This window comes from Rissa tridactyla, chromosome 6 (assembly GCF_028500815.1).
Source record: "Rissa tridactyla isolate bRisTri1 chromosome 6, bRisTri1.patW.cur.20221130, whole genome shotgun sequence".
Classification (NCBI taxonomy): domain Eukaryota; kingdom Metazoa; phylum Chordata; class Aves; order Charadriiformes; family Laridae; genus Rissa; species Rissa tridactyla.
The window spans coordinates 7,536,921-7,609,009 of record NC_071471.1 but is presented as its reverse complement, the minus strand read 5'-3'; the positions used below and the strand labels follow the sequence as shown (position 1 = coordinate 7,609,009).

Below are 72,089 nucleotides of genomic sequence, written 5' to 3'. Positions count from 1 at the left end.
GAAAGTTAAACCAAATCACCAGTCGGTCACCTTGTGCTAAAAGCTCGTTTTATTTCATGGGTCCTCTTAAAATTAAATATTTATAAGTTACCCATAAAGTAAATAAGAACAAAAGCGCGGTAGTCGCAGTAAAGGGACTGAGGGATTGAAGTTTCTCGGGAGCTGCTGTGGGTTTGCCGCGCGTACGGCAGGTACCCAGCGCTCTCCGTGTGGGCACCTCAGCGCCGTGGTGACGTTCTCACACACGTCCTGCAATAAGCGCGTGGCTGCCGCTTTCGGCTTTCGCGCCGTAGTGGAACAAACTGAAGAGCGTTCTTTTGTAGCTCATTTCACGCAAAAAAATGCAATAAAGGTTTTAAGAAAAAATGATCAAATGGCAGGCTGCGGGAAATTGTTTATTTTGTCATCGTTCTTGAAGATAATTGCCAAAATATTAAGAATGTAGTATTTGAAGCCTTGCTACCACGGATGTACTGATTTATTAGATTTTATGATGATTTAAAATTATCTCAAAAAAACCCCAAAGGAAGCGCACTGCTTATATCCATACATCTACGCAGCTGAACAGATAGCTGGAAAGATGCTCTAGTGACAGAGATTGTAGGGGTTGGGGTTTTTTGGGGGGTTTTTTTGTTTGTTGTTGTGTGTGTATGGTTGGACTCAATGATCTCAAAGGTCTTTTCCAACCATGAAGATTCTGTGATTCTGTGATTCCACGTGTGCGTGAATACAGGGCGTGTAGACAGCTGTGGGTTTTCTAAGCATAAGTATCCATAAAAACAAATAAGCACAATCTCTAAAGGTGTTAACTTTTTACAGAGTCACCGTAGGATGAAAATAGTGTTCTTCACAGGTGCTGGAAAGAACGCTGCAAGATGTTATATTTTTTTATTATGTGCATTCTATATTAGAAAAGCGGTATCTTTTGTCAAGTAACTGAGTATTTTCCCGTTGACATAATCAGTTCCGCAGGATATGCAGATGCGTGTCTGTGGTTGTAAATATTTATCATAATAGACACGTTCTATATAGTTACATGCCATACATGAATGTGAAAGCCGCGTTTCTAGCAGCTGAAAATATTTTCTCTCTGGGGTGTTGTTTCCACACAACAACAACAAAAAGAATATTATGATTCATTACCCAATATGTAAAGGAACTTCAAATCAATCTACGTTGGAAACGTCTAGCCTCAAAGTTTGACATTTTCAATGCGTAGTCGTTAAAAAAAAATGCTTCTTTTGGTTTTTCTCCCCCTTTATTTAAGGAAAAAATAATTTCCTTTTTGACACATGTAAGTATCTGTATTCTCATAAATATGCTTTATGGTATGGTGGAAAGTATATTCCCTATCTAGCTGCTATTAGTAATAAATAAAAAAATCTCATAGGAATTATCTAGCAGTAGGTAGAGAATTCCAGCTTTTGTTCTTCTCTTGGAAGGAAATATTGAGTAGAAGGAAAGTATGAATTACCTCTCCAGAACTGGAATGGAAGACTCAATAAGAAATGCATTAAAATGCATTATGAGAGGCAAAAAGCCTGACCCAAAATTCTTCTCATAAGATATTAATGAACGGTGCTATTTTCTAGGTACTGAGAGAGTATTTAAATCATCGGTCTGGTCATGCATGTGGCGCTGCCAGCGAAAGCCTGCGCTGGCTGATGGCAACATTCACTTTTTGGAAGACATAAAAGCATAAAAATGTCTGAAGAAATATCAAAAACTTGAGCTTTTTGGCAGCCAGTAGAGCAGGGCATAAGGTGCATCCAGTAAGGGGAATGCTGATCTGAAAGTTGTTTTCACTACGCAGATGAGAAGCGACAAACTTTGAGAAAACATTCAGAATAGTCCGCTACTAGAAAAGATGTGGGCACCGTCTTCTGGGAGTTTTTTCAGGGTAATGCCAGAGATTTCAGTGAAGTCCTACCTGGCTTACACCCTGTGAGAAAAATCCCAAGTCCGAAAAAGGCTGAGAAAATGCAGAGACGTTTTTACTGATCCCGTGAAAAACATGCATTTACCTGGTCTTGTATTAACACCAGGGAAATTTAACTTGCGAGGCTTTGGGGAATCACCTGTGGTGAAGGTTTGCTGCCTTTTCCCACCAGCCTTCCTCAGCTCCTCTTTGCAGCACCGGCCCCCAGCGGCGCCGTGCCTGGGGCTCTGCCTCCACCTCTGCCCACGCAGGGAAGGGAAGGAAAACTATTTCCACAATATTCACTCATTTACCGGGGCAATAGGATACAAGAAAGACATGGAGGTGCTGGAGCGGGTCCATGGAAGGGCAACGGAGCTGGTGAGGGGTCTGGAGCACAAGTCCTGTGAGGAGCGTCTGAGGGAGCTGGGGGTGTTCAGCCTGGAGAAAAGGAGGCTGAGGGGAGACCTTCTTGCTATCTACAGCTCCCTGAAAGGAGGGGGTAGCCAGGGGGGGTCGGTCTCTTCTCCCAACTAACAAGCAATAGGACAAGAGGAAATGGCCTCAAGTTGCACCAAGGGAGCTTTAGGATGGGTATTAGGAAGAATTTCTTCACCAAAAGGGTTGTCAGACGTTGGAACAAGTGGTGGAGTCACCATCCCTGGAGGTATCGTGTAGATGTGGCGCTGAGGGACATGGTTAGTAGTGGTTTGGGCAGTGTTCGGTTGATGGTTGGACATGGTGATCTTAAAGGTCTTTTCCAACCAAAAAATACTCCATGATTCTGTGTCATGTCAGCAAAGTTGTGTAATACTTGTGTGGATCAGTAATAACACCCACATATTTGTATATCAGTGTGGGATATATATGTGTGTGTGTGTGTATAGGCATAATAGTTTTAAATTATTTGCAAATTAGTTTTTTAATGGAACCATCAAAGCAAAGTAGAATGCACCGAGACTTAGATTGTCTCATTAGTTCGAACTATGCAAATGTTTGTTTTCTGTCGTGGACATAATATCCAGTGCTATAAATTACTCTAGTGTGTTGAATCTCTCTGTGCTGGAGTTTATTTTGGGGTTAGGTAGTTATCTGTGCTCAGCGGATCCGCACCAGGATCATCTACGTCTTTAGACCTATGTCTTTGTATCTACGGCTGTACGTGATGCTCTGCGGCCACCTCTGGGAGCCCATCATGCCAAGGGGACGCGCAGGTACCTCCAGCTCCCAGGGACGCCTGCCCAGTGCATCTGCAATAGGTGACCCACCGCCCAGGCCGGGCTGTCGCCCTCCACGTACCAACTGGTGGCTGGCGCCAGCCCCCAGCCCTGCCCGCACGTGGTTGGGATGTAAATATACAGGAGATCCCCCTTATCGACATGTTCTCCTGTCCTGTGCCTGGGGCATTCACGTCGTTGGGAGAAAAAGCATTAAGCAGCCTATTTTTTTTGTCTTCGAGAATAAAAAAAAAAAAAAATCCGGTGTATTCTTCAAGCTCCCTGTTATAAAACAATACAGAGGGACGCGCAGCCCCGTTCACCTTGGCACATAACTTTCGTTTAAAGCGAGCCTGGCTAAATCATGTCTACAAGCGTATCATCTCCAGGTGTAAAAATCACCGGGTCGTGCGAAATATTTTAACTGTGGGTATTTTTATAACCGCAGATCGACATTCCTCACGCTCTCGTGCGCTTCTTACAGCCTACAGTTGCACGGGCAGGTTCTTCTGACGGAAACGTCGCCCGGCACTGCCGAACTTGAGCAGGGTTCGTGTACTTGACTCATACCTAAAGCACGCTATAAACCGTTACCTGAGCACAGAGGTGTCGCCTCGGTGAAATAAGGCACGTGAACTGGCAGCCTCTTTGAGTTATTTGTGCACAGTAGCACTAACATAAAGATGCTTGAAAAAAGGCTTTAATTGAACTTTGCAGTCCCAGACTCTCCCAAGTCTCACCTCGCTTGCCCTCTCCGCAGTATTATTTATCACGTATTTTTAGTTTCAATAAGATGATCCTTCTTTATGGTCATCTCGGTGATGTCCTTCAGTTTCAGAAATGATTCAATTTCAGATTGTTTTATGAAAACCATTCCCTTTTGCGTTGTTCGCTAGGTGCTGCCATGCAGAGCGTGCTGAGGAGAAAAGAGCCTGCCAGAAGCTGAGCATCCTCAGGAGCCCTGACCGTGAGGGACCAGCACGCCTTTCCTCGGTGCCAACATCACCTAATGCCGGCTCTCTCACCATCATTCTTTATTGTTATGGTTTCCTTGTGAACTTGCCACTCAACAGAGGGAAAATTAGGTTTATCTATGGAGAAGGAGTTTCAAAATGAACCGAACAGTTGGGTCGTTTCAGTAGCAGAACTTTTTCTCCATGTTCCTGTTTCAAAGTCTGGAAGCTTGTTACTGCCGCAGTCACAGATAAATGCACAGGGAAGAAATGGTCCTTGGGAGCGTTTCAGAGGCTGATACGGATTCACGTACGTGGGGGAGAAGGAAGGTACGTACAGAGGGAGCGGTGGTATCTCCAGCTACGTTCAGCGTGTGCTTTGAAATGAAGTATGGAGCTTCGCCTGCGACAAATTCACTGTCAAAATGCACCGTGAGCCAAGACTCCAGTCAGTAGTTTCATTCCACGTCATTCCATCCTTCCGGGTATCCCGCCCTTCCATTCAACTGATTTTCTGAGCGACCGCTCCCGGTGTGGAAGGGTTCGGGAGTAATTTTGTCATCGGCTTTTTATTTATTTCTACACGCGCACAAGGTGAGCAAATATTTACTCTTCGTTTGGGATGTGATAGTGAAAGAAGTGGGGTGGGATGTGTGATGAAAAAGGATATTTTGAAAGAAAAAGACAGAAAAAAAACCCCACCCTCTGTACGTGCGCCAGGTCTGCGAGTGCCATGTGAATGAGAAATCACTCAGACCTCTGCGGTTTGAAACGATGTGGGGAGAAGGGGGTTGATAACCGTTTACCGGTCCATGCGTTATGAATACAGAAATTCAGTTCTCCGTTCTGAATTCATTTGGAGACATGTATTCGTCAGGAAGATTGTTGCCTGCATCTATCCTGAAGCAAGAAGCCCTCTAACGCGAGCACTTAAATCAAGGTAATCAGTAGTTTAGAACATTCATGCAATGCTGGTTTCAGAGAAATTCAGACCATGCCACAATTTTTAACGTGTTAATTTTTGATTTATGTGAATTTTTTTAAAAATAACTGTTATTTGCGTAGCCATTTGTTCTTTCGAGTGATATGGGAGGGTTGGGCGGTCTGTTTGCAAGTATCTGTGTTCTGAAATGGACTGTTTAAAACTCGTTAACGCAAGCTCTCGGCAGGGCTAGTTTGGGGTTGGTGCCTACCTCAGAAGTTAGGTGACCGAGTGCCGACGCGAGCTGCCCGTTGCCGTATTCCAGCAGTTCCGTTTGAGCAATTTAAGAGCTGTCTTTCCCCGCTCTCTGCACCAGGAGTCATCCCGTCGCTTGTGTAGGGGCAGCTTTGTACATAAAGGCTGCTGAGAGCCAGAACAACCCGCTTGTCACTTGTTCCCCTCCTGCATCACCAGGGATCGTTCGCGTGATCAGAGGGAGCCGGAAAAGAGAGACGTCAGCAGGTGTAATGCTGGAAAAAGTGCCGATCCAATTAAACCGTGTGGCATCGTTTTCTTTTTAGTTGTTATTGCCGATTTATTTTATCTTGAGGTTTCGGAATCCTGGCAGGGAAGAGGAGCATCCCTAAGGGTGCCTGTCACCCAGAGGGAGTAACCCCCAAGCACAGCGGGACACTTGTCCCTCCCGCCCCTGCCCAGCCTCCTGCCCGCGGGGGCGCACGGTCCCCTTGGGCTCCAGCTCCGGGGGCAACGGGGGGATGGAGAAGGGAGGTAGATCCAGGCAGCGACCACAGAGTGGTCTGGGCCAAGTCCATCATGGGCAAGTTGGCTTTTCAGATGTAATCCGGAATATAAATTCAAGAGTTTATATACATATTTTATAACATTCAAAGGTGTGTGTGTATATATATATATGTAAATTCAAGAGTTTTTATATATATATATTTTGTAATATTCAAAGGTATATATATATAAAAATTTTGGTTTTCCAATACTGACTTTAATTTAAAACTGTACAGGTGTCCTGCAGCATTATATCCCAGATCTCCATAGTGGTTATATTCAAAAACGAAAGGACAAACAAATTGACTGAAACCATCCCTGTGGGGAAAAAAAAACCCAAAACGTTACTTGACCCAAAATAATTCTGTTTTGATTTATAGGGTGCAGTTACGCGAGAGTTACGGGAGAAGTGGGACAAGGATAACAAGAAGGGGGTAGTCATCCAAGAGTTCAAAGGTAGGCAGCTGATCAAAGGTTAAATACAAGAAAAGGAGTTATTCTATTCAAGTTAAAGATAGAACACCGTAACCTAAATAGATGCTTAGCTTCAATTAAAACTCTTGGAAAAGGCTTTTGTGCTGTGGGTAAGTTCTCAAAGTCAGGCAAACTTTTTTTTTATTGCTTGAAATGTTATATAGGAAGAGAGTGAGAGATTAAGCTATCACCGAAAGATGGGATATCTCAATTTTCATTTGAAAATGTTTCTGGTTACAAAAGGTAGAGGGCAGAACCGATTAGATCCGTTTAAAATTGCAGTGTGTAGAGGTGGCATGAAAATATTTCGTTTTCTAAAGTTAGAGATGGAATAGGTAGAACCCGTAAAAGCATTTTCTCAAGCCCCATAGCGGCGCAGGGTGCTGAACAGAAGGCGAAGGCTGGCAGTGAAAACGAGAAAAGGAGGAGCCGCAGGAGAGATTAGCTCGATTGCGAGAGGTATTTCATGAGAGGAATCAGATGGAAACTTGTAGAGGAAGCAAGAGCTGCCTGGTATGAAAAATAACAAAACATGCTTCCCCGGCCTCACTGCCGGCTGCAACGGAAAACGAATCTGGGAATACTGGGCAGCAGCACATTAATCTGAGAGCTTGTACGTGCAGTGCAGAAAATTCTATTTTCTTTTCATTCATTATTTAACAGGAGGGAAATGTATAATTTTGAAACGTCAGGAGAACCTTCGGCTGGCGCCCTGCTGTAAGGAAGGGTTTGGCTGCGGCGCGGCCGTTGGGCGTCGGGGCTCCTGCGTCCCCAGCACGGGGCTGCCAAACCCCGGGCGTCCGCCGGGCCCGCGTTGGGCTCCCGGTGGCTGCTGCGGCAGGGGGAGCCGGGGGCAAGGCAGCCCCGGGAGCTGTGCGGGACGCCGGGAATGGGAAAGAGGAGTTGGCAGGGGTGGGACGGCACAGGAGGAGGCGAGGGGGCAGCTCTCCCGCCGCTCGCCCCTTGGAGCCACCCACGGATTGCGCTCCCTTCTAAAAGAATGTCAGTAGGTGACGGGGAAAACCTCAACTCTGCAGCCCGAAGTTGTGGCTTTGAGGAATTCGGAGCCTGCTGCCGTCGGATGCCAACAGCCAGAGGCTGCCTTAAGCCAAGGGGCAGAAACGAAACCCAGGAGTGGCGCAGGCGCGCGCCCCGCGCTGCATCGCAGGGACACGGCCCGACGAACGGCAAAAAATGTGCGGGTCAAAAGCAGTTTCTGAACTCACCATGAGCTGCTGGAGAACCGTTTTAATGAGGGTTACTGTCTCTCCCAGGATTTGCAAACGCTGTTACAAGGTTGTTACCCGAGGAGACACCATTATTAACCATTACCATTGTTTAGTGGCGTTCATACAGGAGGAAAACCTTTCCCTGTCCCTGGCCGTGATGAGCTTTACCCTTCGGCAGCGTCTGGGTCGGCTCCTGCCAGCCAGGTCCTCCCTCGGCATCGCTCATCCCAGCAGGAGACAGCGGGAAGGAGCGGGGCCCATGAGTCCCCGCGCGGGGGGTGACAGTGTCACCACTGAACGGCAAACCCAACCGTGTTTCCCAACAGGACGGATCCTCCCGGCGATGTTTCTTCTGTCTGCTCTGATCCAAACGTCCCGGCACAAATGGTAAGAGAGCGGTGTCGGGGTGTGGCGAGGAATCGCGTGGATCAAATAGGAGCCAACGGAGAGGAGGAAGGAGCTGCTGCAGCTGTTACGTGAAAGGAATGCACTGAGTTGTGCAGTTTGCTCAGAGGAGGCTGAAAGTGTCACTACAGGTAACGTTTATTAAATGTATACCCGACAGCGCAGCGTTAAGGAACGCTATTTATTTTCACATTAATCTGTTAAAAATAATAACCAATACAATTAGATGTTTTAGTGAAAGCGATAACAAAATGGACAAAGCAAAACGACTGGGCTTGAGATAGAGCCCAACTCTCTCAGCTTTCGGTGTCAAACGTTACAGTCGCGAGTCACAGTGCGTTACTCTCCATTACATTCACAGTCATGAGAAAATAACACAAGCCATCCGAGTTGTGTAATTTTTAGGCAGCGGCTCCTCTGGGTTCAGAACATCACATCGCACTCCTCAGACCGGGACTTTTATCCAAATACCAAAACCGGGTACAAGGTTACTTGTTTTTCAACTGGCTGTTTCAGCTCCCGCGGCTGCGTCCCGCCGGGCCCTCGGCCTGGACAGTCAGATCTACAGAGAAGTTGCCCATTTTCCGTGTCACACGGCAGATCCTCTGGCTCAGCAATTCCCCGGCCAGCAGAGAAACCCACGGACCTGGGGGAACTCATCTAGACCGGCGTCTCCGCTCTCCTCCATCCCCATGGTACTTTTAGGAGACAACTGATGGCAAACAATGTTTTTAACAAACACTTTTTGGTCACCCCGGATGAATGTCACTTTTATTTGCCTTTCCTGCACCCAGTGCTCGATGCAAATCGCTGCGATTTTTAAAAATAGCTGGAATATATCCGTATCAGCTGCTTTGTGGCCTGACCCGGAATGTAGGGTTTGTATCAGTGGGAGTAAACGGTGCCCGGTATCCGCCTGAAAGGTCTCCGGAGATTATCAAAAAGGAAGCACTGGTCAGAGAGCATTCCTAAATTGCTTATTACGTAATTATTATAATGCGCATAATGCCTCCTGTGCATTAAAAATTCAACTTAAATAACTCTGAATTTGAGAATAACCATATAATAAGTTTTAAAACCCTTATTTTACATATTAGAGTTTAAAATATTAATAATTTAAAGAATATATATATAGTGTGTGTGTAAGTGTATAATCTTAGACATACACTTGTTAATTATACATGTGTAGCATATACCAAATGTGTATTTAAACACTTAACCTTTCCACGTAGGATGATTTGAAGCGTTGCATCCCATTGGTTTCATTTTTAAAGTTTCAATTTCAATTCGTCATCATTCAGAAATTCGTAGCAATTCATATTGCCATATATTCGTATTACTAATAGCAGTGGAAACGCCAGCGGGCTTGACTTAATCCTCGGAACAAAATGAGATCAGCATTTTTCAGCGAATGTAGAGAGGAGCGTACAAACTCTTCGTTGCTGGTGTAGCTCCTTACCAAAATTTCCTGGTTTAGCTAAAGAAAAACAAAATTTCATTAACCGATAGTACGAAAACCCCTGCATTTTTATAAAATAAAAAAATGAAAGCGTTTCTTTTAGTGCCTGTCACTGGAGTTGGGAGAAGCTTTAAAACACACGACGGCGCTAGTTTGCCCACCGCCCGGAGATAACTCAAATGTGAGGAAGGACGAGAGAGCTCCTCGTCCCGGAGCGGGTTGGGGTGAGCTCCTTCTGCCCGAGCAGTGGGGACATTTGCAGAGCTCACCCCCTCCCCGTGCTACCCCGAAGGGTGAATTCCCATCGCTTTGCACAAGCCAGCCCACCTCCCACCGTGTTGCCAGATGTTGCCATCCAGCTGTTACTCCCGGGCTCCGAGGAAAAATCCAATTAACCGCGCGCGTGTGGCAGCTTCATTAGAACGAGCACAGCCAAGTGTGACACGGTTTTGTCTTTTACATTAGCGGAATAGTAATTTCAGGGCCATCAGTGTCTCTTTAGCGCCGCGATATCGGCTCCTGTTCGACAGCGACGCTCCACCCGCGGGCAGCCCAACCACTCGCTCGTGCGCACGCCTGGAGAAGTCCTTCGGAGTCAGTCAGTCATCGTTTGGAAACCCTTTGGCGTCACACCAAAGGTAAATCTGAGCCAATTCTTTATAATTTCCTTCCCACACCAATTAGTGGCTGTTCCCCTGTAAGTTGGCGTAAGTGGGCGCATCTTTTTAGCAGTAAGAGAGCTGCTTTTACAAGGCGATGGTTGCGTGGAGGAAGATCTGAGCTGAGGGAGGAGGTCTTGTATCGAGCAGCTCGGTGCCAATATCCCTCAGCCGCAACACGAGACGGGAGGAAGGACAATCTCACGGCAGCGTCTTCCAAAAGGCAAAAAAACGCAAGCATCCCGACTACATTTCAGTCCATGAGAACCAGAAATATTTATAAACTCCACTACTTGCGTAGCATGTGCTATAACAAATCTATTGCTGGTATCTGTCACCTTCCTAGAGAGCGGTAATATCAGGTGTGGTACTGCAGGAGTTAACCCCGCAGCCTGGGGACCGGGGTTCTGACCCGAAAGCATCCTGGAAACACCCGGTATTTCGTCATCGTTTCCGTAGGTTTCCGAGTCAGACTGTGTTTAAGGTGAGTCACCCTCTGGTTATTACAGGGCGCTCCTCTGAAAATGTCCTCCAGCTGCTCGTCCGGCGAGGATGTAATTTAGAGAGCTGTCACCTCCGGGGCGCGCGGCGCCTTACGGTCGCTAGAAAGCAAAGCAAGCTCCCAGCTATTTCCAGGCTTGCGCTTCGCGTGTTGCATTATTGAAGGATTCTTGGATTCTTCCACTTCCCAAGCACGAGGAAGGTAATTAGGTCTGAATACTACACATTGCTACAGCCGTGTAACCGTATTTAAAATACAAAGGTAAACTGCTAATCGTGGAGGAGACTGCAGGGAGGTCTGGTGTACTTGCTGTTTGAGAAATAGGAAGGAAATGAAATAGGAACGAAAATGAAACCCCAGTTTTGCAGTTTCTCTGCTTTCTCCAAGATCAAAAGCAGAACTTGCTTAGCGGGGGACACAGAGGCCAGGTGGGAATTCACCAAAAAAACCCCACCATGGCCTTAAAACCCAAACGTGCCAACATGCCCCCCTCTCCTTCGGGTCGGCCGCGTGGGCTCAGTGCACAAGGGCAAACGCGGCGGTGGCTTGGCGGGCTGATGAATTAATAACAGTTGGGTATGAAACGCTTCTGTACTGCGTGGTATTGAAGGTCGTGCTACCTGTCATTGGAAATGTGATTTCCTCTCGATGTGTGGTGGGTGGGGTTACGACCTGGCCTCCAGCAGTCCCCTGCCTGCCGGTGGCCTTGGGCTCAGGCTGGAGCACGGCTCGGGCTTCTACGGCACCTTCTCGGGTGCAGCAATAAATAACTGCAATGTTAACCGTTCGTTATGAGGATAAAGAAATATTCAGTTTTCAAACAGCCGGGATTATCCGCTAGTACCTGAAAAGCTGTCATCTGGAGGGACATTCGTTGGGCGTTTCTCTGTACCTGCTGCGCTCTGAGAGCGGTGGCACATTTGTCCATCTTGCAGAAGCACGTTGGCCAAAGCTGGAGGGATCTGCACAATCACCGTTAGCTTTTAAGTGCAATTGCTGTACGTTATTCAGTTTCCCAAGTCATAGACTCATAGAATCATTTAGGTTGGAAAAAAACCCTTGGGATCATCGAGTCCAACCACCAACCCCGCTCTACAAAGTTCTCCCCTACGCCATATCCCCCAACACCACATCTAAACGAGTCTTACAACACATCCAGGGATGGTGACTCCACCACCTCCCTGGGCAGCCTATCCCAGTGTCTGACCACTCTTTCCGTGAAGAATTTTTTCCTAATGTCCAGCCTAAGTCCTTTGCACATGGAGGTTAGAGCAGCTGGAATGCCAAAGTTTTCGTTTGGTTACCGCTCCTAATTACACAGCTAGGAGGGACAGTTTCATAAAGTTCATTAACCTGTTACTTGACCTTAATTTAATGTCTAAGCTGTGGTCTTGGTCTGCAGTAATGGATTCAAAGGCTGGTTTTGCTCTGGTCAATGAAGCCGGACCCGTGCCAGGGGCAGGCGACACAGGGTTTAAAATACCAGACCTAATCTTTCAGGAGTCGATGAAAGGCCATGGAAAGAAACTCACCGATTCCCATGAGGTTTGGATCAGCTCTGGGATGAGCTACTTAAAACTTGAACATTTTTTCAAGAAAAAAAAGTACACTGGTAAGGTCCTGTTTGCATCTGGCTGTTCTCCGGTGCAGTTCCCCTGAAACCTGAACATTATTAAAATTTTTTTTAAAGTCTCAGTAAAGAGGAACCCCGCTTAGTAATGATGAAATGATATACATGTGCATATATATGCACGTATATGGATGTATATATGTACGTAACACGGATAAATAGATCTGTATGTTTACAAATTTCTGTATACATGTGTGTATGCATATATGTGTGTATGTATATAAAGTGTGTATATGTAGGTATATGTATATAAAATGTTCAAATATATATATACCTACTTAAGTATAATATATTAAGTGTTTTCTTTGATTTGTTTTTTAGGAATGCCCAGGACAGCAGCCAATAAAGTCCAGAAAAAGTACAGCGAAAGCAGAACTTTATGGCTTTCAGGGAAGGTTTTGTGCCTTTAGGTATCGTGCCTTTACGCGTGATTATTTTCAGTGCTAAAAAGTCAAACCACGCAGAGAGCGATACTCAAAAAATCCCGTTCTCAACACAAGGAGTATCTTTGTGGCTGCTCACGTAATTCCGTTGAAAACTGGCCCGCTGCTCAGCGCGGCTCCTGGACTTTCATGGGACTTCCCGCCGCAGGAGATGCGTCACAGCTCGTGCGCGTATCTGACCCGAAGAGAAGCACTGCATGAAGCACTACTTTCAACCTGAGGAAAATGCCACCCGGTTCAGCACGTACCTTCTTTGGTCTCCAGCTAAGGACCGTGACGCTGCGCAGATGCTTCAGGAGTGAGCTGTGGGGCAGGCTGGGCTGTGGGTGCTCGTACAGGCGGCAGGAGGGGATGCGCATTTCCCGGGCCCTTTGGAAGAGACGCAGCAGGGAGCACCTCCCTGAGGTGGACAACGCGTGTTTGAAGCTGTGATTTCTCAGTCTGTGTGAGTTCCGCATGGATTATTATCTTGGGGACTCGGTAAGAGCCTTCCCCTGTGGCTGAAACGCGGGCAGTGCAGCTGGCATGCCGAGCCTCTCAAAGCCAAGAAAACAGAACAGCGAGGTTCCCTGGATAAAATTAATAATAAGGAAAATGATGAAAATAAGCTCTTGGAAGCCTTTGGCTGTACCTGCCCTTTCACATGTCAGCTGGGGGGAGGCCGAGTGGTAGGGCATGACGTGAGAGGGAAGGGGTCGGAGGCTCGGTGACCTGCATGGCCCCTCCCCGCAGCCGGGGGACGTGTCCCTGCGTCTGCTCCTTACGCAGCTGGTCACGGCTGGCTCTGGAGAAACAGGGTCGTTTGTTCCTTCAGACAAAAATATTTCTCAGAATGGAACTTTAGACCTGAATGATCATCTTCTCTGGATTGCCAATTTGATCATTATTGATCATATTTGATCATTGAGGGGGAAGTTTCAGTAAATTCAGCCCTGTAATTACGCTGATCCGCCTAGGCGATGTTGGCTACTTAGCTCTTTTACTACAAAGTTTTAAAGCAGAGAGGAATCTTTAAAATGAATCTTAAGCACAGTCACTGGAGATTACCGCTACCTCTGACAGCAGTTTATCCCATCAAATTTAACTGTAAATACCCTTTACCAATCTGTTTAGCTCATACGCTGCACTCCTGGGATAGAAAAAGCCTTTAACGTGAATTGCTGTTATAGTAAACGTACCACAACGTTTCCTTCAGTGAAATAAACACTCGGAGACCAACATTCATTAGTCAACCTCAAGACTTCAGGTTTAATTTTACAACTTTAGATCAAAACACCGGGGAACACAAATGCCTGGCTAAAAAACCCTTAAAATTACTTCGGAAAGTACCTTAGTATCTTACAGATCAACAGCTTGAAACATCGTTTCACGCTAAAGCACTAATCTGAAAACATTTACTTTTACTTCATCTAGCCTCAAATACTTCTCTGTAGTAGTGACTTACATAGGCATAATCAAAATTAAGATGAAATGTATATATAGGCAGATTTATGGCCACAGGTCCACGCAAGGAACACCAGCCATATCCTTTTTTTACAAAATTTGTCGCGCATCAAGTCAGCCAGAAATTCTCCTCTGAGAAAACGCGGAGTTGTACTGTCGGTTGTGAAAGGTGAAGTTAGACTGAAGTGCCATACTGTTCAAAATACAGATTTTGCATCCCACCGAGAGCCTGTAGTTCGCCTTCAACAATACTGAAACGTGACTGCTTTATACACATAGTACCGCAATATGAACCGACTAACTAGTATATTTTTATAGTAAAAAGTATTCTAAGATGCCAAAGAGGCACTTGGAAAGCTGAAAAATTGAAAGGTAGTTTTAAAACAATGAGAAAATTCGTGGGCGTGGCCAATGTTGTTTTGCAGGCGTTTTAGCTCCACTGCAGAGTGTACTCTTCGCCTAAATCAAGTTGAAGCTTGGTGATTGTCAGGAGCTGTGAAAAAAAACAAACAAAATGAACAATTAGTAACTCTGCTCTGAAGATCCACTGCTTTTTCTGTCTTCAGTAGAGATGGTGGCTTCTCATTTGAGGTTACAAGAACTTACTGCTCTCCCTCTGCCTTTGTGTTTGTGTCGCTATAAACATAGTTTAACCACCATAGGTTTGGGATGTCTGATGATGAGGCTCTGATCCTTTCCCTTCATTCAGAAGCCCTTTTAAAACTCGGATTCCTTTTATTTTTAAAAAAAATAAAGGAATTTCTAAAAAGCAGCAAAACTTGGGAAATACTGTAATTCGACGGTGCGTATGAATTCCCTTTTTTTTTTTTTTCCCCCATCCAAAAGTCAACAGCAGAATGAAATACATTTTTAACAATTACATTTTTAACTCATGTTTTTGGCTGTGCACAAAACTTATATAGTTCTGGCTTTCCACTGAAAGAGAGGAAGGACTAAGACTTAGTAGAATACTGAGTTTCAAAGGAAGGGCGATAAGAACCCAATAGCAGAAGAGGTCAGGCGGTCTCCCTCGAGCAGAAAGCTGACAAGACACGCCTCGGCAGTTCTGTTCGTGTTTGAAGGATGCTCCGTAGGAGCGACGCCTTGAACAGCGTTACAATTATATACATTTATTTCAGCTGCCTCGAGGAGTGCTCGACTTGATTATCCGGGGAGGCGGGAGGGGAGGAACGTCCTGGAGAGGCACAAGCCATGCAGATGGAAACCCCGGTGCTCGGAAGTTGGTGGAAGGTATGCCGACAACTTTAGAGGAAGTGGGATTTGACTTGCGGATGGAGGAGCCCTGTGCCACAGTGCCTCCAGCCGAAATGGGACTGTCGAATAAGAAACGGTGGTAGGCAAACAGGGCTGGGAAATGACAATGTCATTGGACAAGACTGACAACGGGGTCGTGTAGAGACTATGAAAATAGTTGTAGTTGCTTTTCCTTCCTTCAGATCTCACAGGTTGCAAGTCAGCTATTGGGAAGAGCGGGAACCAAGCACAAACCAAAGTCCATCACTTTTCCAATGTCAGAAGCGGTTTGGGTTCCTCGACAGTAATTTCTATGCTTAAAAGCTCTACCACACTTACTGCACACTATTTACTATATATTGAACAGTGTGTTATATAAACATGACCTGATGGTAGTTTATGTATCTTATTGAAATGTATTTTAATATGTGGTATTACAGCTGAGAGCTGAATCTCCAAAGGCTGAAGAGCGCATGCGCAGTTGTGAAGGTGGCATTACCCTGCAAACGGCATCTCACCTTCTTGGTGCTATTGTAGTTCACGGCGTGAGGCGATGGGATTGTCCCGCCGTTCTGCGATATGGTCACCTGCGTAACACTGGTGGGCACCCCCAGGACTTTAATTTCAGTAAACTTTAAGTTGTTTGGATCGGTGTAACCGTGACGCAAAACCCTGATATCTAAAACATTCTGAAAGGAAAAGGAAAAAAAAAATGATATTGGAGATTGTCATTAGACTGGTACAAGTCCACTTCAGCTTTTCACTTGCTTTCCTCTCTTCCTATTTTTTTAATTATTATTTTTTTTTTAAATACTTGTATGCTGTTACTTATTTTGCAAATGTTGAAGCCTTCAGTTTTCTTCACATTGTTTATCTGGCTAGGTCATGGGCTCCGCTGTGTATTCAATTGCCACTCAGGCGATGGATGCGAGGAGTGAAGCAAGGAGTTGCTCTTAACCCCTGAGGTGAGCAGCAAGTGCTGCACGGACAAACCCCTCTGTCACTGTCGCAGCCTCAGCTCCTGGCTTCTATGAGGCCTGATCCAGACTCTGCTCTCCTGCTTTATGTCCTCACAGAGCAGCTCCTCCACCCCCATCATCTCCCTCGGCACTCACAGGTCCCCTCTCGTTTCCAGTTGCTGTGATTTTAAATACAGTATGGGCGCACGGTTTCTTTCAGGTGTACCCAGGTCCAGTAGGTCTCCAGGGAGAGAATGCCACGTTCAGCAGCCCAGAGATGGTTCCTGCTGGATCAGAGCCCAGGGGGGATCCCATGCAATTGTGCTATGGTGTAATTCTGCGTATTTAGTGCTTAGAGGGTATTACTTTTAGTGTGAGTATTTTTCATTGTTCGTCGATTCAAGACCTCTTTAATTACGCTTTTCCTTACCACCTTTCTGTAAGAGCAGGAGAAGGTGCACTTATTTTATAATCTCCTTGCAACTGCAAATGCTGAATATTAGCAAAACAAACTTCTCTTCCTTAGCAATTAACATTCAATTATTTGACAAAGACAGAATTAAATGAGAAGAAAGAACAGTGTGGATAAAACTAGAAGACATTCTGGCACCCTGGAAAACTAATGAAATAACAAAAGTGTATTTTCTATTACAATAGAAAAAGCATTTCTTTTAAACCAAAAGTCCACATAATTACAGTCTAATTTAATTCCAGGTATTCAACTGGTTATGATAAAAATTGAAACCTGACATCCTAGAAACGCTGGTACTTAAAATAAACGCTCGAGTTCATTGACTTCGTTACTCAGGAATGCATGCCAGGTTTTTGGTGTTGAAGAATAAAGAGAAAAAGCAATCCTGAACTGAGGCGGTGACTCCGCACCGGCCGCTCTGCAGAGCTGTGGCTGGGCCAAAGCTGCTTTCCCTGCTCTCCCGTCAGGCTGCCCCTCATGGGCATGGCCACAGCAGCAAAACCCACCATCTCCTAAGGGATGCGAGAGGTGTCTGGGGTCAACGCGCGCATCCTAGGACCAGGACTCAAGTTTATGGCTCAACCACAAAGACATCTCTGATTTGTGGTGGCAGCGCATGAGTAGGACTCGTGAATGGGCCAGGTCCTGTTCCCCCTCTCTTTGCTGTTTTAGAGAGTGATTTCTTTAGTGGTTTCCAATGACTGTGTATTCTACTGCTTCCTCCCAGAACTAAGATTGCATACAATAAATACATTCTACAGTGAACATGGGCAAATGCATTACTAACAGAAATGTCCCCCTCCTGACCCTGACAACTTTTCTTTCTTTTTGGAGCAGCGACATAGCTTGACCAACAAGGTAGCAAACAGCAAGGAGGACCCTGAAATTGCAAAATGGGTTGGGAAAAATTTAAGGTGCCCGTTGTTGAGAAGAAACCCAAATTCTTTGCTGGGCAGAGTTATTTCTCTGTAGCTGTAAGCCAGGGTCAAAGCCTCATCTCTGCAACCTCCAGCTTCCTTTTCACCAGCCAGGGCTGGTTTTCCTGGCACAGCTGTTTTGACCCATCTGCATGCTCCAGATGTTCTGCACTGATAGGTGCTTTCACATTATAGAAATCATTTATGAAATAAACTTGTACTTTCAGAATTACCTCAGAAATTGCAATGCCATAAGTATACACCTTATTTAACAACGTGCTGAAATGGTATCTTCGGACTCATTCTTAAATTTGTTCTTAACACAGTTTAATCATATTACTTGTAATCTATTAGATCGTGAGCACAAATTAATGTTAGGGTGGGATTTGTAGACATTAGGAAGTCCCAAATTAAAATACCTATAGTTAAAAATATAATAATCACCTAAAGTGATTATTCAGAAACTGTGATAGCATTATATACCTGATTAGCAGTAAATGATGTTAGCAGATACGCGCCATCTTCATATGCATCTGTTAGAGAGAAAGAATAAAATAAAATGCGTTCGCTATTTACTTTAGTTAACGCATTGTCAAAATTTCAGTTCAAGAATTGTGTCCGTATACTATACACAAATATATGGTATGTCTATCTGTACATAAATAAAGAATAGTTCTTTATTTCCAGAAGGCATGTGTTTTTAGCTGTAAAATTCTTTCTTATAGGACTGCCTGCGTAAGAATATTTTAGAGGTAATATAAAAAACCACAGCATGAGGAAGAACAAGGGCATTAAGACCAGTGAGAGAAAAAAGTTTCTCGCTGAAGAAGGCATGGGAGATGTTTCCCACATCCACCTCTCTTCACTGTCCAGTTACACATGACCATGATAGACATTGATGCTTCTTTGAAATCACTGTTGTATATTTTACTATTCAGCACTAAATGAACTCAAAGTAGTGCTAATAATCAGGGGCGTTGTAGGTTCTCACCTTCCTGCACTAACGAAAAGAGATCGTGGGCATCCTGGTGAGATGCACTTTATAATCTACGCTGCCTTCACTTATCATCAGACTTCCATAAACATAGCCATCATTTCTGAGTTCCAGTGCTAACAGGCAGTGGGGTGTGGGAAGCACCTCAAAATAGACTAACACCATCCTGCAAACTTCCCTACACATCAGTACGCAAAAGAACACCACTTTCTGCATTACTTGCAGTACTCTCAGGTGTTATTGCTGTTACAAGGGTAATACGCTCTGGATGAGAAGGATAAATGGCATCTAAATATCTCTTATCTGAAGACAATTTAAATGTAGTCGTGTTGAGGAAATGAGTTAAAACTTCCCACATAATCTATGCTTATGGCTCCCATAGCTTTGAGAACAAATCTTTGTTATCTGTGTTGCCTTAGGTCCAGGGCACAATTTCATTCATACAACATATTAATTCTATAAATCATAACATTATGCCATTTAAATCGGGAAAATTATGCTAATCTGAAGGTTTAATTTCAGTTTTGTCTCGGAAGGCATGTTCGGATATGTCCTCCAGAAACGTGATTGCTTTGGCCAAAGTCCATCATTTCCATCTGCGTCTCCTGCTCCTCCTCGAGCACCCCACGCTCCACTGAGGACGTCTAAGGCAGCAGCAACCACCAACACTTCTTTTCCAAGGTGATGGCCAAGCGATGCAGTTTTGTACAGCTTGCAGTTTCCTCTTTGACAACGGTGTTATTGTTTAAAACTGCAGGCAGAAAGCTCCAAAGTCAGCTACTGAGCATTATTTGGTTTTCAGGGACTGCTGTAATTTGTTTCATCTCTCCCCAGTTCATATCCTTGGGTTTTGTCTGGTCTGTTTTCATTTCGGCTTTGAATACCTCCTAGAGTGGAGGCTCCACAGCCTCTCTGGGCAACCTGCTGCAGAGTTTGACCATCCTCACAGCAAAAAAAGCATTTTATAAAGCAAGAAGCACCATACATACCAATGCGAACCCCATCGTCCCAGTAAAGCTGTCCTTCTGCAGCCAGTGAGTCACTCAAAGCAACAGTGAGTCCCATCGGGTTTTTACGGCTATGGAAAACGGAATAATGTTTTCTCAGTTTCCTCAGCTAATCCTCTTTCATATTTATCCAATGTTAGAATTTTTTAAGAAATATTGTATGCCACTCAATCGATCTCTCTTACTCATCTTCCTAAGCTCATACTATTAAATTTTTAGGAGACCATTAGGAGGAAACCAAAAGAAAAACCAGCCATAAAGTTGCTGTGCTCTCATACATGCAGCTTCTCTGGGGACTGGTAGCATTTATATGCAATTGTGCAAAACCAAATTGTAAATTTTAATTTAATCTTACCTATAAAAGGTTGTATTAGCAGGTGTTTGCCAAGCAAGGATGTATCCACCTCGGATATGCAGGTTGATATGGTCCAAAGGAGCTGGTAAAAGTGTGAATTGTCCCCTAACGCCAATATCTTCATCCTATTTATGAAAAAATAAAAATGTCTACTACTGAATTACCTTCACTTTACAGGTTTTTTTTAGAATGAAATGATCCTTTTTTGCTAGACAGATTAATCAGTTGTTACTGCAATAGTAACTACATAATGTTTTTAAGAGAAACTCTGAAATTCTGTATCTGTAAAAGACTGGCTTGACCACAGCTGAACCAAAGGGGCCAGTCAGGTGAAATACAACTTGTGATTAATTAAATGATTTTCGATGTCTGCTCTTCCTGTTACCAAAGCTTTTCTTATTTTCTGTGAAATATGTTGAGGCTAAACCTGCTCTGTCTTTCTCCATTCCAGGATTCCTTACAAAGACATTGTGTATATCATTTGAGGGTTAAAAAAGTTAATAGAAGGACTTCAAATTAAAGGTTTTATCATCTTTTAATTTACCCTGAAACTGTGGTCATTATTACATCATTATACAGGAATCAACAATTTTATTTTTTTTTTATCAGCTAAAAAGATGTTAAGAACTCATCCTGGTTAGTATTAGTATTGGATGCTAAGAACTGATACTGAATGCAAGTTTGTAAAAGGGAGAGGGAGGGTTCACACCTCACCACCCCTCTCAGCCCACCCTGCTTCTGGCTGAACAGCACTGTGAAGAAGACATATAACATATCATTTTTAAAATGACTTACTGTGTAGTAATCATACCAGCGGGCATTGGGTAAGTAAGCATTCACTGTTACAGCATTCTGGAATTAAACATACATGTTTTAGGTACCTTAAATCAAAAAGTGATGTTTGGCTAAGGGGGCTTAAATATTTTCGTAAGTGCTTATGAACGTACCTGGTGCATCACAGGGCTGATGAGCAGCGCAGGGCCCCAGAGGAACTGCTCATATATTTCCCAGGTTGTTCTGTCTTGCACAAACCTGCAAGTTAACAGAAAATTGAGTAGACATTGGGTGGTGAATTTTTCCAAAGTGTTCCCTTGTTAAGTTATTTTTGTCAGTAATTGAATCTACTATTTCTGGTATCTACTATTTCCTCGTCTTTATTCTAGTATTAATAATTCATAGATCAATTAATGCTTGCCAGGAACGCATAAAGATCCTAATGTGAAAATCATTAGAGGAATGCAAGCTATTACTTAGCTTTCTTTTTTTGCCATTTCCTTGCATTTGCTTTTCAGTATATTTAGATCACAAAACCCAGAAGATCCATTGTGCTTGGCCGGCATTAGCAATAATAAGATTAGGCTGTGGACAGCCTTGGCAGCCACTTCCTAATTTGTGCCACTGTTTTCTTAGGCAGTTGCTTTGAAAAAAGCAAGTCAATACATGCAAACAACCCATTGTTCCTCGGCCAAGGTATGCATGTAGATAATAGACCACATGTTTTAATAGAAGGACTTAAAGCTTTTGCAGGTACTGCCCTTCTTGACCAGGAACAAAGAAGGCTTTATGTGTCTAACAACATTTTTTTTTAAAAAAAAATCTGCTATATCAGCTTGGACACACACATTCTGTATATGATCATCAGATCAAACTTTTTCATTGCTTGCTCTTCAGGAGGTTAGGGGTGAGCTTTAAAATTTAAATCTTACTCCTGGAGAAGCAAATGTTCAATTGTGTAGAATGAAAAGTGGAAAACTATCGCTGTTCAAGTGACACTTGATAGTGAAAGCTCCTATTCTCAGTCTTGTGCTTTTTTGTTGAAAGGAAAATTGCAGTAACTAAGAGAAAATTTTATGGTCAGGAGGGTCGTAACTACAGAAGTTTTAGTGGAAATTCCTGATAAGGAGAGCAAAGGAGTCACACGTACTCATGGAGCATGGGGCGGATCACAGTGCTGCCATGGGCATGGGCATCATACATTAACGTGTAGAGATAGGGCAGCAGGGTGTATCTTATATTCAGCACATTCCTGGAAATGGCCTCGAATGTTGAGTTCCAGGAAGCAGGATCTTGCCTCTGAAAGAGAAGAGACCCTTGTTAGTCATGCTGGATTGTTTTATTCAGAAAACACAAAAAAAAACCCAAACCAAAACCAAAAAGCCAAAGAACAGGTCAAAGAATTGACTAATGTTCACAAGACACTTCAATTTCCCCTCCAAACTAGAGCACCTTCATCTGTTCCCTCTTCAATTAAGGAGTAAGCGACACTAACAACAGGTATCACTGTCAGCCCTAGGAAGGGAACTCGAAAGAGGGAAGGTCAGAAAAACCTGGGGGGGAAGTACCGTAAAAAACATCTAATGCAAAGTGGCCCGAAGGCGTGACACATGCCAGTGTACATAATTTATTATCCCTCTTTTCTGCAGGGCAGCACTCAGGACCTGCAAGAAGAGACCGAAGCACTAATGACTGATGTCAGGGAGCACTTCCAAGCTTTATTAAATGTATTGAACAATACCTAGGCAAATTGGGTAGGACTGGAAGCAACATGATAACCCTGCGTCTGCATTTTTAAAGGCTTTAAAAGTCCTATCGAAAGGTGTGCCGCTGCAAGATAAAGCACACAGTTTTGAAAAAGAGACTTTAATCCATTAGATATACGCCATAGAAATAGCTCTACTCCACTGGAACTGAAGCTTTAACTGGAATAGAAGTGCTGTTTCTTTTTTTTTATTATTTTTCCAGTTATCTTGTTTTACAGCTTTCTACAATATAGTCCTTAGCCAGCAGAGACCTACATTTAGGCCATTATTTTCCTTTACTCTTTAAAGAAATACAATATCTGATGGTGGCAAATGTGCAAAGCACAGAAATTGCCGAGTCTTACTCCAGAATCTTATTACACTCTTCCATTTCCGCACTTGTTGTATAATTATGGACAATTAGGGCTGAGAGCACCAAGGTCAGTTTTGCTCCTTTCTGTGCGATTGCCATGAAAGCGCTCTATTTTAGTCTTTCTGGTGTAGTGTGCTTAAATAAAAATAGCATACAGGGAAAAATATGTAGGAGTTTGATTGAGCCAAAGCAAACAGAACATGCTTCCTTCAAGTGGTCTGAATCCCAGAGCCGCCCCTCTGTGGGCATAAAACCTCCCAGGTGAGGGGGAGGCTTACCGCAGAGCTATAAATAAATATAAATAAAGGCAATTTTTATTTGATAAAGAGCCAAATGTGTTCTTTTCTTGTCCATTTTGCTAGAAAAGTACCTTTTTTTTTTTGAGCCAGGCCAGCTTGTGTGATGTTCTGGCTGATCTCTACATGTGTGTCGCAAAGGCCCAGCCGTTAACAGTCATTAAAAAATTGTGACTCACCCTTGTTCCTTTCTCATTGTGATTCCTCGAATATGGGTAAAAAGCACCCAGCTGCATCCAGCGAAGACACAGCTCATACTCCGAGTCTTTGAAGAAGCCACAGATATCGGCTCCTGTCTGAAAGTTTAAAAATGATCCAATTGTAATATTATAAATTCTTGTACAGCATCAAGATAATGAAATGTAAGGTAATAACTCATTAACTTACATAGGATATTCCAAAGAGACTGAACTCCATCATACCTGAAAGGAAGAATAATTCAACATTACCAGCTGGGTTTTTTCTTCCCCTTTGGTGTGCTAATGGTTACATAGATAATACATATTGTAATGCTGAATAAGCAGGAAAAAAACAAACAAATGCAAACATGTTTTTTCTAATGTGTCATGTTTTTCTCCTACAGAAAGAGATGGAAGCTGGTTGGTCAGGAGCAAACGAAGAAATGAGTAGCAGGACACAGGGCGTGAAGGTGGCAAGTCCCAAAGGAATAAAAGAGCTCCCAGCACCCGGTGCAGAATTGAAGAAGGAAAAAAAGCATTCTGGTTGCAGAACTAAAGGACTTATTTCAGCTAGAACCACATGAATGCTAAAAGCAATTAGGTAAAGGAAAAGAAATAACTGCACACAGTAAATTGAATACAGATCCTTTTCCTTCTACGTACCAATAACAGACTTGGCTAGCTGATCCCAAGCTGCAGTGTTATCGCCAAGCCAGTGTCCTGCCCATCTTCCACTACTGGGATAGGTGGAACGGGTGATAACTATCCCACGCTCCCTGGTGACATTCTGCAAAGCCCTGGCATTGAAAATAGACAACAAAACCAAATTACGTGTGAAATATTACACGAGAACTTATTACATAAGATGGTCTTTGAAAATGCACATAAGGGCTTATATTTTCATAGGGAAGGGCGGCCTTGTTGTATGCATAAATATGCATACATCCAATCCAGATGTGCTTTTTGCAGCAATTCACTGTGATTCACACATGTACGGGAAGTCAGCAGTGTCAGCCAACCTGTCGCTGGAAAGAGAAGTGGCAAAACAAGGAGGTGCTAAAATACAGATTTCCAGCTCAAACTAATTACTGTGTGGGAAAATATGAACGTAGCCCAACTTGCACGTTTTCCTAAGGGTTTCACAATGTGGTCCAGGGCACATCATTCCTTTCTTAAAGTAACTTAAACTTGCGGCAACAGTTAATAATCATTTAACAAAATACATACAAAAAAGATCATAAGTGGGAAAATAGATGTGACAGGAATATTGGACTCCAGTTGCCAAAAAGGTATTGAAACAAAAAAAATGTCATGGATCTATAGAGACTTCAGAAACACTGAGATGACATGATATCAATGTGAAATGACCAACATGGATTGGCCTAAAAGCAAACATATTAAATCAGTATTTTTTCAGCTCAGGGCAGGTAACAGACCTCGCAGCTAAGGAGTCACTACCAATGTGTGTGACTACCTTGGCATTAGCTGACGTCCTCATCTGATCGCATTTGGCCTCCTCATACGCAGAAGAGATTTCAACCAGAGGTTAGTAACTTTTGAGGATGATGGTACTTCTCTTTCCCAAATTACGGACAAAAAAAACCTCCAGGACGGGAAACATACAGGCGCTTAGGTTTGGGGATAGAAGCTAGCACCAGGCAAGGACTGTCATGGACTTTTCAAGATGCTCTGGCACTGAAACCCAAGAGCCTTGCTCAGGATCCTTGCTGTTGAGAGGGAAGAGGGCGGCTTGCCAATGACTCGGGAGAAGAGCTCCTGAGGCCCCCAAGGTGTGGACGTGAACAGACAAATGGAGAACTGATTAACCAATTAACTGCATTACCTCAAATAATTAAAAAAAAAAAAAACAAACAACTAAAGCCTTGGCCATTACGACAAAGTACCTGCAAAGGCAACCAATTAAGCTTTAGGGGGAAAAAAAATAAAGAGCTGAGTTCAGGGGAATTTATGCTTTCTAGTTGCTCCACCAAGAGTAGGAGCACCTTGCTCTGCACTCTGTGCTGTTGGTCTGTGCGATGTGACTGGCACGGCTGCATTCCTGCTCCGCTTCCTCAGAACAATTCCTTTGCAGCCATGAGCACATACTGTGAATCATTACGACAAAATACTAAATCACGATACTAGTAAGAAAGCTACACTGATTAACTCACACTGCTCTCCACTGCTAGCTTCACAATAATTGCCTAAACAGCTGCTTCAATAAGGCACTATTTATTTATTTTTCTACAGGATTTGCAGCTTTAGTGACACTATAATTACAGTAAAAATACACAAGTCACTTAAATTACCGTCGCAATTAAACTAGACTAATGTGCTGTAATTATTTCTTCTAAGACAAACAGTAAGTTTTCCAGTATCTTTTATTTCTTTGTAACATACTAGCAAATGTTTTCAGCCTCTGCCTGTTTACCCCACTTCAGCAATGCTTTGGAAATTGCAGGTAAAATTTCAAAAGTAAAGAAGTGTGTGTCGCGCGTAGAACTGCTCGAGGCTGAGCACAGCCCGAGTATTTTGCCGACTGGAGGTGCCAGCTCTCTGCTTCAGGACTGAGGCACAGCTGTAGCCATGAAAAGCAATTACTCATGTCACAGAGCCTGAATTTACCTCCAAACGGTCACTACACTCACTAGTGAGGGTTCTGGCTTTCACGCCTATGCAAAAGCCTCATTACGAAAGAACAGCATTAAGCCCCTATCCAGAAGCTTCCTCTGTCGAATGGATGGAGAACTGAAATTACATCATTACATGAAAAATTGCTGCTTGGTTTTAAGTTATAGGCTTTTGTGAGTTTTGTGTTCAACCGATCTTGCTCGTTGGATGGTTTAGTATTAGAATAAATTATTATTACAGCACGTCTTCAGTTGCACAATTACTCCTTCAGTGAGTACCAAACAATAAATTGGGAGCTGATATATATAGATATATGTATACACACACACACATATACACGCACATATTATTTTTTTTGAAATCACATTTTTCTAAACATTTCAATATTTCCCTACATTTCAGTTCATACCTAATACACAGAAAGAATGCTAATATTCCTTTTACAGTTAAATTGTTGTCGCCTTACAATGCCCAAATCCCATGTGATTTGGCTGACACAAGAGGTATCCGACGTTCCTTCCTGTCCTGTCAGCAATTTCGCTCCCGCCTTGACCGGCAGAGCTGCAATGGCACGCTGCCAAATATAACATCCGCTCCGTCAAAAATTCAAGCAGCCTTGACATCTTCTTTCTTTATGGTAATATCGAACTTACCAAGGGCTTTAAGGTCATTAAGACTTAAAAAGAAACACTGTTTCCTTGCTTACTCGTTGAATTGGAAATGAAATGGCACAGATACATTATCATTAGATCAGACGTTATCTACAGCAGGCTGGGGTACTCTTCAGAAAGGAGCAGATAACGACGTCTGCCTTGGAACGGAGGAAATAAATTCTTAAAAGTAAAGCCCTGTGCACGCAGTTTGCATTTCAAAAGCCACTGTTTCCCCTTTTCACTACTACTAAATTTATTTTAATTAGAGGACATAAGCGAGCCTATCTTAAATTAACATTGTTAAAACTCTGTATCCGTTTTCCCTCACTAGATGTAGAGCGTAAGGCGAAAACAATATCAATCCTAGGAGTAAACCGGGCTACCCCAGCGAAACCTGGAAACAAAAGGCATTTTATATTTTAATTACAGCAATTATGGGAGACTATCATTGAGTAATTATTGTTCCCAACAGCTGATTAAAATGTTCAGACCTGTTCTCCATTCTGCCTTGGGAATGAGTATCCGAGCAGTGTCTTTTGACTGACTTGTGCCGTTTACAATGCAGAGCATCGCCCCGGGACAGCCTTGGCGCCTGTCTCGTAATAGAAATCTCTGCCGAAAAGGCAGCATGTTGTGTTTGAATGTGTTGGGACAAGGAAAAGCTCGATGGTGAGTAACTACATCCAAATTCAACATGCACCGTGGCCATCTTATTTCATAAAACAGGTCGGCAATTTCGCTTGCACAACATAACATTTATATGGATGAAGCCCTCAGAACTGGTAGACCAAGAATTACTCCCCAGCTCGGTGAGCAGTAAGTTTCTTAATATCAGACTTGGGTGAACTGTCTTTAAATCGCACCTGGACAATTGTGTCTGCTCAGGGTCAGGGATTTTAAAGCTGCTAAACTCAAAATAAAGACTTTGCCTGCTTGCCCTGAGACAGTCAGTGATGCAGCTGCGGGTATAGACATGCTCGAGCGGGTGTTTGTTTTCTCTTCTAGCTAGCTCCAGTCACAGAAGGTATTTATCTCAGTGAAACCACGGAAGCACAGCTCCAGCTCAGGCCTGCACAGACCCACCTCACCTCCTCCTGCACATCCTTTCCAGCAGCTCAGGTCCATATCGCCCTGCGTGCGCCAGGGCCGAGAGCACTGCGCTAAGTGAGCAGTGACGGGACTGAATAATACCAACTGCGAGAGCTCTGGCACTGCTGCTCAAACTTCTGACCTCCAAACTCCACTTCTGGATGAAGTGAAGAACCACAGATATTAGGATAAAACCAAAGATTTCTCAGGCATGTTAAATAAACTGTTGGAAGTTTTAGCTGTAAGACTGTAGACACAGAATACTCATTTGCTACATATTTTGGAAACATACACAACTTACGCGAATTTCACTTACTCTAGGGTAGGTTTTGTTTGTGACCATCCATAAAGGCTGTGGACATCATAGTGTCTAACTGGGGTACCGTCTGGAAGATATTGTTGCCCTTCCATGCATGGTGTTTTGAAAGCTAATCCTTCTGACCGGTATCCCAAGTCTAACAGGAAGGGAACAAAAAATATTAATTTTAAATAATGAATATTCAATAATGATTTGAGTTACTTTTTCTGAATTTTCATAATTTCTTTGGCCTTCGCGCACTTTTAGACATATATACTGTCATTTATTTATTTGTAATTATAAAAATAGCATTTCCAAAATGGAATATTTCAAATATTCCTATGTGGGCATCTGGGTCTGTGTGTGTGTTACTAGCTCAGTTACAGATGCTCTTGCTGAAGAGGCTTAAAAAGTAAACAGCATATATCCAAATTCAGAAGATACTCCACATCTTTGTAAACATTGTCATATCATCCATATAAACAGAAAAATGTGTGTGGCACAGGGTACGGTCTGTGTCTGAATATTATCTTCCTGACGATTTATGAGAAATCATTCTTAAGAACCGAAGAAACAGTAAGCAACAGGAGTATGCTAATAAACCATTAATAATTATTGATTAGTACTACTTTACATGAGTACTTAAGTAAAGCGATGCTAAGAAAGCTAAGTATTTCAAGTATTTGACTGTACAGATAAATGGTAATGAGAAGAGACACAACGATCTTTTCTAAATTTTTAATTAGTTTTATTATTCATCCGAGAAAATCAAAACAGAGAACTACATTCTCTACCGTACCTAAAGCAAAGCACCTAGATATAAAATAGGTATCAAAATCCATATGCAGACAAGTGGCTGGAAATAATTTTAGTTTTAAAAGGTGCCATGCTGTTACTGCTCCCACTGAAAGAGATGGGGTTGAAGTGTGCCCATAATCTCAGAAATAAAGGCCCACTTTCAGTTAAGAGTTGTGGTTTTATATACCTAACTTCAGGCATTTAAGCCACATATACCATATACGAAATTACATAGTAACCAGATCGACTTAAAACTTTTTTAAGGAGTGATCAGACTTACTAGGTATATATGGTGGCATATTTAGGAGGTCATTTCTACACCCACCAATGGCGCCATTCATAAAAGCTGCGGGTTCATTCATGTCCTAAAAACACAGAGAAAACCTGATGGTATTTGCTACACATTTATAAAACACACTAAATTCTAAATTACAAACAAGTAGCATTGTAGAAGTCCTCAGGAACCCTTGCAGGTGCAGTCTCAGGCTACCATTCTATGTTTTCTTGAGACGTTCACCTGTGGCATGGTGCAGGAACAGGGAGACGCAAAGTGTTTCAAGGGAAGAACAGTGAGTCTGGACTCCGTTTTCCCCGTGCAGACAGTGTCACAGTGGAGTCATGATGCACTGAGGCACCGCAAGTGTGCAACCTAGAGCCAAAGTGGGGCCTTTGGCTGGGGGCTCAGGTTCTGCCTGGTGCTCTGCTTGCTTTCCCTTCTGCCTAGTTTTTTTATTTCACTTAATGGCAATTTAACGCGAGATATCCCCTGAGCTTCAACAGCAGTACGTATATGTGAAATGTGGTGCACTCTGCTAGTGTCTGGCAGAGGAAAAAAATATTCCAGAAATGGAATGCGTTTCTACACTTACAATCCACAGGCCATCAAACTTGATGCTTCTTGAGGCATTGGTGGGATTGTTGTAGAACTCCAGGATTTCTCTCTTCCACCAGGCCACTGTGGAATTGCGGAAGAAGTCTGGGAAAGCAACGTGTGCTCCATAGAGCTGTAAAAATAGTAGGAAACCAAAACAGATACAGGACTGAAAGCAACCTGCTGTTAAAATGTTGGAATTTGTTTTAAAAATTTAAAAATTAAAAAAAAAAAAAAAAATTACTTGTTCCCTAACATTTTTAGCTCTGTTAGGAAGGCTAGCCAGTTTCTGCACCTTATTCCTCCCACTAGAATTACCAACTAGTTTGCTGCTATTTTCTTTAATTAGTGTGCTACTCTGTCTAGATTTGAGTCCATAACCAAATCGTATCAACGTTTACCTTTATTTGGGTTTGCTCAGGCAGTGACTCATTGACTTGTACATTGGGAAGGAATGGCCAGACCTGAGGACAAAGAACATTTTAAAATAATCAAACCACACTGAGTGTAAACCGAGCATCAGCAACGGACAGATATAACCATTTTCTTCCCTGATACCTATGTGGAAGACCACACAAACTGAAGACAATTCAGTTTGTAGTATTTATTCAACGTGTCATTTACAGCCAGGCATGAATATAGCATTAGCACTTTCCCCCTGTGGCTAGCACTGAAGTCTAGGCTGACATGTTGCTCTCTTGGATACAGCATGCCTCTGCTGTCATCATCTTTTTAAGAACACTACCTTGGAATATATAATGTCATTGGTGTTGGGCCATTTTATGAAGACATCGTCCTCCACACCTCTTGAGAAGGTAGGATAATAGGTTTCATTTCCAGAGATGGCTGGATCCTACAACAAAAACACATTTACCCTTATGTTCAAAAAACAAGTTCAGAAATGCTGTTGAATATATGCAGCATTCTGCAATGATGTATTGAAATTTAAACGCAGTATTCAAAACTGACCAGGATAATGATAAATCTCATTCCTTGTTCTTTTATTCTGTTAATCAGAGCCGGTAATCCAGCAAAGCGTGTGCCAATGGTGAAGTCCAGTTGCCTTTCCATATGGTCAATATCTACATATTGGACATCCTGCGGTTCACAAAAACAATTAATGTAAAATGAATTTTTTCTTTTTCCCCAAACATATATTTATTGAAAATCTGCTAAAATAAGTAAACTACTGAACTTTTGAACTGTAAAATTGGAAGCATCTGTAACTTTAAGGTAAAGCTATTAAATGAATATTATACAACCTATCAGCAAGTCCAATACAAAATAAACTTTTCACTACTGCATCTAGTTTGAGGGTAGAAATTAATATGATAGATAAAAAAGTCCTGGATTTGTACATATGTGTATGTACACAGAAACTGCATGTATGCTACCATTTCTATAAGGAAACAGTTGTTCTGCATTGAAACAGTGATGTTAATTACATTTAAAATGAGTCACATTGGTTTTACAGTATAATTTTGTGAGATCTATGTGCTATTCCAACTTTCCAACAAAAACCCGTGCCAAATCATAACTAACTTGACACAGAGCAATATACCATTGAAACGATGCTGCTTCATTTTCTTTTCTGCTCTTTTTTCTTGTTGATCACTGCCCCTTCATAGCCAGCATGGTGAGAGCCCATGACTGACTAAGGCATCTGGGTGCCTCTTTGGTATGAACGATAAGGAAAATAAAGCAACCTAAGGCCTAAATTTAACATGGCCCAGAGTGTACAGAGATGTTCAGCTCTGGCATAAAACATAGTCTGCTCTACTCTACCATGGTGGTGGTTTTTTTTCGTTGGTTTTTGGTTTTGTGTTTAAGTGGGCTTAGTTAATACTCTGAAATCAAAAATTCAGGCTTGAGCTCAAACGTTAACTGCTAGCAGCGTACAAGGGGAATGTCAGCTCTCTTCATGTCCTCCACCAGTTGGGCGATTTCTGTGTCATTCCTGTATCCATAGCGGCACAACTGGAATCCCAAAGACCAGTAGGGTGGCATGACTGGTCGTCCAATCAGCTAAAAATAAGACAGAATATTTGTGGTGAGTAGGTGAAAACAAAACAAACAAACCAAGCAAACAAAAACCAATATTAGTTTGTAAGAGAGTAAGAATCCTACTGCAGTGTACTCCTGAACAACAAGTTCTGGCGTTGGGCCTAAAACCATGTAGAAGTCAAGAATTCCTCCAGTGGTGCGGTATGTCAGGGCAGGGGTTGGCTGGACCGTCACATCTGGAAATGGAAGAAGTGAAATGAGAAAAGGATGCCTGGATTAGCCACTGTTGCAAAACACTGACCATAAAAAACATTAGAAAATAAAGTGAAGATTTTCTTACCCATTGCGTTGCTGTTAAGCAGGAGAACACCATGGGCATTGCCATCTTCTTCCAGAGCCATGTAAAATGGATGGTGACCATAGGAGTTCAAGTGGTACTGCAAACAAAGTAAAATACATTTTCCTGGGGAAGCATCACAAGTATTCACTTATTTACATTTATTAATAAATTTAATAAAAGACCAGACACACAACTGCCAAATACACAACAAATAAACTCCAAAAATATATACTTACACTCTACATAAGTACAAAACATATCTTTAGAAGATCACTTTCAACTTCACAATTTGAGTCAGTCTTGTTCAGATTGACCAGGCAGGAAGGAAAGCAAAGGTATTACTGCCTTTAAAACTTGCTAATGAGAAAGTGCTTCCACAGGACAAAACTTTCCCTTCTTTTCAAACATTAGCAGGTGTCTGTATGATCAGGAGATGCTGGTGACATTCTGTTATGTTTCATTTACTCAAAAATATATTGAAATGTGAACTGGAAATTAGAGCTATAATTAACCACCACTGTTTCATTGGTCATTCCCTGCAAACTGGAAACATTGTGCTATCTCGTAGGAAATGACACAAGTATACACATAGACATAAGATTTCTGGTTTACTGCTGGAAGTACAAATTTAATCCCGTAGTAGTAGGAGTTGTCCTGACTCATATCTAGCTTTCAGAATAATTAACTGAGGAGAATTAAAAAAAGGAGGAATGCACTGCTGTTTCTAAGCCATTTGTTGTCTTCTGATATCTGATTCAGGACCTCCAAACATTGGTCTTGCTGGTTGCGAAGGATAGGTTTGGAGAAGTGCGTTGTCATTGAGACACCACCCAAATTATAAGCCACAATAAATGCAATCAAAGCCAATAGGTGTGTCCGGTACCAGCAAACATCCACTGGACTTTAAAGTCCTGCTGAACACCTCCACACATTAGCCTCATTGGTCCAAAAGCCATATTTGCTTCTACTTACAGTAGGAGGCTGGTCCCTTGTGAACATTCCCCAGGAGTGCCAGCTCATGTTACGTCGAAACATGGTGTGCTCATTTTCTCCAAATCCATATATATATTGGGAAGCTAAGCGGGTAGAAATCTGAATGAACATGTCGCTGAACGTGAAAGTGGGTAGCTGCGAATCCCAGCTAAAATGGAAAGAGGAAAATAAAAACAAGAATATAGCATCTTCAGTGCTGTGTTTAGCTGGCAGACGCTTTTTTTAGGCTACTCTCACTCTTCAATAAAGGCAGAATAAAACTGTTACAGTTATAGAGAAACTTAAAACATGCGAAATGAGGATGTCTGAGAATTTAATACACAGTCTAGAGACACAAAGTCCTCTCAGTCTCTCAGAGGGTTATATATTATGCACAGGGATCATATACGGCAAGTTGCATGATATTCCGGCAATTCAGTGAGAAAATGTGTTTCAAGAGAGTATGATCGTATTTTCCTCACAGACCGATCCTTGGTGCCACATGGAATATAGTAAATAAGGTGCTTTTTACAGTTCACTGGACTTTTTGTGCAGATTACACTGAAACTGTATTTATAGGTCTCATTTGTTGTAAATCAGCATCTTTACAGTTGGAAACCAAACTGCAACCTGATGATGCGCTGCCAAAGAATTACATCATTACAGGAGGCTGAATTGCAGTTTGAATGATTGCTCTGGTTGGCAAAAAGCAACTCAGCTTACAATTAAGTTTTGAGTACTTTAAAAAATGACATAAGAATGGGGTTTTTTTAATAAAAAACATAACACACACAAGTGCTAACATAATTTTTCTCTGTTTTCTAGCTCTGACTTAACTTTAATCAAGGAAAAAAATGAAGCTCCTGTCAGACTTATTAGCTGTCACGTTACCAAAATCTATCTGCAAGTTAGTTGAGACACTACTTTCTTCTATTTTTTTTCCTAAGTGTTCCCTAAAATTAAACAAAATGAGCAGTCCTTAATGATCAACATTGTGGTCACCTAAGGAAAATTTTAGGAAGTGTATACTTGGGAACTACAGAAGAAACAGGTTTTGGAGTTGTTTGTATTCTGCGCTTCAACATGTTGTAGAGAACTTTTAGCAAATGTCAGACTATGAAGTGACAGGAAAAACGTTAGATAATGACAAGAAAAAATAGGATATTGCTCAGGGCACCTCCTGGTCAGTGCTCTCCTTATGCAATGATGAAGCCATCTCTGCTGGAGCAGCATTTGGCGGACAGAGCCGTTTCATGGGAAGGATACATAAGCCAGCCTTGAGGTATTTAAAAAGCAGTACACAAGAAAATGGTTTGGCTTGAAAAGAGCTAACAAAACCAAAAGAAATAAAATAAAACGATTATGGCTTACATGACTGTTCCTGTGCTTTTGCGCCGAACCTGTATACCAAATGGTTTTTTCTGAACTGATACTTCATAAAGTCTTTCGTTGTCCGTGCTCGTTGGGGAGCTTGGGAGATCTAGTTGTATTGGAACCTCATATCGTGCATTTTGATAATCATAAATCTACAAAGTAAAAGTCAATTAATTTCAATGAATGAGTTGTTTGAAATCTTAGCTACAGTGATAGAAATCTGAACTAAAATGAATACAGAAAATTGTTGAAAACACTGGCTGAGATGAATATTTTCTTTCAAGACATATTCTTTAACCAATTCTTTCATAGTATTTGATTTGGAGGAAAAAAACCAAACCAAACCAAACCAAACCAAACCAAAGCAAAACAAAACAAAACAAATCTTAGGGATTTAAAATATATACCTATATTTACAGTATAGGTGTATATATATAAGTAAGTATGGTAAATACCTTTCTGATTAATCTTTTAGCCAACTTTAAGATATTCGTTTGAAAGTTTTCTGTATTCTGAAAACTGACAGAAGTTAGTTTTTGATGCTTGACCATTTTAAAGCATCACACATACTTCAGTATAATTAAATAAACAGTAATATATCATAATCTAAACAATAGTGTATTAAAAATTTTAGAAGTAGAATGATTAAGGCAAAAATAAACTGTACAGTCGTGATAACGTTTATAGATAAATTTACCTGTATACTATAAACCATCTTTAGTTCCAGAGTTTTTGGTTGACATTACACATCTGCATTGACATTATACCTTTGATTCATATAATTTCATTGTAAAACTGAGTACAGAACTACAGGACAAAAAAAGATGTGAGCTAAGAGCAATAACAACTAATTGGTAAGAAGGAGAAACATATTTAGGCAAAGGTGCTACTGTCTGTGTAATATAAAATTGATTATAAAACGCCCTTATAATTTCCATAAATAAGACCATATTTAATAATGGGACATTACATACTCATAGAAATTCTGAACTGATATTACCTTAAATTGCAGCATGTTGTTGAGATGATATTTCACCTCCAAGCGTAGTGTACTAATTGGTGTAGTGAAATTCTCATTAGCTCTGGTCTTGGCACTGTTTAAGGTGAGGTTGGCTGTCAAACCTGATGAGGTGTATTCTACTTCGTCTACAGAGTAAGCATTGACAGAGCTGTAATAACAGGGTGGAACACTCAAGTTTGAAGTTGCTGGCTGCAAACAGAAATAAGTTCCAGGTTAGTGAGTTACACTGGCCTGCTGTACGTTTTGTTAGCTACTTGCGTGGAATCCAAAATTCCCATGTTGATCAGATTGCTGTAAAATGGAGAATTTTAGGAAAAGCTTAATGCAACTTGTGAACAATAAAGAAGTCATACAGAGCCTGTTGATCTCTACACTAAATCAGATATAATCAAACAAGCCAGTGATGGCTGTATAAATAGTTTAGTCAGGAAACTGAATCCTTACACAGTGAAGGTGGATTTAATTTCCCTGTATCTGTGATCTTCAGCTTAATCCCACAACACGGCTTAGTTTTGGCCTGTTGAAATTCCGAAACCTTCCTACCTTTTAATCCCGTTGATCTCTGGTCTCTGGCTCACACAAGGGGATGTGCCCAAAATCCATTACATATTCAGGCAACATCAGATGAGACCTTTCCATTGGCTTTATTCACACAAATTATCCTTAAAATATCCACTGAGAATTACATCCTATTTATCTAAGATCTCCTGACAGCAAGATCAAAATTACTTTCAGTTTCCTGCTACAGTTGAACATAAACACTCCAACTAGGTATTCTGAGGTTAGACGAGCTGATGTAGGTTAATGCATTAGCCTTCCACCTCTGGACACTTACCATCAATCCTGCCTAGTTGTTCAAATGAAACTATGCTTGCTTCAAATGAAACTATGCTTGCTCCACACATCTTAATTGCTAATGAATATTTATTCATCTGTCATCACCAAATACAAAGCGCCTTTCAACTTGAGCAAGCGTTCAAAACACCTCCAGTCCAAAACAGGACCAGAGTTTGATTCTACATGAAAAGCCATTTCCAAATAATCAAAATGACAAAAAATATTCCTAATGGTGCAAGAAAATAAGGACGTTCCATCAGCTACTTCAGCTGTTGCTGGTTCAGGGGTAGCTAGCAGAGAATTTTGGTCTTCATGCCTTGGAGATGTCTCCAAGCTGTAAAATTCAGATTTCATAGAATCATAGAACATGAGGTTGGAAGGCACCTCAAGGATCATCTGGTCCAACCTTTGTCGGCAAAAGCACAGTATAGATAAGATGGCCCAGCACCTAGTCCAGCTGAATCTTAGAACTGTGCAATGTTGAGGAATCTACCACTTCCCTGGGGAGAGTATTCCAGCTGGTGATTGTTCTCATTGTGAAGACTTTACAAAATACCACATTTTTCCTCAATTTCTGATATCCTTTGGAAGGCTCACACAGTTGCCAACTACCTTAGTTTTAGTGAGGTAAATAAACCTGCTAGTACAGGCCTGCTGCTGTCTGTGCCCCTGTTTTATGTAAATCTGTCAAATCTGCCAAATCTGCCAGACTACTTTTTCCACTGTAACAACTGCAAAGAGAAAGCTATGATCCTGGAAACATTTCTGTTTCGTTAGTTTAGCGAAATCTTTTTTGCTTACATCCCAGAGACAGCCAAGTTGTTCGCATTTTTCTTGTGTTGCATTGGGACTGGGATAACAATCAAACCTTCCATTGAAACTCGGTTCTTGAGTCCATTTTACTGTGTAGGATTTTCCCAGTTCAAGCTGAAGTCCTGTTATATGAGCAACCTATAAATATTAAACAATAAACAGTTATTAAATCCCACATCACATCCATCTTTCCTTCAACCAACAGAGATGCTGGTCCTCAGGAACAATACATTTTCCTATGTGACAACTCACAAAAAAGCCTGTCCTGTAACATTTGTTATAGTCTCTCTTTTACAAATAACAAATACCAAGCAACTGATATTCTTGCAGATAACATCTGAAAAATTAAGAATCTAAAAAAATGGAGTCAATCCCTCAGCTTCCTTGGAAGCAAACAGGAATAAAGATAAGGGCACACCTCCTTCATTCTGAAATATGAATGCAAGAGCTAAGAAAAAGTTAAAATATTTTTATTTTGATTCAGTAACTGAGATAACATAACAGGTAACTGAGGTGCTATAGGAATTAAAGAAGGTGTACAATACAAGTTGAAAGCAATGCCAGCGCTACCCTTTGTGTGAAAAAGCACTTTCATGAAAGCTTCCCACTAGCAGCAGCACGTTTTGCTTGCTTTGCACATAAATGCACTTTGTTGCTGCTTTCCTATATTTGTTCTGTGAAAAACTCTGTATAAAGTGATAAAAGAGGTTTAAACAGTGTGCTTGATTTTGTTTTAAATATCAATGCATAGATACTCATTTAAAACATGAATATTTGTTACCCTCCTCCAACAACAAACATAATCACAAAGCTATTATTCCTCTTAGAAATTATGTGAACAACTGCATAACTAAACTTGTTGTTGCACTGAGGTTCTGGGACCAAAACTTAAATGCACTTTCTATACGGCTGAGTGAGTTCAATGCGTAGTACAGTACTTTTGTTTTGTAATAAATTACACGATGTATTCTGTTGAAACATCAGTACTGAGTACTGCTCTTTACAATATATAAAAAAGAAAGCTGATGCAATTTCAAAGGTGTTTACTTCCCATTTCCCTGTTATTGTTTTACCTTTTCTAAAGGATTATAGGTGATAGTAGGCGTAGCTTTTTCCACAACATTGTTCTGAGATACAGTAACTGATGTTATTTCCTGGACTGCTCCCAATATCTTGATTTCTTCAAATTTCAAGTTGTTTGGATCAGTATAATTGCTGTTTATAGCATTCATTTGTAGAGCATTCTGGAAAATAATATAGTGATTACATTCTTAACCAAAAAAAAGTGCCCCAAATCCTCCTGATTTGGATTTTTTTTCTAATTAGATCTTCATACTGTAATGTAAAGTAAGCTAATACCTTTTTCATAGCATATTAATTATTGCCCTGCTTGCTGTTATTACAGTAATGCTTTTCTATCATGTATATAATACGCTTTATAGTTGTGTTTCAGCCTCCTTTTTTGCTTGTTTCAAAAATTAGAAAAGGCTGACACATGCCTTTGACAGGGCAGCTAACCTCTACTCCACCGTGGTCTGACCAGGATCTAACAAGTGAAGGCTCCTGTTCAGTTTTCCTGATATAAAGATACCAGATCCTATTTAATTGCATTAGTTATTGTTAAAGAGTCCAAAGAGCAGAAGTGCACCATGGCTGTCATATGCCAGTGTATAACTTTCTTATTATTCTCCACATGAAAGTTTATGTTAATTTTTAATTCAACAGCACTACAGATAAAAGAGTTTCAAACTCCGGTAGTAACTGAAATTGCTTATCTATAAATGATTCTACAATTACAAATGATTATATGATTAAAAAAAGAATTAATGCACATGCTTCCACCTTGTGTTACTTTGCTTCCACTCCAAAGTTTCTATGCATTCTCACTCGATTGTTGCCCTGCTGTTTCACCGTGGCAAGGGAAAGAATACCTTTATGTCACATCCTCAAACCAGGACACTTTGGCAGGTATTTTTATTATAAAAAAGATACGTTATCATATTAGTTTGAATCCTTCTCATATGGTATCTCCAGTTAATATTGAATAGAAACACTATCTGGACTCCTCCCTGCCATAAATTAACCGTGACAAGGCAGTTTCAGTTTAAAAAAAAATAAAAACTAAAACATAGTCATGGCATAGATTCCTTAGGTTCAGACAAGGCGTAGGTCTTCCTCTCACTCTTTGGGAACATTCAGCTATATTTTTATAGTGTACATAGACTTTTTTCAATTGCCAATATTCTGAGAATCACAAACACTACATTCACCTCCTTTCTGACTCTGTTTTAACTGCCACTGATGCTTTATAGTTCTCTGGCTCAATAAATATTGCTGCTGAGTTTGTTATGTGAAAGGAAATAGGAGTTCTTTAGATACTTAGATTAACTGGCGGAAGAAAAGACAAATAGCCGATTTTCATCCCAGCTAAATTACAGTATTTTGAACATAGCTCCTCTTTGACTTTGTGAAACATTTCGCTTCTCAGAAAATACTACAGGAGAATAAGGAGGAGGAAAGAATACCCTTTGAAGATAGTATTGATAAAAATCAAGAATGAAATTATTTAAAATAAAATACTTACATTGGAAACTGTAAACTCGTAGTAAATGTATGTTTTTTTCTCAACTGTACCTAAAATGTAAACAAAGAAGTTACACTTTCAGTGCATTGGCATTGAAAGCAGGACTGTGCCACTGCTAGAGACCAATAAATTGTTAATTATTATCATTACTGCGTTCAGAGGTGGCACTGAGCAACTCAAATGTTTACTTTGTTGAGGAACTGACAGTTCTCTTTTTCTTTTTTCCTTAGGCCAGTCTTCCAGGAGAACTAATTTTCCAAATTTTTCAAAAAAGTCATTGAAATCAGCTTTCTAAAATGTACTGATTTTTAACTCAACTGTTATTCCTTCTTTACTTCTCTTAAACGTAGATGTATGGCTCAAAGTTAAACCTTTAAAACACCCTAAATAGGCGCATTTCGTGCAAAGATGACAATACTATTAATAATCTATGCCATGGAGCCGTAAGAGAGGAGGGAAATAACACAGCACCAGGACAAAGAAATACAGAAGTTGAGTCAATCTGGCATTTTTTTCCATGTACGAAAAGAAAAATACTGTCATTGCAAGCAAATTATAAACAGTTTCCCTGAAAAGACTGCAACCTGTAAGTTTTGGGCAGGAAATAGCATCATAAGATGTTTTATTGTTCTGTTTCTCAACAGAAGTGAGTACAATAATAGCTTTGTTATTTTAGGCCTTGACAAAGGAGTACATATAGCTGTCATATCAGCAACCACCCAAGGCCTTCCATGTTTATGGCAGCAATAATCAGCCAAATCACAGCTCTATCTCTTAAAAGCATCACAAACTTTCAAAAAATTAAAAAAAAAATGTAGAGGCTTGAAAGTTTTTCTGGGAGGTATGACTGGTAGAGTTAAAATAAAAAAGAGCGTTCTACAGGTTGAATGCATAATGTAGAAGGACAAGGTAGCTACGCAGTTAGGAAAGGGGATGCAATGTTGAACCCCAAGAGCTGCTTGCAGGGCCCTGTGCAAGTAAAATAAATAGATTGTGACTAAGAATAAAGGTAGCTATGGACAGCTCTGACACTTTTGCCACTGACAGCAGTCTATGGATACAAGTAGGATGTGACTTAGAGAAGATCAGGTCTACTTGAAATGCAACAATATTAACTGGCATACACCATAAAACAACGTCCTTAGCTCTGAATGTTATGGTTCGTTGCAAATAAAACAATAAAATCTGTCAAATACAAGTCCTTAAATCATTTTAATATGAGCTTGAGTATTTTGTAAAAGTTCTTCAAAAAATGATTTCAGAATAACCCTTTGAACTGCTTGCTGACTTTCCTAAAAAACACGTAATAAAGGACAAAGGCTGAAGAAGTAGCCTAAAGGATTTAAGTACCCCTAATCTTTTCAGTTTAATGGGAACAGGATGCCTAACTAAATGCTCAGAAATCCCACAGGAAATCCCACAGTTCAAGACATTTCATTTTTCAAAATTCCCTACATCTCAAGATTAAAATGAAGAATATCTCTATGGATATGTAACAGAAAGGTTCTTTCCATTGCTCTGTAGTGAACTCTGCTTTCCTTAGAAATCCATGTACTCCAAAAGCATTACTTTTACTGAATGTCAAAATAAATTTAACTTTATATTGGATGTTTGTGTTGCGTTTGTTTGTGCTTTTTTTTAAATTTTAACTTCAGTTGAGGGAAATTGTGACCTTAATCTCACCCTAAGCAGAAATGTATATGTGTTGTAAATTGTCTGACAGAAAAAACCTGGTGAGGTAGGTAGTGTCGGTGCCAGTGCATCGCAAGAGATGAGGTTGACAGCCCTTGGCATAATCAGAGTGACTGTCCCAGGGGGAAACAAGTTCTCCGGCAGCTTTACTAAAGGTGAGGTTGGCAACATGACAATTAAAGCCCAAACACGCTTACTTGCGTGCTTATGCACCGCTATGCTGGGGAAACCAGATGGCAAAAAAATGCTGGCTCCAATACCGTACTTCTGAGTTCTCAAAATTTCTACTGTTTTCACAAGCAATTTAAATAATTCCAGAGAGTTAATAACAGTGCTAGTTTTTCATTTTCTACTGATTCTCAGTGTCTAACACTAATTATGTGCATTCTTGCACCCATTGAAACTAATTTGGATATATACCAGAATATATATCAGTCTTGACAGCAAGGTTTAACAGTCGGCATGCTAACGCACCAAACCTTTACTTATTTAAGGCTATAGTGAAACCTGAACAAGCCAAAAGTAAATTTATAATAGTTACCGTTTTTCCACTTCAAAGTGGTGAAAAAGGAACAATCAAGTATTAATAGCATGTTACAACAATATCTTATTCTTGATGCATGAAATCAGCAGAAGATTGGAACTTGTATATATCAGTGTTTTGTTAATCCTACTTACTTCACTATTGATAACTGCTCACCTGTAGATTCTCCGTCATCCCAGAACAAATCCCCAGAAGCTGCATTGTTGTCATCCAGAGCAATTATAAGTCCCATTGGATTCTTGCGGCTGTGGAAAGAGAGATTTCTGTCTTACATGTATATCAAATATCTAAACAGCCTTAATACATCCTTGATGTTCGTGTTAAGAACACGGAGACACTCAACAGGGTCACAATACTTGGAGAATTGCCTTAGATAAGTCCTTGATTGCCTTTCATTTTCATGAAAATGGATTAAAATATATGAAAACATATTAAGATACAAAGTGCATGCAAATAAACCTGTAATTAATCACTGAACATGCAGTGTAAACAGTTGTGGAAGTGAAGAGTGGCTTACAGTTATTCCCATATTTCAAGGTGAAAATGCTAAATGCAATCAGCTGCTACTGATTTGTAACCTGAAGTCCTCAGTCCAGTCTTGGAAAAACCCCCAAATGTAAAGCATTCAGTTTTGAAGCATACCTTGCAAATGTTGTGTTAGCTGGTTTTTGAGTAGGGTAAATATAGCCTCCTCTCAAGTGAAGTCCTAGTTTGTCTGCTGGCAGGTACATACTGGTCCATTGTTTTCTCTCTGAGATTTTTGCCCCCTTATTGACCAGGATGTAAAAGAGAACAGGTACGTTGCATTACTTACTGCTGTGAATGGTTTCTTAAGTCCTGAGTTTCACCTTAATGCTTCCTTTTAGAAAAGACTTAAGTTATGTAAATATTTATGTGCCAATGGGCACATAAACATAAAACAACTGCTTATCAATATGATGTAATGTTATAAATCAACATCTCTCGCTGGTTTGGGCTCAGTCAATGCAGAGAGGAAGTCCTGTTGGGACTCTGACATGAACAACGTCCTTTTTCACCTATCAAAAGGACCATCACAACAGCAGGAAACTTATTGAAGAAACGACAGTAGTAAATAATAACTGCAGACTCTTGTGTATTATAATTAGAATTATTCTATTTTATTTTATTTCAAATATGATCTTTGTTAAAGTTTCCAGTCAACCTGTCTTCCCATCTCCTGGGCTGTATTCTACACCTCTGTGCCTTTTTCTTGAGGTGTTGATGCAGGCACTTATCCCATCACCCTCCATCCCTTTTCCCAGCATTGCCTTCCTGCCGGCTTTACTTTAGGTCTCTGTCACCAGAACAGAGCTGACAATCTTATTTTGTCACATAGCCATGTAGAAAATTTCCCCATAGTATCCTCTGCATTTACTTACCGTATCATACTCATACCATACTGCATCAGGAATATATGCTTGAATTACATCCACACCCTGAAAGGTGAACAAACAAATTACTCTCTTATTTGAAGGCAACTTAATTGAATAAACTAAATATTCCAATAAAACTAAAGTCCACATTGAGAAAATCATTGATACGTCTCCTCTTTGCTGTTTTCTTTAATGGTTTTTATGAAGATGTCCAGAAGGGAAGACAGCAATCCAAGTACAATTTTGGCAAACCTGCTGGGAGACAACTGAACCACTGCTCCACAAGGCGGCAGCTCATTGTATGCAAACCAAAGTCACACTGGCTTCAAATCCAGTGATCATATTCACACGTAGCTCTATATCTTCTTTATTTTCACATTTTTCTGGGCTGGCATCTTTCAGATTCTTGCTTTCATTTTAGGTATTTAAGAAATGTTTTGTGTTTCTCCGTGGCATATGTGTTACAGGTGTTAACAATCATTATTTACAAGATTCTACCTCAGAATAAGCCAAGATCTATTTGTTTCCTTGTTGTATCACAGACAAGCTGAAATGCAGCAAGACAAGCTGATTCTGAAGAAAATTCAGAGAAGATTCAAAGTTGAGGTGAATCAGAATATCAGATCAGATGACTTTGGCTCCCTAGAGGACTGGAAAATAGGAGTGGGATCTAATAGCACAAAGTACCTGATTTACCATTTCGGCAGCGATAAAAATATGCTGTGGGGTCTCCCACTGGAAGCAAAAATGAAGGGGGAAAGAAAAAAAGCGGCAAAACCCAGGCTTGTTAGGAATTCATCAACAGCCATGAGTCCATAATATGATGCACCCAATAAAATATAAATACAATCTAAGGATCTAGCAAAACCCACTGGAGATAGAGCTGTGCTAAACAAGGCCCTCTGCAATTGCTTTGCCAATAGAGTTTACGGGTCTGGTCAAGACAGAAGAGTTCAGACTAGAACAGGACCAGAGCAAATTTCTGAGATCCTCAGGGAAATGGCAGAGCCTACAATTGTGGTTCAGCTTGTTCAGCATAGAAAAAGGAGGGGGAGTGTGAATTCAGCAGGAAATACATGTATAGTAGAGAAGCTATAACCTTTAAGCTGGATAGCAGAATTGTCACAAGACTGAACAACAAAGGGTCAGCACTGGAAGGTGGTTTCTAATCAGAGCAATAAAGGAGTGACAGGAATAGTGTAATTTGAGGATTTTTACGCTGCAGTCCCCTGGCAGAGAAAAGAGCTGGAACTGGTGACTCAATGTGTCTCTGTGCCCCAAGAAGTGGTTAGGAGATAGATACCAAAACAGCCAAACCTACCGGGTCAAGTACAGGGGAAATAAGCAGCCCAGGACCCCACAGGAACTGCCTGTCGACACTCCACGTCACTTCATCAGAGTAGAACCTGGGCAAGATATGAGAGTAACTCATATGAACTATACTATCATCAGCAATCCCAGCATTTTGGGGTACTTATTGTCTAGAGCCATGACTGAAGAGTGTCATATCAAAATTGTCTTTTTTTTCATCTGAGGCAATCTGAAGATGAGAAGTTAAGGTCTTGCTAGTTTAGTTAGTATTCTCCACACATGTCAAAGTGGAGGTGTTCCTGTATTCTTGACACAGCTTATTCAAGAGTTTACAGGCAAGGAAACATATATTCTAATATATAGATATGATGGTGGAGAATAATTTGATTAGCTGACAATAACATCTCATAGCAACTCGCAAGAGTGACTGGTAATAATATATGCATATATACAGAAATTACAGACCATTTATGATTACTCTTCTGATTACTCCAAAAGGGTGTTTCATGCATTGAGAAGTTGTCTATATATATTCCAATGTGCATTTTCACAGACTACATCAGCGTTTAGAAAGTCTTTAACAACATTTAATGCGTCTGATTTTTTTATTCCTCATAAAACTACCACAAAAGCTGATGAGTAAACTTACTCATGCAAAACTGGCCGAACAACTGTGTCTCCTCGAGTATGAGCTTTATAAAAGAGTGTATACAGGTAGGGCAGCAAAGTGTAGCGAATGTTCAAGTAATACTTGGAGGTTTTCACCAAGAGTGAATCAGCTCCAAACACAGCTGGATCCTGAGGCTGGAAACAAATATCAGATTATTATTATTTTCATCATGCAGAAAAGTCTGCCAAACATGTGAAATGTGGCTGCTCTTTCAGAGAGGCTGAAATTCAGTGGTGCACATCGGCACGATATTTGCCTTCTGGGTGGTGGGACCTGAGGTCCTGTTCCTCTGGGCTCCCCGTGTTTTGCACTGCATGTCCCTTCTTGCTCATCTGCAAGAAGGGCACATTAGGGTTAGCCCAAATTTCACCCTGGCACACGGCCAGGTGTCTGCTTAAAGGGCTCCCAAGAGTTAGTCTGATGGGTCACACAGCAGTGAGTGCTTGCCCTTGTTGATAGGCACAACTGATGGTGACGAAACTGTTGCCAAATAAGTGCAGTCTCAAGTACATGCAATTAACCCTTATGAAGCCGAACCTCTCAGATCTAAGATTTCATAAAGAGAGCTTAAGGTTCTGCCATTTTCAAACTGATTAGCCACATAATCGTTATTGATGGTAATAATGACTAGTGATACTATTAAAGGGAATGTGGTAGTGTAACACAAAGCATTTTGTAAGAGAAAGCACAATTTACCACGAATCCTTCACAGTTGTGATTCCTCGAAAATGGGTAAAATGCTCCTACTTGCATCCATCGTCTGCAAAGTTCTTCTGTGGTGTTGTCAAAGAAACCACAAATATCTGCTCCAATCTTTAAATGAAGACAGAAGTGTTAGATGTACACTGCACCTCTAATCTCTACACAAAACTTCTAGTTTTCAGAGATGCATGAATTCAACCTTAATTGCTAGCCAGAGTGACTGAGCCATTCAACACATTTGTACCTTTCTTCTTTCAAATTCAGTCTATGTTGTAAAATTATGTTGCATGAAAAATTAAACTGATAACTAGCTAACACTGTCCATTGTTTTATTTCTTCTGAACCTTTACATTCCTGTTTGGTGCTAATATGCATACGTTATGGAAAAGCTCAAGAGTCATACAAATTTAAATCATGGCAAGGAATTTGGCTATTTCCCTTATAAAAGGAAGTCTCTATTTAATTTGAAATGATAAGGAAAACTGTCTTTCACATTGATCATTATTACTTAAAAATTACTTGAAGTAACAAGTAGCTTGGGATATGTAAAATAATATGTTTGCTACCCACACTTTTCTCACCACACAGTAATCAAAATATGTGGCCTAAACCAAATATCAATAATTGGAAAAAGGTGTTAAAAAGAGATTCCTGAAGGGGATTAATTTGGAGCTGAAAAAGTAAGGTGGTTATCTAGAGAGCATGTGATTAGATAATCCATTATCATAGAGATAGAGTTACTGTTTATCCATATGTTCTGAAAGGATGTCACAAACTAATGTCATACATAAGGAATTCCAAAGAGGTTGAATTCTAGCATTCCAGGTATTGCCCATTTTAAGTGATCCCATGTTGCTGCATTATCTCCCAGCCAGTGTCCTGTGTGCTTTCCTGATCCAACAAAAGTAGACCTTGAAATGAGGAAGCTTCGTTTTCCAGGAAACAGTGCTTCAATGACTCTTAAAAGGAAATGAGATTGGAATTATGAAAAGGAAAAAAGACAACTTGGACATAAATAGTTTTATATAAAGCAGATTTACACTACTGATTTACAGTAATTACTCATTCCAGGGATGTAGACTCCTTTACAGTAACCCAGATGTCTTTTAGCGAAGTTCAAGACATCATTAATTTTAAATAGTCTTTCTATAGAGCGTTGACAACCAATGTGTGGGTTTTGCTGCTACCTTTAGTTAGTAGATTTTGCCTTAGCTACATTGGCTTAAATATAATACAGTATTTTCCAGGAACTGGAACAGGTTTCCAGGTTCCTTTAGAAGTGAAATCTCCAGCAGTTTTTGAAAATGCAGGCCATGTACTGTTCTGAAACCTTTTTGTAAAGATTTTAGGATGCACTCCTTACTTCTGTGTTGATATGGCCATGGAATATCCATAAAGACTGTGGACATCATAGTGTTTTCCCCAATTCTGCACTGCATCCATACAAAGTGTCTTGGAATACATGAGCTTCTCAAGAATACCTTTAGTAAAGAAATACAAATATCACTTATAAAGCACATTTTTATTACGAATATTTCCAGTCTTTTCTTTAATGCACATTTATGACATTTAAGCCCTTTTTTCACTTTAATGTTTGCACTAAGGCCAATATTACTACTACTACAAAAAAAATGCTACTGTTGGCTGCTGGTTTGATTCATCTTTGCTCTGTGACCTTTTCACTCTTGAGCTTTGCATCCTTGCATGCAAGGAGTAACTGAGAACTATGCTCTAAATTTCTGAATCATTATCTGACAACATGTTGGCAATGGTTACATTAACCTACTACTTAATACAAATTATGAACTCCATTTTAGTTCCTCATACATCTCGAAAACTACTGATAGTGAAAGAGGATCATTATATTATCAGACATAATTAAGGCCATTATAATATTCAGTAATAATTTGAAAAGGAATAAAAGCCAGTTATATAAACCACGCCTTTGACAAGGGACAAAGTATACCAGTATTTTCTGTCACTAGTAATGTTCAAACCCCACCCATAAGAACTACACTAAAATCACTTTGCATCCTTGTAGCCAATTGCACAGTAACTCATAAACTTTTTGATATTTTGCTTTCTGGTTAAAGTAGATGGACTTACTGGGAGTGAAAGGAGGATAGTTTAAGTCATTCGGTGCACAACCGCTTTTCGAGCCTGCAACGAAGTTAGATACTTCATTCATATCCTGAAAAGATAAGACGCAGAATGTAATAAAGTTTCCTCCAGTATGTTTTCCTAACAAAGTCTTATGTTCTATTCTCTTACCCCTTAAGGAATAATTACTTAGAACTAGTACCATACAATTAGGCAAGAATGGTATAACTCAGATACTGACGTGGTCCGTTCCTGTATTAATATAAGTCTCAGTGTTGGACAGACTTATATATGCAGGTGAATGCCATGTCGCAAGAGCTACATCTTATCCCTCCACAGAAAGAAATTCCAAGAGGTGCTCAAGTATACATTGTCCCTACCTGTGACCAACTCCACACATCTCCAAAGGAAATGTCTTTGGTTTGGAGCGTGTATTTGAAGAGAAATACACAACCAGCAAGTGTACATTGTTACTTTCTGTCAAAATACAGACATCTAGTCAAGAAGACTAGTTATTCTTAAATACCTCTTTTATAATACTTTCTGAGCCATTATATTTTCAAATTTTGCTGTCTCCTTCCATGAATATCTTATTTGGCAGTGCTGTCAGTGCATTTCTACGCACATCCTTGAATGTGCTGCAGGAAAAGCATGCATGGAAGAAGAAAGTAAATTCATCATGGGGGCACTGTAGTCTAGTGACCCATTTGCTTCACTCAAAGTATTTGATCTCTGCAAGAGACCTGTGCAGTCTTATACTTCATAGCTTGGCTTAATGGAACCATAGAATCAGCAAAAATAAGTGAGAAAAAACCTCTTTCTATCACATAGCAGCTGAACGACTGTGTTTTGCCATGCAAATTAATTAAAAAATGTTGCAGCTTTTTAAAATGTATGGCAAAATATTCAGTAGAATCTCGTTTTCTTTCAAAATATTTATTTATTTTTAAGTAAAAGGAAGTGGGAAAAACACAAAAAGAATAAAGGGAAGAAGGCGCTGAAACAGGGATTGAGGAGTTCAAGCACAGATTTCTTTTAGGCACCCACTTTTAGAAGCTTTATTACAGGACGCTACTTTGAAAACCTAATCTGGTAAATCAAAATGGTTCCTAATCTCATCTGATTTCCATGAACTGTACCTAAAATCCACTGTGCCAGACTGTATTTTAGTCCTTTTATGGGAGAATCTGTCTAAGGAGCCTGATTTTTCCAAATCCCTATCTGGAATGGCAATTGCAGATTCAATAACTGGAAATTCCATGAGCTACTTGGAGCATAGATGCATAGATTATATGCATTATACCCTTTATTCAGGATCTGTCTAGCACACACTCACTGAGAGGTATGCAGATCTCCAAATATTGCCATTCCAAGTACAGGAGTGTGCTAGCATTTGCGTTTAGCAGTGGTTCATCAATTGAAGCATTTTAAAGTGTCACTGAACATCCAAGAAACAGCACACTGATCATTTAAATGCTGTGATTAATGATTCAAATTAAAATTTAAAATTCAAATTTGGATTGCAAATTCAACACCAGAAGACATACACATCCACACTCATTTCAAGTTAGTAATAGTAAACATCTCTTTCAAATTCGATGCAAACTGAATTTGATAAACATCCATCCTTGTCTATTTTTAAAAATAAAATAAAATAAAAATGAAAGTTCTGAATTACTTACAATCCAGATCCCATCATATGGCACTACGTTATAAAACAGTTTGCATTCTTCCACCCACCAGGAAGTGCAGTCTGGGTTGGTGAAGTCTGGGAACACAGTTTCTCCTGGCCACACCTGTAATATTAAAAGGGAAATAATTAATCACAGAACAGTCCAAGTTGAAAGGGACCTGGAGAGGTTATTCGGTCCCACCTTTCAAGAAAAAGGGAACCCAGATAAGATCATTCCTGTCCAGTCACATCTTGAAAATCTCCAGTGATGGGGACTCTGCCATGTCCCTGGGGAGGTCGTTCCAGTTATTCATTGTTTGCACTGTAAAAAATTTCCAGTGCAACTTGTACCTGTTGCCCCTCATATTCTTCACGTGGCTCCTTGTGAAGAGAGAGCCTCTGTCCTCTTTGTAACGGCCCTTTAAGTACTAGAATACTGGGATGAAGCTCCCCCGACCCTTCTCTTCGCTAGGGAGAAAAGACCTAACTCCTTCAGTCTTTCCTAATACAGCAGGTTCTCCAGCCCTTCAATCATCTTTGCGGCCCTCGTTTGGATCCTCTCCAGTCTGTCTGCATCTATGTTGAATTGTGGGGACCAGAACTGGACACAGTACTCCAGGGGCAGCCTGACAAATGCTGAGTGGGAGGATTAAATCTCTGTCTCTGCTAGTGATGCCCCCGTGAATGAAGCCCAGGATTGAATTTGCGTTCGTTGCTGCAGTGGCAAACTGTTGACTCATGTTCAGCCATTTGTCCAGCAGAACCCTCAGAGTTAGCCATTGAGGGCAGTGCTAATGTAGTGCTCTGATGAAGCCATTGGAACAACAAAATGCTAGAGTGACTTTAGCTTGCATGCAGAAAGAATGTAGAAAGAGAATGAGTTTCTTTGGAGTTTTCAATTGCCTTTCTTTTAAGGAACAATACAGAACAGAAAAATTTCTCAATGGAAGTTAAAATTATAAATTAAAAGGATAACGTGGGAGCTGCCTCTTCAGTCACTACTGAAAATAAATAGTAGCTGGCTGATGAATTGTTCCTTAAGCTTTCAAACTACCTTAGTTTTCCTTTTTGATTAATGTAAAAAATTGCAAAAAAAAAAAAAAATCAAGAGAGGTTGGGAAGTATCATATCCTAAGTGAGACCTTATAAACTTAGCTCTCGCTGGCAGATAATTTTACTTAAAAACAAGCAACTTAGAAAATGAGAGTTTAAAAGGAGCCCCCTGACCCAAATTAAACCGTAACAGTGACAACAGACCAAATTCAAATGAATAAAAACGTGATTACCTCCCCAATTAACGCTGTTACTCCATCTGATTCATTAACCCAGACTTTTTTGCTCTCTCCCCTGACGTAAGTTCCATATGGACTGCCATCAACTAGATTTTGTGTGCTAATAGCAGGATCCTAAAATAAAATTAGAAAACAAAAAATAAAAAGAAACCAGGATACACTCCATCAATTATTATAGACTACTAGAATGTTAGACAATGAATTTCATAGAATATGCAAAGTATAATAATAAATATTTATAATGATAGTATTTACAAGGAAAAAAGAAATAGTTAAATGCATACCAATATGATGATATATTTTTGTCCGTACTCATGCATATAAGCTGCAAAATTAGGGAGATCTCTAAACTTCACTTTGTCATAAGTAAAATCTTTCTTTTCCTCCATATAGTCAATATCAGTAATTTGAGCATCCTGCAAGAGAAGATAGTTCAGCTTTAACATGACAAGTGACAATATTTTGTATTTTTGTCCAACACAATTTCTTCTGATAATTCCCATTTGTCCTATAGTGAATTTACTGTAGGGACTTTACTGCAGCTTGGCAGAAAATATGCTGTCAAGACCACTCGCAAACGATGTGCATTTCACCTCATACTTACAGCCCTAATGGATGGTACTGACACATCTCTTGTGCCTAAAAAGAGCTGCATTTAACATTAACAGAATTTAAATGACTGTGTATACTGGCATCCTTTCAAATAGCCCCTGGACATGTGGCTATTTCATTGCAGTTTCCTGACTTCAAGAGCTATCCCCTAAAATCCAAACATTTCTTCTTCAACTCTTAGCTTAACATTAGGGAATTTTTAGTCTATTTAAGCCATCAGGCTAATGTAATCTGAAATATAATTTTAAAAGTTAATTGTATTTTACCTTTGGCTGTCAATTAAGTATAATGTATGGTTCCATAAGTTTCCACAGGACAATTAAAAAAAAAATTAATGGATTAGGCAATATGAGAAGATATGTGGATATAGTTGGAAAATATGACTGAAAAAGTATTACAATAAAGCGCTCAAATAAAACTTACTGTAATTAAGCCCCACCATGTCCCACATTCTGATAAAGGTCTACCATTAAAATGCACAAAAACCTTTGACACCAGAAGCCTACATATTAGACATTTACTAATTTAAACTGATGTGAAATGAACCAGTTGCAGAACACCACCACGGTCAGGATCTCTGGGTTATTTCTCCTGCAGAGCTCTGCCTTCACAGAATTGCTGCCCTTCTCAAACCCCATACTTACATAAGGGAGTCCAATCGCCCTGTTCCTCTCCACTACTTTCTTCACCTCATCCAGAGATCCGTAATTCCAGCGGCTGAGCTGGAAGCCCAGGCTCCAGTAGGAGGGCAACGCTGGCAGTCCCACGAGCTACAAGTCGAGAACAAAAATCGTCACCATCAGTGGACACTGTGTGTGTCATCTTGGTCCCCATCTCCCTAGATCCATACTCCTCAAATCTATTTGAATAATATACACTAAGCTAAAGTGTATGAAATGAGCAGCCCACTCCCTAATGCAATATTTTTCTATGATTTTTTAATTTATTTTAAGAAATACAAATATTTCTTTAAGGTATCACTGAAACCTAAGTGGACCACAAGGAGTGCAAAAGATATCTGTGATATCTTATGACCATAAAACCATGACATATCTGTAAGTACATTATCTACTCTGTAATATTGCCATATGAACAGGAATTTGTCCTTATAACAAGAGTGAGCCCCAGCAAAGAAGCATAAATTATTCCATGTAGACCATCTCTAGCTCCCAGGACCACTGTGTAAATCAGTCAGACCATACAGACTGATGAATTTAGCAGCTACAGACTTCTTGGTCCTCAAGGTGCTGCATGGCCTCTGCTGCAGCATCTCCAGCAAAAGTAGTGCTTAAGTTTCAGCTGCCCATAACAGCCGCTAAAACCATCTACATCCCAGCTTATCCCCAGCTAGCTATTCCTCATGACAGCAGTCACATTAGGGACATACTAACAGTTATTCTTAGTTAAATATATACTGAGTCATATTTTCAATTATTAGATAACATAGTGAAGACATACTGTCATATAAAGAGGTGAAACAAACAAACCCACCCATGAAAAAATCCCACCACTTTTAAAAATCTGTTCAATCCATAGTCTTTCTCGCTAAACATACCTTCAGGTACTCCTGGACTACTTGCTCTGGAGTATTCCCCAAGAAGATATAGAAATCAAGGATCCCACCAATGGTTCTGTAGGTCACTGCTGGAGCAGGCTGCACCACAAATTCTGCCAGACAAGAGTGCACAAAACCAATTCTGAATATCAGCTAATTCTAAAATAACTTTGTAATTTTCAAATTGGTGCTTAGAAAATTTACTTAAGAAAACATCACAAACCAAAAATACCTAAGGAACCCAAAACCATTAAATGAACTGGCAAATAAAGGGATATGTATTCAGCTGACTCTTTTAAATGTCCATATTTCCATTCCTTTACATCCTACAGGGAAGAGAATCAGAAGAAATCCAATGGCTCAGTCTTTTCTCTTTAAATTTTTAGTACAACTTTCCAGCCTCAGGAGATGTGAAGAGCTCTGTAAAGCATACATATATGCATGCTTATCTAAACAGACTAAAAGGCGTTCACCTTCAAGTACTGGTCACTCCAAAATTAGTCTCTCATTCCAGGGTCCTGCACACCTGTGCAAAGCTGCACAGACTTTGGACAGGTTTCTGACCCTTAGGTCCAGCACAATCTTCCTGTTAATTGTGAGCTACTTATTGCTTACATTGTGTACACGAAACACAGAGTTCTGATCCCAATCCAACGTATCATCTAAAAGGTATTTAACTGCAGTGCCCAGACCTACAGAGAAAGCTTTCTTACCCATGGCATTGCTATTCATTAGGAAAATGCCAAAGGAGGCTCCAGTGCTGTCTTCCAAACACAGGAAGAAAGTTTGAACTCCATATAAGTTATGCATTTCCTTGAAGGATAAATTAAAAAAAGAAAAAAAACCAAGCTGATTAAAATCTAATAACAGTTTCTGTTCTGGGATATTTCAAAATACATCACAGGTAGAACTTGAAACTTCTCAAAATATAGTAAACAACAAAAATAAAAATCCTGACACTTTCCTACAGTTCTGTTTTCTCTTTCCTGCCATTCTTCTTCTTTATGACAACATTTTCCATTAAAACAAAAGTTTCCCCAAATATATAGATAACGTAAGCGAGCAGATAGGATGGAACTCAGGGCAAGTCTGCATATATTGCAGTACTAGTTCTGGGTAATATATATGCACATCAAGCTAACTTGAAAGGTGCTTTCATCAACTTTCACTATAGATTACATTTTACATCTAATCTATATTTCTATTAATCCTGCAAGGTAATCATTTTTATGTTTAATCTGTGGAAATAAGAGAGTGCCTCGCTTCTTTTTTATTTCCTTTCTAATGGCTTTTTTCCCCACTGTTATTAGCAACAAAAACCTTAGAAATGATAACAGCTGTTTTCATAGTTGTGCTTCTTCCCCTGCAAAAGAAGACTCAGAACAAATTAACGAGAAACAGAACTTAAGCAATTTGAAATTAGCCTAACTTGATTCTGTTCACTGTTAGTTTAACTTAATGAGTCTACACTCAATAGAGTCCTTCAGGTAAGAACTATCTTTGAACCAGGGAAGATAGTGAAAGAGTGGCTCAATGTAAGAGGTACAAATTCCAAATTATTAATTAATTATACATAGTTGTTATATATAGTTGTCTCATCCTCTAGTTTCTGTTAGTACAGACCCCATTTCAGCAAGACACTGAAGTGCTCTCTCAAAGTAAAGCATATGGTTGCTTTATAAAACTGAGGTAATAGCAACAAATAATCTTACAATTATCAAAAAATGGGAGCCCTGGAAATAATTTCATAAAGAGACAGCCATAAAGACTATAGAAACAAATAACTGCTGAGAGACATATTTTATCTTGTAAAGAGACAGATGTTAAAAAGAACTTTTCCATCATTTGCTGAGCTATGAGGATGTTAACTGAAGAAGCATGTGTCATCTGTACTGAATGCTGCACACGGCAATGCATTAGGACATATTGTAATTTATTTTCTTTATCAGTAAAAACTGAAGACTCACATATATTAATGTTTATCAACTGGTTTTCAATTGCACCTCAACACAAAAATCAAAATATTTATAAAAAGCTATTCCTCAGGGAACTTTCATCAGTACCATCTAGCTTTTGGTAACAACATGCAGTGCCTGACAAGTCTTTGGGGAAAAACTCGATGGATATTATTAATGTCTCTACTGCATAATAGACTTGTGTTCCAGAAGTCACCTGCAAAGCATAAAACCAGTCCTTACTCCAGAGGGGCCAATATCCCTGCTGAACATGGGCCAGGTTTTCCAGTTAACGTCATGCCGGTACTGCTTATGCACGTGCTCTCCCACACCATAAATGTTGCTGCTGGGTAGTTTGATTGATAGCTGTAAAAACTGGTCAGCATACTGCAGTGGTCCTATGGTAGTATCAAACCTGATGAAACAAGTTAAAATAAATTTTAAAAAGAGTTTTTCATTGAGAATTGTTGCAATAATTGTTTCTTCTCCTTTTAGTAGAACCTGGATAGCAGGTTCAGGTCTCCATCCAGAGACCTGAAGGAGAGGGAGGCAGGATGGTGTGGGGCTGGACCAGAGCCACCCTTGCACAGACGACGAGATGGGCGGTGCCTATTGATCCTACAGAAAGCCCTCATGCAAATGGCCCGCCTATTTGCACTCCCCTCTTCCACCAAAGCTTCCCACCCTGCATCTGTTGCGCTGAATCCTGAATCCACTCTCCTGGCCACTCACACAGCAACGGGGCAGTGTCATGGACTTAAAACATTAAATTTCATTCCTTTTGTACGTAAACATGTTCATTTTCCACTTTCATTCCTCTAAGACTTGGAACATTTCCAATTGGCAAAGGTATCAAAAGTGACCCCGGCCCAGAAATAGTTTGAGTTTCCATCAGTCACCAATTTTTAAATGAAACGATCATAAATACAACTTAATTGTGAGTTAAAGCAGATTTAAAGCAGAGAGCAACTGGAATGAAGCTGATCCTCAGATTTGAAGACTGTCTTCAGCATCATTAAACCAAGAGTTTATAGGGATCTGCAGAAAAGCAGTCTTTCCTCAAAAGCAGAGAAAATGACTGACTTGGAGAGTGCGCACTACCTTGATGTGTATTAACATCATACACAATTTCAAAGAATATGCTTTTCTCTACTCACTTTATGTAGTTTTCGTTAGAAAATCTTTTTAGAGCTGTGTTTTCATGTGATATTTGTGACATTTAGCAGTCCTGATATTCATATAGAGGAGAGTAACACAAGTTTATCTTGAGTTTACGCAAACACAGCCACGTTAATTTTAAGGGACTTTGTCACTTCAGATGCATTAGTACACTATAACTACATTTATCACTATGAGTATGTCATTATCAGTAAATTCCTTTATGCATAAAAAGACCATTAAACTATTAAATAAACACACAATGCATCAGCGATTACAAACACTGCACGAACAAGTGACAAGACCAGTCTGGGCTTACTACAATTTTAATCTGCTCATATTACCTTTTCTTTTTTTTTCAGTTAAAAATACGCTTGAGAGAGGCTTCACAGGTCAAATCCTCATCTGATGTATTTCTGCCCTCTTTTAAGGATTCCAAGGACTATCTTGCACATCTGATCACAAACTGTAGTGAAACCAGTTTGGGGTTTTTTTGGGGGGGATGTTAGTATTTCCAATGAAACTATGGCAATCTTCCAGGTTTTCTTGCAAATAATAGTGGTAACAGGTCAATCAGAACGCTAACTCTTTTGGGGGGCTCAAGTGTAACAAATGATGATGGAAGGCCGTAGGCTTTATAACTGTCTGGATAATTAGGATTCTTGAAATGAACTGTAATAAAACATTCATCCCCGCTCTTCCTTTTCCAAAGAGGCTTCCCTTTGGTTTGGTTGTTTAAGAGTTTGGGAAAGCGCTCATCTTGTCTAAATAAACTTATCAAGGATTTTTCTCTGAGGGGCTGCTCTTATCCCATGCTCGCAACAGCTTGCTTGGAGATACTCAAACTCAGAGTCAAGCATTACTGTAATTTTTTTCTTTAGAGACAGAAAATGCAACGCTTTTATCAAATTAAACTAAAGCCTAAGGAAAACACAGACAACCTTCCAGAGCACTGTTTCAACATGGTTCTATAGGACTAGATTTCTTATTCCCCCTCCATATACCTGTTTAATCAGTCATGCACTACTGAATAGCAAGTCCGTCTTTTGTGCTCTCTATAATTGCAAATCAATCATTACAGATGATTCTAAGCAAGAAAACAATACTAATAAGAGCACAAAAGTAATTGCTAATTAATTAAACTTGGAGCATTGATAGTCCAACTAGCCTAGCGCTCTGACAGGTAATCATTCTTGGACTGATTTAATAAACATGTTCATCCTGACGCTTCCTCCTTCCAATGGGTCTTGAAGCCATGCAGGTTTAAGTTTGCAGGTTTGTTTTATTTATTTCTTTTTTAGAACCTAAATGGGATGAAAGCATTCAATGTACAAGTCCGTCAAATATTTTACTTACAGCATTACATGACCAGCTTATCAGTGACTTGCACCAGGTATTCTTGGGTATCATAGGGCTAAAGGGTAACCTGGCGTTGGCGACTCAGGACTTCACCATGATTGCGACAAATAAGATAAAAGATGCAATGAAGAATGTTTCCATATGATTTAAAGCACTGGCAAGGAGTTCTTCAGATAATAATAATAATAATAAAAATAATAATAATAATAATTCCCTGAACTGTTGAAACGAAGTAGCTGTAAAAATTTCCCTAGAATGGGGGGAAAGTGAACAGAGAGCCAGACCTAAAACCTTTTAGACAGAGCTCTCCGTATCACAGAATTTGTTTCCAAAGGCCTTGCAAGAGTCTTTGCAGAACATCCAGTAGTCAAAGAAAGAGAAGCAAATTACATGTTCAAGAGGTCACATCACATATTGGACATACATTGCCTGCGTGGCAAGACAGGCTTTGAGAGAAAACCAATGACATCTGTATTACACAGAAAAAGTACCAATGTTACTTACAGCACTCTATTGTTGCTCACTCGGGTCACCACGATGCCAAAGGGGTTCTGCTTCACATCCACTTTGTAGTTTAAATTTGAGGCTGCTGATCCAGTGAAAGATTGCACATGCTCATGAGGGACTTCAAATCTTTGTGTTTTAGGATCAGTGATCTGTGCATATTTAAAAAACAGAAGTGTTGGGCCTTTAAAAACTAATGCCTAATTCAAACATTTTCTAGCGTTAACACATAGTTCTGACATAGGATATTCCCACCCCTTTCGCAGTCTCCTCTTCTGCCTTCCTTGTTCAATTCCAACTTCCATCACTCATTTTCAGACATAATGCATGACCCTGTGTTTCCCTGGCTTAGCAGGAACCCACCGTAAGAGGAAGGTCTCCCACAGAAGAAGCCCTGCTCTACCCCAGAACCCATCGATACCCTATATTCGCTGCGTGGACTGTTGAGTTTTCCACAGAAAACAGAAATCATTACAAGAGCTAATGTGTACGTCAAAATGATTGAGAGATATGGTCAGGCCATAAATAAAATTAAGTAAATACATTTATCCCCAAAATTTTCCTATGATGAGGAGAATATAATATAAAAACTGAGCTTTTGAAAGGTGCCAGTAATTTTTCATGTTGAAATCCCTCTGTGCTAAACCCTTGTTAACCTGATGCATTGCAACAACAGAGAGGACAAAGAAAGGAGGAGCTGAGCACTTCAGTGGGAGTCACGAGCGTGCATCACAGGGATTAATCCAGCTCACTGCACGGTAACAGCCAGCCCAAAATCTTGCACAGAACATAAACCATAAAACAACATAGAAAAAAGATTAACCTTGAACCGGAAGCGATTTGGTGTCTGGTACTCTCCTGTGAGGAGGACAGTATTGATATCATTTCCAAAGAGGGAAGGTGATGGCAGCCTTGTTAACGTAGTCTCGAATCCTTGGGAAAAAACACACGTTGCAATGTTATTGTGTTGAATTGGACATTGGCACGTGTGTAAATTGGGGAGCTCAGCCCACAGCTTACCTGCCTGAGTCGTTCTTGTTGACCCATCCACTTTGTACCCATAGTCTGAAGAGAAAAAACACCATGGCACGCTGGTATCACTCTGGGGACTCCAGCAGCAGCCACGCAGGGTGCAGATGCTCTGATTCAAGGACATGAGGGGCACAAATGAGTTGATTTTACACAAATAAATCCTCTGTACTAAAAGTTAAAATGCACATGAAGTGTGTTTTACCCCAAACACCAGAAACCTTAATAATATCTACAATCAGACCAACTCCTTCTCTGAAAATCTATCAGGTGAATTCAATGACACAGAATACACTAAATAGAAAGGATTTTTTTCTGGATTGAGAGTAGAAACGTGCTTATTAGACATTCGTTCTTTCTTAAAATCACAAGATCCATAGGCAAAATGAAAATTTAAAAATAATTATTGAAACATTTGAGCTGTGACAGGTGACCAAAAGTCACACACTGGAGAGGGGGTAAAAGTTATAATTGGCTTAACATCTGGTAAACATCTGGTTATTAAAAATCTACATATGCATAATTGATCATCATGTATAATATTTAACTTTTAATGTAATTTTCCCATAGCAGAAATGTTCAGCTTGCTTCTGCAGAACTTCAAATAGAGATAAATCAACATATTTTTTTTAAAAAACAAAAACACAAGGAAATAAACCTATTGCTTAAAGCATATATCTCAGCGTAGCGGCACCAATCTTTACACTACCTTTCAGTAGTCCAATAAGCCACAGTACCTTTGCTTTGCTGTTATGAATTAACTTATTCATGTGGTGTTTGCGTGAGTTTTCTGTTTGAAGATAAGGTTTGGGTAATACATCACTAAGTTTCCGCACAATTTCTCACATTAAAAACCCAATTCAGTGCTTAGGGCAAAGGGCAGTAGTAATACAATGAGCTTCACTGAGGGCAAAGGGCAGCATCTGTAAGTGATCTCAGGTATCCAAATCCAACGTGCAGATCTTTAAGACCTTTCCCTCCACCTGCCCACTAACAGAAGCTGTTTCTGCCTTCAGCTGATTGTGCTCAAATGTTTTTGGTGTTTGTACCATGCTTCTTTAAAATATTCCGCAGGTTGAAAGATGGGAAGATGGCCCAAAATTTCTCTTGCTGCTGTCGTGAGTGGCACTTGTTTTTTTGGTTACAGAGCCCAGCCTAGTCCATGCAGGTCAAATGCTTTTCTCAGCCTCTGAACAGAGCGAAGATAAGCCAGCTCCATCCAGAAATCATGCACGTGCTGAAGGAAAGCACAGAAGGAGCTCACAGAGCCACTGGCTTGAGAAGCCTTAGTGCGTTTATGCAGTAGTGATTGCATGGAGCACAGAAACCTCTGCAAAACCACCCAAGATAAAACCCAGATTCACCAAATACATACATTTTTGTCTCTCTGGCATGGACTCATCACATCAGAAAACATGTATACCATCATTTTCATTAGGTTCCAAGCAAAAAAAAAAATGGAGCAGAGACATCGTGACTCATTTCCCCCCACATTTCTCCACAAATCGATGCACTTCCTAAGGCTCAAAACCCCATGCTCACTTTCCACCTTCCCAACTCCAACCATGAGAGCTGCCTACTTCCTATTTTATAAACTGTTTCAGAGTTAGTATCTATTTGGTTCCCATACTTCTTTCCTCTGCAATCCTACTCATTTTCTGGCTTCATCTAGGACATCTTCAGTGAATAAAGAAATCAAGAGAGACACTAACCTGTTATACAAGCTTAGGCAAATCATCATTTTCCCAGCTGCTGTTTATTCTGAAAACCACTCATAGAAACCACTACAGAAGAGTTATGTTATTCTAAGCAGGTACATGTAGTTTTACAGCTCTGCTGGTTGCTGTTTTAGAATAGCCTAAAGAGGGATAACCAAAATGCTTCCAGGAGAAAATTTATACGGGAATGAATGGACACACTGGGGTAGGACTCTGGCATGCACCTAACAGCTTTTATCAGGGCACAGGTTAAAGGTGATGCTTATTTCTAATCCTGTGAAATCTTCTGTCTGGTCTTCACTAAGGGAAGAACAGATTCAGGAATCACTTATTTTACCTCTAATTCCAGAGCAGGTACCCCAATGTCCAAATCTGCATCTGGCCCTACTTCTCTGCTGGCATCTAGAATTTGATTATTTTTAATTTTTTCTAATCGGTGATGGTAAAAAGCAAGGGCAAACTTATAATAAGGCTTACAGTTGCAACCAGAGCAAAGCTATTTCCCTCACCGTACAATGAGTGCAGCACTTAATGTGGGGCAACCGGTTCAAAGGTAGTAATTAAAGATTAAAGTCATCTGCCAGACTGCTCCTACCATGGTGCGCTTGCTCCTGGGGGAGCAAAGGAACCGAAAGAGTAGAACAGGCTGTGAATTGAGCTTTTACTAACCTGTTTGCCCACAGGACTTTATTGAATTATATATCATAACAAAACTCATGGCATGACAGAAGCTTTAACAACTGTCTTTTCTGGAATTAGACTAGAAATTTCCTCAGAGATTGAGAGAACTGGTTAATCATTTTTTATACCTCTGTGAATGACATAAACATCACACATCATAATATATTCACTATTTTTTCTCCTAAGCTGCCCTCCCAAACCAAAGAAAGACCTCAGACATCCACCAGCTTCCATCAGAAAATTAGAACATCCATCGTAAAGATGAAAAAAAAAATTATAATAAAAATAATAAGAATAACCTTTTGAGACCAACCACTACAAAAATGTTCTGAATGTGAGAGCGCTGAAAAGTTAAGATGATACTTCTCAAGGGAATCTTAACTAATAGATTCTCAAGCGAAAAAGTCACTTTGCATTCTCCCAGGTAAGAGACGTCACAACCAGGAAAGGAAGACATTGAGATTCAAATTGCTTCTGAAAGGAAACTGTGCCCATGTTATGAAAGTCTCACGCATCTGGGTAAAGTGCACCTTCACCTGCTATTTCTGAACTATTATAAATGCTAGTACTTGACCATCAGACAAAAAGAAACTGTTCAGGAAAAGTTGTTAAAAGTAAAAAGTGACTTTTTTTAACTGCTTGATGTCTGACTAATTTTCTTTCCACCTATCCCAAAACTGAACTGAGGTGGAGTACTTGGCAGCGGTCTTCAACCTTTGGCAGCAAGCTGCTACAGTGGCTAGAAAAATCATGTGTTCTCTCAATGGGCTGAAATGGCTTATACAGGAGTTAAGATTCCTTGCAAAGTGTTCAGGCTATCACGGAATGAAAATGTTAAGAAAACTACTGATACTGTAGAGACAAGTTACATTTTTGTAATTAAGCATGAGGCTTTATGAGATAAAGCCAGTTTTCTGATTTTTCTTATAGAAAGTTTTCAGACCTTTGTTGCCACTTGATCCGGGATGCAGTCAATTCTCTCTGCTTTTAATATGTTCGGACATTTTGGCTTAAATTCTGTTAGGGAAAAAAATTAATGGGTTATTACCAGGATTTCCAAAATTTATACCTTAACTATTAATACAGATTTAAATGAGTGTAAACTATTGCTAGTGTCATTTATCTTACCTTTGAAAAATTGCACACAACTATTTCAGATTAACATTTTTTTTTAAAGTTTTTGAACATATGGGTGACCTTGACTTTGTTTCTTAAGGCATGCATTACCTCAGTTTTCAGTAAGTCCTGTAGCTCACTACGCATTGCTTCTTGTGAAAATATATGCTAAATTAAAATTGGAAGGACTTCCTTTTTTCTTAAAGGGTGCTGCTCTCACAGGTGCTCCTTCCCCTGAAATACTGTTCTTCCACAGCACCTTGAATTAGAGCATCAGGTAAAAGCACCTTAAAACTCCATTAAGTTGCTCCATTAGATTCCAGGTTTCTCAGACCAAATTTAAGGTGGCCTCTTGGCAACTTCAGCTGACCAAAGGGTACACGACTGCTGTTTTCTACGTTACATTATATATATTTTGGAACACTGAATATGTTTGGAATGAGAACTATGAAGTGCAGAAATCCTGTCTCCGGCTGAGATGCACACAAATACACAGACTCCCCCGTCTGCATTTTCTGCAATAAACGCACTTGTACCTTTTGCTCAGGCAGATTCGTACTTGAGACTGAACTAGGCAGAAATTATGCAGATATTAGTCTGTATGGGCAGTTTTACTAAAACACCAAGATGTTTGTTGTGTATTAGCCATTATTTTTATTTTACTGCCACTTTCACCCCCAAGCTTTTTGCTTCAAACCCCCATGTGTAAATGGAATGACTCACACAGAACGGAGCTGTATGTAAAGAAGCATGCTATATATCACATCCCTGTAAGACAAGTGATTTCTAATCTACCAATACAGGTTTTTATGTTTACGGATTTTTTTCCACACAGCGTGTCTGCTCCCACAAAATCTCCCTGATCCTTTTTCTTGTTTTCAGTGCTGTCTTTTTTTATCTTAAGTATTGAAATCATATAAAATAAACAAACAGACTAAAATCAGTCTTTGGAGGACAGAATAAAAGGGGTTTTTATCATCATAAATTTCTAGACATGTTATTTATTTCTTACATTAAAATAGATAACATTATTCATGCTATCCGTAGGAATGATGAAATGACCATGGTTCACCTTTGGTTAATAGGAAAAATATAACAATAACATTGAGAGCAGTCAAAATATTGACTTTGCAAAGGACAAAAGAGGAATGCTTGTGGTTTTTACGTTTTCTTTTCCCTCTCTCTTCACTTCAGTGTCCGTGTTCTTGAAAAGTCTGAATCCACCAGAAAGGATGACGGAAAGGCTGCCATTGCTTAGTTCCTGAAGCTCCGTGGCATTTCCAATAGTCTCATCAAGCAGAGAGGAGCAGTTCCCACTCAGGGCTTTTGCTCTGCTCCTACAGCAGCAATGGGAAGGGCTTACCTGTCGTTTTGACTCCAGGTTGTCCTGATGCTAAAAGCCCAATGAGGATACAGCATATGATCGCCACCAGGCAGAAGATGACGATCAGGGTGATTTCCAGCCCACTGAACTTCCTCTTGCCCATCTAGACCCGGAGAAACACCATTGGTATAAGGAGAACAGAAGTAACAGCTTTGAAAACTTTGTAACTCACTCAACTACATTAACAAATTGGCAAAATTTATAAAGGATTCAAGTTTTAAACCATGTCCCCTAATTCTGTGGCTTAAATAAAACACTCCTTAAGGACTACGTGCAATAAATCTCAAATTCAGTATAACTCATGCAGCGCAGATTACTGCATCATTACACTAGTGGGCGATCACTGAGAAATGTGTTTTGTTCCTTGCAAACCACTTTATAGACAAAGAACAATTTTCTCCTGAGATTAACGATGGAGTTTCTTACACATAACTGAAATTCCTTAAATGGAAAAAATCCGGAATCCTCTTTTCTATTTTTTTTAAGTTTTCTTTCCTTCTTTGGAAGAATCACAAACTATATCCTGTTTTATAAGGAGGATGTTGAGTTGTTAAAAACATATTTGAAAAAACCTCTAGTGAGCTCCGATTGCATGCTCACGACACGTGAGAAAGGCAAGACATAGTAACAGGGTAAGTTACTTAAGGTGGAGTCAGTGCCTTAAAACGTTGTGCAAAACTCGTGTTTTTCCCAGCATTGCTTTTTTTGTGAGGCACAGTGGAGCAATGCGTGCTGCGCCATGGGGGCTGTGAGCTGCAGAGCCAGCTGCTCAGCCCTGTGTGAAGAACAACACCGTACCATTAACGTTGAACTGCGCGCCAGCAATAAAACTAATTAAAACTAATCTCCAGCATCCAGATCGATACACATTGGCAGCAGCTACTGCATTTTTACATTTGGTTAAGAACATTTAACCTTATAAAACAGCCTTAAATACAGAGAAACCATTTTTTTTTCACTAAAGCCTGAAAGTGTGTGAATATATGTGCATTGCACTGTCACACCAACACACATTCACTGTAGTGATGACCCAAATTAACGGAAAATACTTCAGAATAAGCTTTTGTTTGTGTGAAATAACAGTTTATGTCTATTGTATATTCTTGCCTCCCATTTCTTCCAAGTATAATCCCACAGCAACAGAAATGAATGAGGAGTAAATCAAGACTGGCCCATCAACAGTCCCCAGAAAAGTAAAGCTGTTATTTAGACACCTGAGTGCTTTTCAGCATGGTGATTAATAAAGACACTTTTATAGATAGTATAGTGCTATTCACATTTTCTCCATTAATATAAAAATTCGTAGCTATTTTTGTTATTATGATTATTGTTACTCCCCCAGGGAATATTGTATTTAAAGTTTGCAACTACACTGTATATTGAAAAGCATACACTCGAAGGCCCATTCTTTACAATGTGGAAATGATACTGCAGCAGTTCCTCTCCTTAGTTCCCTTTAACATTGCCTAAATACGTGTTGACCAGGAGTCCTAAAATGTAACATTAATTTTTCTGAAAACTAGGATTTTCTTAAAGTTCTTGTCATCAAGCCCAACCCTGCCACCCCTACTCCAACTGTAATGTTGCATTTCAGTTCTTTCCTTCACATGGTCTCACCCAAGACCAGAGATTTTGGAAATAAGGCTTTATAATTTATGAATATAAATTTTGTTGATTGCTGTGTGCTCAGCAGTGAGGTAAAGGTCTCCAGAAACTTGGATACAATAAAATGAATGACATACCTTAAAGCCCCTCTGCTTCCTTCATCTGCTACTCTTGCTTGTAAAGCTCAACATTGAAACCAATGCTTTATCCTTTGCTGTTATCAGTTATTGCATTATTTGCTAACTTATCTGCCAATGGCAGGCACATACACGATTACAGGCAGATTGCAGAAATTCTTTGGACTAAACATAGTTACTGTGATTAATGCATCCAAGGAATGGCTGGTTAATTAATAATATTTTGGTTCAATATAATGCATAAGATTCTGCAAAAGAGAGAAAAATGGCAATAAAATGCCAATAGCTTATCCACCTTGCAGAACTAAATGGTTTTTGGGTTTGGTTTTTTTTTCCCATGTCTTTCTTAATAGAAGCTTCATGGAACCTTCATTCTTTGTCTATCATTTATGTTTTAATTGTTCCCAAATAAAGAAAAGAGCTATTAAAATAGTTGCAAGAGATAATTGAATTTATGACCATTAAAACCTTTTAGGAATGAACTATAAAATATTGATTTTAATATTAATATAAACAGATTTCATGGTATACTAACAATAAATGTCAAAAGCAGAAGAAAGAGATGAAAGACTAACATGGAAAAGAGTCTATAGGGAAGATGCTTCTATCATAATCTTAATATGAAACCTTCGCATGTAACTGGGACTTGTCTTTTTCTCACAACAGATAGATAGAGTCTTAACATTAAATCTTTATTTTCCAAAGGAAAGCTTTCAATTCTTACTATTATAGAGTTTACAAGTTATTTTTCAGTAATGTAGAAATGGCTGAGAAGAGCCACTTGTACTTTTTGAACTGTTCACAAATCTATCCGGTTTCCTGAATACCTCACCTCCCACTGTGAAGTGCAGGAATGAGATGTGTTCTCTCTGAGCACAAAGGGAATGGTTCTCTTTTCCTTAGTCAGCACTTAAAAGAAAGAAAATCAATCACAGATATAGATCACTGGAGCTCTCCTGTAACCATCCATCTTTACCCAAATCAACGCCACTACTCTCAATGACTCTGTTTTTGAAATGCAGCCTGTTATTTACCTGTCTCACCCTCTCCATTTCATTGTAACAGCATGCATGTCTGCATGTCTACAAGTAAGCTTTGGAAGTGTAATTCTGACATCCCTCTCAATATTGCTAATATGCTGCTTTATGAGTGCACACTGAGAAATAACGGTTTCACGTGGATTATGAAGATATCAATGGTTTGGGAGGCCTGGGAGTTTTGTGTGAGGTGTATCTGTTTTCCCAGGTTTATATCTTCATTTAACTGTTCCAGGAAAGTACTCAGTCCAGCAAAGCATATGGCCATGTGTTTCATTTAAACGTCTGCAATCACCCTGCCATCAATATAACCATTTGCTTAAGTGCTTTCCTGAATTCACAGTGCTACAAACTTATATTATCAATCACCTAGTGAACATTTTCTATGCAACTTGAGAGCATAAAAGCACTGAACAAAAAGGTCTCACAAGAGGGTTAACCAGCAGGTTTCCTAGCTGAGTATATTTTCGTTAAACTACAAAGGATATCAACAACAGGGCTTTCAGGTCAAGATTTGATTTTGAACTCCAAGAAGCAGGAATGGGGAAAGCTCTTCAGTCGGGGACACTGAGAGACCATAAAGACAACCAAGAACTCTATTCAATCAAGAGCTGGAACAGCATGGTCTCTGCTGTGTCCTGCTTTGGTTTCCAGGAATTAAGAGCTGATTCGTTTCTGACAGCTGGTAAGCAGAATTACTAGAAGCCCAAGAGTATAGGCTAGACTGTGGAGAATAGTGTAGAAAAACAAGCTAGGAAATTAGGTACTGTTGACAATGTAGTAATTTAAAAAGAGACATTTATCTCTTAGTTTTTAACAGGTCCATTTTTAATTAAATCCCATACAATTTGAAAAACTTGTTAGCTGGTCATAGTTAGGTCCCTGGTTGTATTCATTCAGACAGTTGTGCTAATAATTGAGTTTTCAGTGCAGGGGCCATTTTAGGAAAATTAAATGGCTTACGCTTTTTCTGCAGTTTCACGAGATTTGTTTTTTCACTCTTTCGCTATCAAACATTTGCTTTAAGTTACAGTTTGCAACCCTTAATTCCTGCAAGAAGCTGCTTGCAGATTACCATTTCAGTCAGGAAGATAATCATTAACCATCACGGAAGGACATCTACCACAGATCCAACTGTGTAGGAGGTAGCACACTCCTGTACTCACCATATGTGATGTTTGCATGGCTGAAACCACTCAGCAATCACAGGTCAGCAAATGGGAAGCTCTTCAGAGCAGCTATGGTCATATTCAAGGAAGGAAGAAAGCTGAGCAGTTTTTAGAGGCACCAATGGGGAATCCTGTGCTCAAAGACTAGTCCCTCAAGCCTAGGAAAAAGAAACTATCTTGATTTACCTTCTGCATATGACAAGGCAGCTGCCAACGCAGGTATCCTCCTTTGAAACACTAGATGCAGCCTTTGCTCTGTCAGAAGAAGGAGATATCAGCCCTTATCACCTTTCTGTGTGCTGAAGCGCGAGTGACGGTTCAGTGCAAAGAGCCACAGGTCTGCGCTCCACTCCCAGGTCAGCTACTTGTTAACTGACTGTCATCTGCCAGGCCTCATGCACTCTTCTGCTTGCTTCGTGCTTTTTCTGTATCGGTAATGAAGATTAAAATAGTTCTGTGAATGTTTCTGAAGTCCTTAGATGAAAGGCACTGTTTGAAAGCAGGATAATGGTCTTACCAAGACACAACCTGAGACAAAACCAGGCAAAGATGGGAAAGCTTCAGCGACAGCTGTGAGAAGATTCTGCTTTAACAATTTATACAGTTCATATCTGAACAGATTTGCATTACTCTGGTGTGAACAAAATATTGCAGGGCCTCATTGAAACATATATGTCACTGCGAGGTCACATTAAGTGAATTATGGTTTGATTAGCGGCCTCTCCAAGGTGTCATTGGATTGTTATCCCAGGGAGCCTTACAGGCCCTGAAGTTTCCGGCTGTTATGCCCTGCTGAACAAATGCCTTGTGGTCTGTGACCTGAGGTGCTGGTCCCCAGTCACCCTGCTCTGGTAGGAAGCACCCCACAACTCCCCCGCACTTGGGCTCCTCTTCGAGGCGCGGGGACAGGAGGACCATGCACAAGTCCCGCCCAGGCAGTACGGGCACAGTTGTACTACAGTTTATATCGGAATACTTCTGCATGTATCTGAACATTACAGACCCTGCGTACATTGAGTAATAACTTACTTTTACTGAGACAAAACAAAGATCCTAGTTGGGCAAACGTTAAATAATTGGGTTAAATCAACATTTTGGTGAGAGTCTCAGATTCTACGTGATACGATTGAATAGGTTGTTGGCAGGAAACCCCATCAGTTCCTGCTGTAACTCTGCTGCCGTAAGTCGGTTTATACTGGTGATGAATTTTCTCACAAGAATTTCAGGACATGTTGGCAAGATAATGAGGCAGATGCACACAAGCAGAAAACCGGCTCAAATTCAGCACAGCTCTTAGAGGGCTCCTGGGAACCCCTTGATAAAATTCCACCACCAAATAACAAGCAGATCACATGGATGTTACTTCTACTCCCAGAATCTTCCCTTTGACACTGAAATCACAGAAGATATGATCCAGTGTTCAACTGAAAGAAAAAAAAACCTTCTAATAATACAAGCTCAGCTCCTCTTCATACTGAAAAAGACCAGGTTTTAGAAACTCTATTAGAACAATCCCAGCCCACAGAGAGAGTGAAAAGAGTATCTTTCAGCTGAAGTAATTGCATGTTTTCTCTGTCTTGATCAACACTGAATTATAAACTACCTGGAAAATTTAGGTTGATACCTCTTTCCCTTTATTTTTTATAGATTGTACCTTGTTTTCTTTATCACATGAGTAAATGGAAACCCGGATAAAGTCCTCATACCTTTGCAGAACACTGCCAAGCAACTTAAGGTGTGATGAGTTTGGTGGAATTCAATGCGAAGAAGGTTCTGCAGACACCTTAACCTGTTCCTCGGCACTCTCCAAAACTGCAGGGAACGTCTGGAATGAGCAATGTGGTTCACGGAAGAGCTTTGTCTGCTGCACCACCACCCACCAGGGTACTACCAGCGCCTGTGAACTCAGTAAGGAGATGGACTATGAAGAGAACACCTTCAGAAAGTTCATTAATTGCTACAACAAAGTAAATGCTTGCCATGCCATCGCCATCTTTTTCCTCTTTTAAGCTTCAATAAACAGATTTCAGAATAGAGCGTTAGAAAAACAGTGTGAGGCATTTTTTTTAATGGAAATTTCTACACTCATGCCTTACCAGAGCTCCCTGGGAGATTTTTGTTGCAGCTCCAAATCTGAGTGTGAAGGTACACTGTTGTTCAGCTTCGCAACATTTTATAGGCTGCTAAAGAGGACACAGAAGACCCCTATGTTTAGGAAAAAAAACCCAACTTTGAATCAATTTTAAGGAGATAAAAATAAGAATAAAAAATACATACCTTCAGACACCAAACTGAGATTAATGCAAATCTGGTCAAGCAAGACAAAAAACTGGGAAAGCCTCACAAATTCATTGCAAACATTTTTTGCCCCAAAGAGACTCTAGAGAGAATGAATTTGAATTCATTAAAAGTTGTCTCATTTTACCAAAGGACGCCACAATTCAAGATTAGATACTGTGAGCTTGGTCTCAGACAAAAGTAGTTCTCATTTTACAGCAATTGACAGCCAAAATGTTCTGATTTTGTTTACTAAAAAGATACAGAAATAACGTCAATTGAATAATTTCATTGTCATAAGTTCATTTTCAAAGTATGTGCAGTTCTTCTAAAAGAAATGTAATTAGACTTTTTATAAACTGCATCTTTTTGTAGACAAATAGGTGCCTAAACTATGGACCTTTATCCTCATAGAAATAACACTTTTGAGCCAACACGGCAGAGGTAATGAACACAGTCTAAAATTGAATCCCAGTGTTATTTATGAATTTTTATTAGGTCAAGTTAGAGTCCAATATAAGCCGTGATAGTGATTATAAAGATAAGCATTCCAACTGAACATATACTGTATAAAAAGAAGAAATTTTCCAGCTCTTAGTGCAAATGAGGAAATTACTTGTTGTGAATTTCTAAAATATAGCAATCATTGCTGAATGCCTTGCGGTAGTTAGTGCAGTACATGTTTCTCAGGTGCTTGTGATGATTCAGTTTTTAAGACCTGAAATTAGAGCAAAAACGTCATAACAAAGCTTCTAAAAAAACCCAAAACCTCTCGTTCTTTTTTTCATAGCTAGTGAAAACGAAAAGCAGAAACTGAGAAAGCATCTGATATAGAAGGAACAAGTGTCATGATGGTTTGAACCATAATCATGAATATAAATCACTCAATTATGTCTGTAAATTAATAACTGCTGTTCTTCAAGATGCAAATGGTAGGTCTTAGCAGAGCCAAATTGCCAATATTTATTATCCGTTCTTTCAGCTGAGAATGGAATTACAAGATCGCTTGAAAAAAAAATTTTTTTTCTTTGGCCATTCGTGCATCAAAATGTGGAAATATCAAAATGTGTTTGACAGCATTACTGGATCAAAATCCACTGCCTGTTTGTTTTTTTTTTTTTTTTTTTTTTTTTTTTGTTATTAACCTGTAATGAGATAGCATTAGGGATATTCAAAAATGTAAAGTGTCCTACAAGCAAGTGATTTGAACCTGCCTTTTACAGCTGATAATGTTAAGTTTAGGATAGACTTCACTGTCTATAAACAAATGGGAAAAAGGAGAGTTAATATTTGCTTCCAGCTAATTGCTAGCTCCTCATAGTACATAGAGTTCAAAAGTATACCAGCAGTAACTCCCAGTAACGCTCAGGTACATCCTCACAGCTCTGCTCTGACACCTCAAGGATGCTCTAGGGGGAATAGCATTGTCCATACCCTTAAGGAAGCTTTGGCCTGCTATGGCACATTCACTCTGAAGCCTACTGAGGGCATTTGCAGACCTGTAAGATCCAACAGCTGCTTCTGTGCCACCTCCCCTTAAACTTCTTTGTGTCCTCCCTCCTTCACCTTGACCTCCTTCAGAGTCAGACAGTGTCTTTAGCAGTGACCCTGATCTTCCTACTCTGCTTTGGGCAACGTGCAGAGCATGGAAAGGCATTCTTGATTTTCAGTTTGATGAAAACACTCGTCATAGCAAAGCTGAAAAAACACCCAAACAGACAGAAGTTTAATTCATTAGTACTATTTCCTCC

The 72,089-nt window shown here is 40.1% G+C and overlaps 1 protein-coding gene across 2 annotated transcripts; it reads right to left on the bottom strand.

Annotated features, from left to right (window-relative positions):
- Nucleotides 1-14,485: 14,485 nt before the first annotated feature.
- SI (sucrase-isomaltase) lies at nucleotides 14,486-64,216 on the bottom strand. 2 transcript variants are annotated; one of them, XM_054205701.1, is made up of 48 exons: nucleotides 64,093-64,216; nucleotides 63,266-63,271; nucleotides 62,557-62,630; nucleotides 59,206-59,326; nucleotides 59,009-59,118; nucleotides 58,186-58,337; nucleotides 55,408-55,579; nucleotides 53,923-54,022; nucleotides 53,210-53,322; nucleotides 52,299-52,424; nucleotides 51,327-51,458; nucleotides 51,037-51,156; nucleotides 49,761-49,874; nucleotides 48,085-48,169; nucleotides 47,342-47,459; nucleotides 46,766-46,937; nucleotides 45,973-46,089; nucleotides 45,256-45,410; nucleotides 44,617-44,701; nucleotides 43,302-43,358; nucleotides 42,544-42,668; nucleotides 42,058-42,146; nucleotides 39,666-39,715; nucleotides 38,155-38,325; nucleotides 37,070-37,219; nucleotides 35,411-35,620; nucleotides 34,408-34,562; nucleotides 33,037-33,205; nucleotides 32,065-32,161; nucleotides 31,848-31,960; nucleotides 31,620-31,745; nucleotides 30,690-30,818; nucleotides 30,466-30,573; nucleotides 30,122-30,184; nucleotides 29,719-29,853; nucleotides 29,130-29,214; nucleotides 28,070-28,208; nucleotides 24,044-24,177; nucleotides 23,589-23,623; nucleotides 23,381-23,497; nucleotides 21,938-22,086; nucleotides 20,961-21,045; nucleotides 20,809-20,865; nucleotides 20,014-20,138; nucleotides 19,641-19,729; nucleotides 18,141-18,190; nucleotides 15,828-15,998; nucleotides 14,486-14,548 (listed from the first exon to the last, which is right to left on the bottom strand). In XM_054205701.1, the coding sequence occupies exons 1-48, from the start codon at nucleotides 64,214-64,216 to the stop codon at nucleotides 14,486-14,488; spliced, it is 5,442 nt and encodes a 1,813-aa protein (XP_054061676.1). The 2 variants fall into 2 exon arrangements, with proteins under 2 accessions (XP_054061676.1, XP_054061675.1); XM_054205700.1 differs by lacking the exon at nucleotides 63,266-63,271.
- Nucleotides 64,217-72,089: the final 7,873 nt, after the last annotated feature.

Excerpts from the sequence above, each read along its gene's own strand:
- SI (XM_054205701.1), bottom strand. The coding sequence starts at position 64,216 with ATGGGCAAGAGGAAGTTCAGTGGGCTGGAAATCACCCTGATCGTCATC. Across the intron at positions 44,702-45,255 it reads GTTCGGCCAGTTTTGCATGA|GTTCTACTCTGATGAAGTGA; the intron begins GTAAGTTTACTC and ends TATCTTGCCCAG. Across the intron at positions 20,139-20,808 it reads GCTGGTATGATTACTACACA|GATGAAGATATTGGCGTTAG; the intron begins GTAAGTCATTTT and ends TTTCATAAATAG.